Source organism: Sceloporus occidentalis, unplaced genomic scaffold, assembly GCF_023333645.1.
Source record: "Sceloporus occidentalis isolate IW3139 unplaced genomic scaffold, rSceOcc1.0.p SCAF_4, whole genome shotgun sequence".
Lineage (NCBI taxonomy): Eukaryota > Metazoa > Chordata > Lepidosauria > Squamata > Phrynosomatidae > Sceloporus > Sceloporus occidentalis.
The window spans coordinates 204309432-204380192 of NW_028316984.1; the positions used below are offsets into that span (position 1 = coordinate 204309432).

General features: G+C 47.1%; 4 protein-coding genes across 6 annotated transcripts in view; 1 reads left to right on the plus strand and 3 right to left on the minus strand.

The window, feature by feature from the left end:
• Window positions 1–3661, minus strand: part of LOC149315346 (cytochrome P450 2C29-like) — a 10584-nt gene extending 6923 nt beyond the window's left edge. The window contains exons 1-2 of the mRNA XM_089523189.1: window positions 3479–3661; window positions 1684–1846 (exon numbers count right to left, since the gene is read on the minus strand). Of these exons, the coding sequence (XP_089379315.1) occupies window positions 1684–1846; window positions 3479–3661 (346 nt within the window). The remainder of the gene's footprint in view (window positions 1–1683; window positions 1847–3478) is intronic.
• Window positions 3662–10143: 6482 nt separating this feature from the next.
• LOC149315347 (cytochrome P450 2C29-like) lies at window positions 10144–30407 on the minus strand. Its single transcript, XM_089522993.1, has 9 exons — window positions 30150–30407; window positions 26309–26471; window positions 22390–22539; window positions 20753–20913; window positions 16368–16544; window positions 15707–15848; window positions 14801–14988; window positions 12699–12840; window positions 10144–10923 (listed from the first exon to the last, which is right to left on the minus strand). The coding sequence occupies exons 1-9, from the start codon at window positions 30330–30332 to the stop codon at window positions 10742–10744; spliced, it is 1488 nt and encodes a 495-aa protein (XP_089379119.1). The 5' UTR covers window positions 30333–30407; the 3' UTR covers window positions 10144–10741.
• A 10073-nt stretch (window positions 30408–40480) lies between these two features.
• Window positions 40481–50804, minus strand: LOC149315348 (cytochrome P450 2C19-like). The gene is made up of 8 exons (XM_089523655.1): window positions 50642–50804; window positions 49788–49937; window positions 46281–46441; window positions 45114–45290; window positions 43161–43302; window positions 42382–42569; window positions 41480–41621; window positions 40481–40679 (listed from the first exon to the last, which is right to left on the minus strand). The coding sequence occupies exons 1-8, from the start codon at window positions 50802–50804 to the stop codon at window positions 40498–40500; spliced, it is 1305 nt and encodes a 434-aa protein (XP_089379781.1). The 3' UTR covers window positions 40481–40497.
• A 14877-nt stretch (window positions 50805–65681) lies between these two features.
• Window positions 65682–70761, plus strand: part of LOC149315349 (cytochrome P450 2C19-like) — a 15994-nt gene continuing 10914 nt past the window's right edge. For 2 of the 3 annotated variants that reach the window (XM_089522994.1, XM_089522996.1), the window contains exons 1-2: window positions 65682–65864; window positions 69350–69512. In XM_089522994.1, coding sequence (XP_089379120.1) covers window positions 65682–65864; window positions 69350–69512 — 346 coding nt within the window. The remainder of the gene's footprint in view (window positions 65865–69349; window positions 69513–70761) is intronic. The other variant, XM_089522995.1, reaches the window with a different exon arrangement.

Below are 70761 nucleotides of genomic sequence, written 5' to 3' on the forward strand. Positions count from 1 at the left end.
GGAATGACATTCTGATATTGTCCTCAGTTGTTCCTTCAGGTGCGTTACAGAGCGCCCTAGAAGGGAGCTCTGCCGCCGCCGGTTGTTGTGTCCGGGAACCGCAGTGGCCAAACCGTGCGGTTCCCGGATGCAGCAAGAAAGAAGAGCTGAAATGGCGCTTCTTTCTGTGCCCCAGAAGTGGCGTCGCGAGGCACTAGCTACGCGCTCACGGCATCACTTCCACCATGAGGCGCTAGTTGTGCATTCGTGGCGTCACTTCCACCATGTGACGTCCAGACGCTATGCGTCCATGACGTCAAAATGGCGGCCCCCGTGTGGGCAGGCGCTGCCATTTTGTATGGACTTGGTCCGTATTAGGGCTGAGGGGCATCCAGAAGGGATGCCTCTTCTCAACCCTAACACGCCCCTTCCTAACCCTAATACACCCCTTCGGTGCGTCTGTAATGCACCTCAGTCTCAGGCTTTGGCTTTTCTTGTGCTTCAGCTCAGTTGATATAAAGCCTTTGACAAGGTTTCCCATGCTATTCTTACAAAAAAGCTTGTAAAATGTGGGCTAGACAAGGTATCTGTTACATGGATTTGTAATTAGTTGACTTCTTCATCCTGGAGAGAAGTGACCACTGGGGTGTCCAGTGGGGCTCTGTCCTGGGCCCAGTGCTATTCAACATCTTTATCAATGACTTGGATAAAAAAATAGGGGGCATGATTATCAAATTTGCAAATGACACCAAATTATTTTGTTGTACCTGTGTTGTCGCCATTTTGCTTTATGGTTTGTTAGCTGTAATAAAGGCTTTGATTGATTGAGATGACACCAAAGTAGGAAGAGTAGCTGATACTCCAGAGGAGAGGATCAAAATTCAAAATGACCTGAATAGACTAGAAAGCACGGAAAATGTAAGGTACTGCACTTAGGACGGAAAAATGAGACACATAGATATAGGATGGATGACACCTTGCTGAAGGAGACTTCTGCATGTGAAAGGGGTCTAGGATTCCAAGTAGACCACAAGTTGAACATGACTCAACAGTGTGATGCAGCAGCTAAAAAGGCTAATGTGACTTTAGGCTGCATCAACAGACATATAGTGTCTAGATCAAGGGATCAATGTTCACCTTGTGGTCTACTAGGACTCCTAGATCCCTTTCACCCGCAGAAGTCTCCTTAAGCCAGGTATTGCCCATCCTATATCTGTGCATTTCATTTTATATTTCTCCATGTTGAATTTCATTTTGTTAGCTTTGGCCCAGCTTTCTAGTCTATTCAGGCCATTTTGAATTCTGATCCTGTCTTCTGGGATATTAGCTACTCCTCCTAATTTGGGGTCATCTGCAAATGTGGTAATTATGCTCTCTATTCTTTCAACTCAGTCATTGATAAAGATGCTGAATAGCAAACTGGGCCCAGGACAGAGCCCCACTGGACACCCCACTGGTCACTTCTCTCCAGGATGAAGAAGAGGAGCTATTGTTGAGCACTCTTTGGGTTCGACTGGACAACCAATTACAAATCCATGTAACAGTTGCCCTGTCTAGCCCACATTTTACTAGCTTGCTTGCAAGAATAAATAGGTGCTAGCATGTTCCCCAGAGTGTCATTCTTTTCTAGCCAATGTATTTCCCAACTCTTTTATCCCTGCCTTTCTCCTCTTCATACTTTGTCCAGAAAGTGTGACCTCTTACCTTTTCCCTGGGTGATCTTGTCACCAAAGGGCCGCTTCCCTCTGGCGGAAAACTCCTCGGCCCGGTCGACCAGAGCTTCCTTGACGGCCTCATAGCCATGCAGGACTACAACACGCTCCGCTCCGCAATGCAGTATGAACACGGGGCCATACTTCTCACTGAGCTGGAGACAGGCAGAGAAAGAGGCAGATCTTGCAGTGCCCATCCAAACACAAACAAGGAAATGCATTACTCAGAAGGTGGGAAAGACAGTGGAGGACACAGATCTACCTATGGAAATACAGACAGAGAGACACACATAAACCTGGTAGAAATTGCTGAGAGGTAGCCGTTTCCAGAGTTCTTTGGATGCCTTGCACATGCATTTGCCTGCCAAAGTGGTTGGATATTTTTCTCTGATGCTGAAGATTGGGTGCATGGCTGCAGATGTGGAGTTGCACATGTGGTGCCACTACAGATAGAGTTGTGGGTGCAGACAATGCGTATTGGGTTGCTGATTGGATTGTACACCTGAGCTTTGCATAACTTTGCCATTCAGCGCAAGGGTTGGGTAATGCAATCAGTGTGTAATTCCACACATGCTGCTTCACACAATGCAACTCCAGAGAGGACCTCAGGCTACCGGTCCCATCCTCATGGGGCAATATGTGATCTGGTGATCTCTATGTCCAGCAGTGGGTTATTGGAATAGGGACCTTGCTTGTGCTAATTGAAAACACATGTGTGCCTTCAAGTCATTTCCTACTTATGGGCACCCTAAAGCAAACTTATCATGGAGGTGTGCCACTTCCAGTCACCATTGGCCATCCAGTCCAACCCATTCTGCCATGCAGGAACTCTCAATCAAAGCATCCCCAACAGATGGCCATCCAGCCTCCGATTAAAGACCTCCAAAGATGGATATTCCACTATCCTCCATTGAGGGAGTGTGTTGCACTTTCAAACAGCCCTTACTGTTAGGAAATTCCTCCTAATGTTTAGGTGGAATATCTTTTCCTGTAGCTTGCATCCGTTGTACTGTGTCCTACTCTCTGGAGCAGCAGAAAACAAGCTTGCTCCATCCTCAATATGGCATCCCTTCACATACTTAAACAGGGCTCTTATATCACCTCTTACCCTTCTCTTCTCCAGGGTAAAAATCCCCAGATCCTGAAGTCATTCCTTCATAGTTTCCGGACCCTTCACTATTTTGGTGGCCCTCCTTTTAGGTTTTACCCTTGACTTATCTACAGGTCATATTAAAATCCATAATTTTGACCACCTAAACATGCCCTTGATCTATTTATTTCTTTATTTACATGAGGTCATCTTGTTCACAAGTATAATGTGGTAAGTCAGAAGGCTAGATACACTAGAATGTGTCTGCATGTGTTACTTGGAAGGAACTTCTTGGTGCCATAAGTTGCCACATGCATTTGAATGTGTCTGTGTGTATTATTTGAACCTCTTGGTGCCATAAGAATAAAGATAAGGGATGAGGATACTGGTGCTTCTAACGGTACTGTGAGATGCACTCTCAGTACTATAGCTGAAGTAATTGGAATGGCAAAGTCTTTTAAGATTTGAGACTCCTAGTATAACTATCCTGAGATTCTAATACTTATGAATGTTTCAGGCCATGTTGATGTTAACTCTGCTGGTCTGGTTTGGACCACTATCATGAACTGGACACTCAGGTGGCCAAAAGGTGATGAAGTGACCCAGGCAGAATCCCTATTAGCTGACATGCAGCAATGGCCCTCTGTCCCAAGAGACAGGGCTGGGGAAGTATCCTCAGTTTAGTCTGTCCACTTACCTTTTGCAGAGCCTGAGGGAAATGGTGGGCCTTCAGCTGCAGAGCATTCCCAATGATGGGCAAAGGAAAAGGTCCCGGGGGCAGCTTCCCTTTCCTCCAAATCCCGCTCTTCCAAATGGAGGAAAGAACGAGGCAGGAGAGACAGACGATCAGGAAAATGGTGGCCATCCCCAGAGGCTCCATCCCAGCAGCCACCATTAAGAAGCAAGAAGGGCCCCTGATTCAAGGATTGGGGAAGGAGAGCGGGACTTTATGCACCGCAAATCCCAGGGGTGGGTAAAGGTTAACCAATGGCCCTTTGGAACCGAATCAGTTAGGTTAGCCATCCAGTAGGCCAGAGTGCGTCCGTTCTCCTCTGGAAATCCACCTTTCTGTGCTAAGGAAAAAGCAACATGGGATATACAGTGTAAGAAATAAAACATGTATGTGAGAGTCAGGGTGACTCAGCAAAAGCAATTAGAAGCCACACAGGTATAAAAGGTAATGTAATTAGCAAGTCCTAAATGCCAAGGACAGAAATGCAAAGTGGATAATTGAACACACCTGAGAATTGTTAAGTGGTCAAGGCTGAGATGATGAAATCATTAATTATGGGTTGAACCAAGAGAACCAATGAGAGTGGATGTACACGCCCACTGGGTGGAAACAGACAAGAGTGGGTGGTGTTTTCCAAGGGCTGTAATAATGGCTATGAATCCCAATGTATTTTGTGGGTAGTAGTGGAGTAGTGTTGGATAGTTTTGGAGCTGTATATAGTAGAATAAAGTAGATCTTTGATATAAGACTACTGAGTTGTCTGGTGTCTTGGGTGAAGATACAAGAACCAGCTGGATCCTGAAGAAGTGGGAAGACTTCTGTGGAAGAAGAGTGAGAAGGCTTGGAGAGTTTGTCAGGGTCTTCAGCCTATTCTCTGTAACTCTGCTGCTTTAGAGCAAAGCTTTAACCACTGGCCAAAACTGGTCAGCGCCGGTGCGTAACAAGGTGGTGAGTTCGAGCCAGAGGTGAAGAGCTACAACTCCCATCATCCCTGACATTCTGTACCTGGTGTTCTCTTGTTTTATTACTGATTAATGAGTTTAGGCTGTGATTTGCAAGTGCAAAAAAAGAAAAAAAGAAGGGTTGTCTTTGTTTTTGTTGTCTTTTGTTTTGGCTGTTTGGCTTTCATAGGACCAGCCAGTCTCTAAAAGAGCTGGTGAGTTCAGTCAGGTTCAGAGGATTGCGAAGCAGGAGAAAGGCAGAAGTCCCATTGTTGGCATGCACAGACTTTACTTGGGGTCATCTTCTCCCAAGGATTTGCTGCTTTGGCCAGGACAAGGGATGCACAAGTGCAAGGGACGTGACCGAACGGCCGTGTGCAGACCATCAAGCCAGCAGGCAAGACAGATGTCAAGGTCCTGCCTGCCAGACCATCTTCTCTCACCCGAAGAAGAGAGAAGAAACGAGGAAGTAGAGGTCGCTGTTTGCAAATGCCAGAAGAGGTCACTTGGAAAACAAGGGAGATAGTGGGAGGTGAAGCTGCAAAGGAGAGCCCTTCAGAAGAGGAGAGATGCAGCCATGCGCAGCAGACACTCTTCCTACCAAGCCTGGAGTTGGATGGGCCTCCAGGTGGTACGCCTGGCCCTTCAAGCTCCTGAGAGCATACAGAGACCAATTGGAAGAAAGCAAATGGAACACCTGGCTGAAGGAGACTTCTACGTGTGAAAGGGATCTCGGAGTCTTAGTAGACCACAAGCTGAACATGAGTCTACAGTGTGATGCGGCAACTAAAAAGGCCAATGCAATTCTAGGCTGCATCAATAGAAGTATAGTCTCTAGATCAAGCAAAGGAATACTCCTACTCTATTCTGCCTTAGTCAGGCCTCACCTTGAATATTGTGTCCAGTTCTGGGCATCAAAGTTCAAAAAGGATGTGGAGAAACTGGAGTGCTTCCAAAGGAGGGTGACTAAAATGGTGAAGGGTCTGGAAACCATGAAGCCGTATGAGGAACGCCTTAGGGATCTGTGGATGTTTATGCTGGAGAAGAGAAGGTTAAGAGGTGATATGAGAGCCCTGTTTAAATATTTGAAGGGTGTCATGTTGAGAATGGAGCCAGCTTGTTTTCTGCTGCTCCAGAGAATAGGACCTGGAGCAATGGATGGAAGCTCCAGGAAAAGAGATTCCACTTCAACATTAGGAGGAACCTCCTGAGAGTAAGAGCTATTTGACAGTGGAATATAGTCCCTCAATGGAGAATGGTGGAGTCTCCTTCTTTGGAGGTCTTTAAACAGAGGCTGGATGGCCACCTGTCAATGGGGATGCTTTGATTGAGAGTTCCTGCATGGCAGAATGGGGTTGAACCAGATGGCCCTTGTGGTCTTTTCCAATGCTATGATTCTATGATTCTATGATACTTGGGAATTGTATATTTTTAGCAACTGAGTTGCTGTTGTCATTCATTTTGAGCAGCTGACAAAACCCATCCCAGAGGACAGGGAACAGCAAATGCTTTAGGCAAAGGGCTTGATGTGGAAGGGTTCCCCTAAAGCTTTTAAAAAGCTTTAGAAGGCTCATATAACATGCCACAGGGACAAGCTGCCATGTAACCCTCACCTCAAGACCATTCCCAAATGCATTTGCTGTTCCCTTTGAGAAATGCACCCTGCCTCCTTTTGTTTTCCTGTTAATATTTGGTTCCCAGACTTGAGACTCAACTTGGAAGTATCTTACAATGACTTGAGACTCGACTTGAGACTTGAAGGTGGAGACATGAGGACTGACTTGAGACTTGGACAGAAAGACTTGAATACATCGCTGGTTGGGAACAAGGGGGGTGACAGGGCCTCCTTGCCTTAGTTCCAAAGAAAGACAATAAAATACTTTCAGCAAATCAAACAAGGTGTCAGAACCAAGTGCATGGTTCTGTCATGATAATATGAGGATATGAAGATATGGCGCTGTGATAACATGCGGGTGTATCGAGAGGGAAATATTAATGATGTAAAAATTAAGCCTGGGAAAAGAGTGGAAGAGGCAAATGGCCAGCAGATATTGACAGAGATGGATATTGATAGCGGATATTGACAGAAAAGGTTTTAGTGGATACATCTTTGCCAAATTTGATTACCAAGCAAACATAAGGGATAGTTTTTTTGTGGGTTTTTCATAGAATCATAGAGTTGGAAGGGGCCTCAAGAGCCATCCAGTCCAACCCCCTTCTGCCATGCAGGAACTCTCGATCAAAGCATCCACGAGAGATACCATCCAGCCTCTGCTTAAAGACTTCCAAGGAAGGAGACTCTATCACCTTCCGAGGAAGGAGTGCATTCCACTGTCGAACAGCCCTTACTTTCAGGAAGTTCCTCTTAATGTTGGGCTGGAATCTCTTTTCCTACAGTTTACATCCATTGCTCCATTGGGTCCTGTTATCTGGAGCAGCAGAAAACAAGCTTGCCCCCTCTTCAATGTGACACCCCTTCCAGTATTTAAATAGGGCTATCAAATCACTCCTTAACCTTCTTTTCTTCAGGCTAAACATCTCCAGATCCGTGAGTCTCTCCTCATAGGACTTCATGGTTTCCAGACCCTTCACCATTTCAGCTGCACTCCTTTGGACACATGGCTCCAGTTTCTCAACGTCCTTTTTGAATTGTTTTGCCCAGAACTGGACACAGTATTCCAGGTGGGGCCGGACCAAAGCAGAATAGAGTGGGACCATTATGTCCCTTGATCTAGACGCGATGTAGCCATGTTCTAGAAGAGGTTATTCCTGACGTTTCACCAGCAGCAACCCACAAAAAACTATGGATGCCGACCATGAAAGCCTTAAACATAAGGAACCTTACATGTCGGATACAATAGAGATAATAGCAATAGCAGCTTCATTTATATACCGCTTCATACCGCCAGAGCAGTCTCTAAGCAGTTTACAACTGTTAAACTTGCGAATGGGAAGGAGAAATAAAATCTAATGAATAAATGACACTGACATGAAAGTAAGTCAACAGAGGTTTATTATGCAGTGCATCCACGTCATACGCGGGTACTCTATATGCGGTTTTCAGCATATGCAGAAAGTCGCACAGGAACACGCAGGGCACAAGGGGCATGTCAGGATTTGTAGGGTTAAAACACAGCACACAGGGAAATGCTTGATGTGTGTGTGTGTGTGTGTGTGTGTGTGTGTTTGGCCATGAGCAGTCAGCACAGTGGCAAGGCTGATCATGCACAGCTGATGCTCATTGGGCCAAGGACCCTTCAGTGTCCAAGTGCACGTAGCCATGGATGATGAAACCATGTATCTGGATTGCACAGGAGACACATGACATGGCTACACACCTGAATGCACTGGGTTTGGGAGACCACATGGTCTGGAGTCTATATAAACCCAGGGGTTGCAAGGGTGTGGTGTGGGTTTGAAGTAGGAGTTTGGATTGGTATGTTGTAGAGTTTGAGAGATCTAGTTTTGTATTATAGCACTGTTAATAAATAGCACTTTGGGGACCTTTGTTTCTCTGGTGGTTCATCAGAAGAAGCTACAGCATCGGTTTGCTGTGTGTCCCTGGAGGTTCCTGCATTGCTGCAGTTCCTGGAAGACATCCAGTTGCTGTCATCCCAATTGGACTCTGGGAGCCACGCTTCGGCTTCTGGAAGTTTGCCAGCTCTGCTCCAAGGGTCTGATTTAACCCCAGGACCCGTTGGAGTTGCTGACAAGGGTTGTTGGACCCCAGCAGTTGCGCTGACAGGGCAGTGCATTGCATTGTGACTAATGGGGTGTGTGCTTGTGGCGCACGCGCGTTGCTGCATGCACGAGCCCCATTCAGTTAAAAGTGGCTTGAGCATGCATGGATTTGCTTTATGTGGGGGAGTCCGGAACAGATCCCCCGCGTAAATCTGGGGCGGACTGTAATAGGGAATACTGTTAGCAGGTAAACCAATACTTGATATATTGTATATATCAAGTATTTACATATTATCCTTTTTTGTTTTTGTATTTTTGTCTACATGTGAAGAGAGAGCCAACACGGCATAGCAATAGCAATAGCAACTTCATTTATATACCGCTTCATACCACACTAAGTAGTCTTTAACTGATTTACAACTGTAAGCTAATGGCCCCCAACAAGCTGGGCACTCATTTTAGCAACCTCCTCAGAAGGATGCCAGCCTGAGTCGACCTTCAGCCCTTTGGCTGGTATTGAACCTGCAGCCTTATGGTTTTTGTGAGTGAGTGGCTGCAATACAGGGATTTAACCACTGCGCCACCAGGGCATAGTGGTTTGAGCGCTGGGTTAAGACACAGGGAGACCAAGGTTCAAATCGTCACTTGGCCATTGCAACCCACCAGGTGACCCTGGACAAGTCACACTCTCTCAGCTTCAGAGGAGGGCAATGACAAACTCCCTCTGAACAAACCTTGCCAAGAAAACTCGGTGAGTCCAAGTAGACCACAAGTTGAACATGAGTGAACAGTGTGATGCGGCAGTTAAAAAGGCCAATGCTATTTTAGGCTGCATCAATAGAAGTATAGTGTCTAGATCAAGAGAAGTAATAGTGCCACTGTATTCTGCTCTGGTCAGGCCCCACCTAGAATATTGTGTCCAGTTCTGGGCGCCACAATTCAGAAAGGACATTGAGAAACTGGAGCCATGTGTCCAAAGGAGGGCGACTAAAATGGTGAAGGGTCTGGAAACCATGCCCTATGAGGAACGACTTAGGGAGCTGGGGATGTTTAGCCTGGAGAAAAGAAGGTTAAGAGATGATAGGATAGCCCTGTTTAAATATTTGAAAGGATGTCATATTGAGGAGGGAGCAAGCTTGTTTTCTGCTGCTCCAGAGAACAGGACCCGGAACAATGGATGCAAGCTACAGGAAAAGAGATTCCACCTGAACATTAGGAGGAACTTCCTGACAGTAAGGGCTGTTCGACAGTGGAATGCACTCCTTCCTCGGAGGGTGATAGAGTCTCCTTCCTTGGAGGTCTTTAAACAGAGGCTGGATGGCCATCTGTCAGGGATGCTTTGATTTGGATTTCCTGCATGGCAGAAGAAGGGGGTTGGACTGGATCAGGGCCCTTGCGGTCTCTTCCAACTCTATGATTCTATGATTCTATGAAAGGTGCACCATAGGGTTGCCATAAGTCAGAAATGACTTGAAGGCACACAACAACAGACTCATGCAAACACTGAGCCCCAAAGCCATTGGAGGAATTTAAATGTCATCATATATGTGTGTGTGTTTCTGTGTTTGCCTTCAAATAGTTTCCAACTTGTGGCAACCCTAAGGGATTTCTGGTCAAGATTGCTTCAAAGTAGGTTTCCCCTTGCCATCCTCTGAGGCTGGGAGAGTAAGGCTTGCCCAAGGTCAACCAGTGGGTTTCTGAGCCAGGATTTGAACCTTGGTCTCCAGAGTCCCAGTCCTATGCTCAAACCACTACGCCACACTGGCTCCAACGTCATCATAAGCATCTTAAATTCAGCACATCCTTTAATCAGAGCAAAAGCATAGTCAATTATTTAAAAGGGTTTAAAAGACATATAAAACTGTCAGAACCCTAGTATAGAATAGGCATTCTTCCATAAGTTGGTGTTGGATGATTGGATTCTTGCAGCCTCTTGGTCTCTTACCAAGTCTGATGGGATAGCTATAAGAGGGAAGGGTTGTTAGATATCAACAGGCAACCTCAAAGTTATAAGCATTTTTGGCGGTTTATTTCAAGATTATATACTGGTGGGAACAATAAACCGTTATTTTGCTGTTGTGGGGATGCTGGGTGAGAAACTTATAGTCCCTGCAGTGGTTCTCAAAACATCATTTTTGGGGAAAGGTTGGCTCTGGAAAATAATTAAGCTGTCAATTATAGCTTGGCGGGAATTCGTTAGCCAATGGATTTTGTTGTGGGAAGGGTTCCTGTGGTCACTATAAACTGGACAGATTGTTATTATAAGTTAGATCTGACTATAATGCCTTGTACTGTGCATCTATACCATTGTCTTTCTTCAATAAAGTTTCTAGTTTTAGACTTTGTTCTACAACTTGACTTTTGATGAAGCTTTGGTGGGCCAGGTTCTGACAATAAAACCATGCATATGCACAGACTTGGATGAAACCAGTTAGTCTGCAAAGCCCCAAACAAAGAAACAGGTTTTCACTTGGAGATACAATGGGTCTATGCTTTGGTTGTAGGGAGGGACATGAAAGGTCTCTCAAAAGAGAAGGAGGAGTGGATTTCCTCCACCCGTCGCCACCTTTGCCAGGAGACCCATTGCCTAGAAGTGGAGACCTTCTCAACGGGGAACGACGCAGAGGCGATAGGGCCGGGGAACGCTTCCCACGCTGCTCAGCCAAGGCATGATATCGATCTCCTTGGGGTCCATGAGGGGCTTCAGCTTGAAGTTCTGGAGGATGGAGGTGAAGAAGAGGAAGAGCTCCATGCGGGCCAAGCCTTCTCCTGCGCAGATCCGCTTCCCTGCAAGGAGACCCAAGAAGGACGGGAAGAGAAGAGGAAGGCTGTGAAGCATATGCTCTTGCGTCACACAGAGTGTAATAATCTCCAGAGTATTATTTATACATTCATTTAGATTAGTTCTACTGGACACCCCACTGGTCACTTCTTTCCAGGATGAAGAAGAGGAGCCATTGCTGAGCATCCTTTGAGAAGTGGGAGCCAATGTTGTAGCACACTTAGCAACTCACTCACAGATTGAGCATGTCTTTGGCCAGGAAGAGAAGACAAGAAGAGTGTGTCACAGAAGGAAATGAAGAATGGTACCATGTCACTGAGAGGTGGGCAAAGGCACTGTGTGTTTGGCTTTTCCATTATGTCTCTCCCTCTATGGACCCCAGCAGACTTTGCAAGTTTCCTAATTGTTATCCCAGGCTCCAGCCCCCAGTCACCCCAGTTACAGGCAGGTAGCCAATGGAGGGCACCCCAGCACAGGGGACCAGCCATATCACATTAGGATATCCAGATGGCTTAGCATGGGGGAAACCAAGGCACTTGGCCATGATGGGATTGCCCAAGAATTTTGCTTGGTAACATGTTATGTATCATGATATTTGTTTAAATATTTGAAGGGATGTCATATTGAGGAGGGAGCAAGCTTGTTTTCTGCTGCTCCAGAGAATAGGACACAAAGGAGCAATGGATGCAAACTAAAGGAAAAGAGATCCGCCTCAACATTAGGAGGAACTTCCTGAGAGTAGGGTCTATTCAACAGTGGAACACATTCCTTCCTCAGAGTCTCCTTCTATGGAGATCTTTAAGCAGAGGCTGGATGGCCATCTGTCAATGGGGGTGCTTTGATTGAGATTTCCTGCGTGGCAGAAGAATGGGGTTGGACTGGATCAGGGCCCTTGTGGTCTCTTCCAATGCTATTATTCTATGATTCATGTCACTGAGAGGTGGGCAAAAGCACTGTGGGTTTGTCCATTATGTCTCTCTCTCTACAGCCCCTGGCAGACTTTGAAAGTTTCCTGTTACCCCAGTCTTCAGTCCCCAGTCGCCCCTCATTGGTTTATATCAAATTAATGTTGAGAAGGTACCTAACAGTTAGTCTGAGATCAATCCCAGGAAAGATTCTGGAGCAGATCATTAAACAGAGAGTCTGTGGACATCTAGAAGGCAATGCCATCATCACAAAAAGTCAACATGGGTTTCAGAGAAAGAACTCATGCCAGACAAACCTTATCTCTTTCTTTGATAAAATGACCATCTTGGTAGATGAAGGGAATGCTATGGATATAGTACAGTGATGGTGAACCTTTTCGAGGCCGAGTGCCCAAACTGCAACCCAAAACCCACTTATTTATTGCAAAGTGCTATGTCCTTCTGGCTTTCTAGTAACAAACTCTGGCAAACGCTGTGTTGGGACGATGGCACATGTGCCCACAGAGAGGGCTCTGAGTGCCACCTCTGTCATGCGTGCCATAGGTTCGCCATCACTGACATAGTATATCTTGATTTCAGTAAGGCCTTTGACAAGGTTCTCCATGACATTGTTGCAAAGAAGCTAGTATGACTATCCAATCTCTGTTTGAAAATCTCCAAAGCTGCTGAGGTTCAGGGACATGAATGCAATAGCAGCTGGGCATGGAATTCTTAGTATCTCCTTAAAGTACAATGGAGGGAGGGAGCCACGGAAGCTAAAATGGCAGCCAACCGGTGTTACCTGTGCAACATGGATGGAGATACTCATGACCTTGTGCTTTGTGGTTGCCCATTTTGGGGAGAGATCATTTTACCTGCAGAAAAGGGCATGAAGTAGTCGCTCTTCCTGAAGGTCCCGTCTTTGTTCAGGAAATGTTGGGGGTCAAAGTGTGTGGGGTTGGGGAATTCCTTGCTGTCATGAAGCACCGAGGTCAGGACAGGATATATTGTGGTCCCCTGGAAAAAATAAGGAATCCAGGGAGATAGTCTATATTTATCATGAAAGGTAAGCGGTCAGATGTCCTGAGAAAGACCAAACATCCCACTGGACCCTCCAAGCCAAACATGCTTAAGAGAAATGCCTTCCACCTGACCCTGACCCTAATCCTTGTTGGTGCAGGAATTAGTTCTGGTTTAGGAAAGGAAAAATATTCAATAACAAAAATTTTTTTGAGCGCTGAGAATGATTGTGATAAGAATCCTAAAGTGGCAACTCACAATTTGGGGCTTATTCTCTGCAAAATTCACACATGCTTATTATTATTATTTGAAGAACACAGTATTTCTTTGAAGGAAACAGAATCTCAGGCTCAGAAAACAATGCTTTTGTTCAGAAGTATTATTTTTTATCAAGAAAATGCTGCTTCCTTTGCTGAAAATGCTGTGTTTTCTGCCCAAAATAACAACATCTGCATTCTGTGTAGAAAAATCCCAGGTTACTAACAGATTTCAAAGAAGGCTTGGTTTTCGTATGAGCCAGAGGATATAGTGGTTTGTGGGTTGGACTTCACCTCTGGAGACAAGGGTTCGAATCCTGGCTCATCCATGAAAACCCACTGGGTGACCTTTGGCAAGTCACACTCTCTCAGCCTCCTCAGGGGAAGGCAATGGCAAACCTCCTCTGAACAAATCTGGCCAACCCATGATAGATAGGTTCACCTTAGGGTCTCCATAAGCTGGGAACTACATGAAGGCACACAGCAATGACAACCAACAACAACAACAACAACAACATGGTTTTCATAGACTCTCAGAGCTAAATTTGTTAAAATTTCTCATCACTTCCTTGGAGAAGTAAAGAAGTTGGGAGCAGGAGCTTTCATAGACTTCAGCCTACTTCTTGAGATGCATCAATAAAAGTATAGTGTCTGGACCGAGGGAAGTAATAGTCCCACTCTATTCTGCTTTGGTCAGGCCTCACCTGGAATATTATTGTGTCCAGTTCTGGGCACCACAATCCAAAAAGGACATTGAGAAAGTGGAGCTTGTCTCAAGGAGGGCTGCTAAAATGGTGAAGGGCCTGGAAACCATGAAGCCCTATGAGGAGAGACTCAGGGAGCTGGGGTTGTTTAGCCTGGAGAAGAGAAGGTTAGGAGGTGATATGATAGTCCTGTTTAAGTATTTGAAGGGATGTCATATTGAGGAGGGAGCAAGCTTGTTTTCTGCTGCTCCAGAGAACAGGACCTGGAACCATGGATCCAGGAAAAGAGATTCCACCTCAACATTAGGAAGAACTTCCTGACAGTAAGGGCTTTTCAACGGTGGAGCAAACCCCCTCAGAGTGTGGTGGGGTCTTCAAACGGAGGCTGGATGGCCATCTGTTCGGGATGCTTTGATTTAGATTTCCTGCATGGCAAAAGGGGGTTGGACTGGATGGTCCTTCTTGGGGTCTCTTCCAGCTCTATGATTCTATGATTCCCCCCTTCAGTCTTTACTCCAAAACAGCTGCTTTGCTCCTGGCAGCCAGGGAGTACAGGAAGGAACATTGCAAGAACAAAGGATCATGGGAATTGTAGTCTGTTTCTAATGGGGGAATCCAATGGCCAAACTAGAGATGCATTTCATACCAATGCAAATTCGAATTGACTTCAAATTCACAGTGGAAAAGGATATATACATTCAATATCTATCCGAATGCAGCTATTTTTGGGAAGACCCGCAATTGCGGTTGGATTGCCTTCCGATTGCATTTGGCGTTGTTTGATATTCTTTTGCAAAATTACATGAAATACCATGGGTGACTACGAATTGGCCCTGGGTTAATCTCCCAAATTTCCCCATTGGATAAAATCCTAAGATCCTTTTGCACACTGATTTTCCAGACTAACATGGGGATATCTTGGAAGTCTTTGGAGAAGAAGGTGAGTGAATAATGGCACCCTTCTTCAGGTTCCCCAAAGGGAAGGTGTGCACTTACTTTTGGAATGACGTATTCTCTGAATGGCGTGTCTCTGGCCACTGCATGAGGGAGACTCAATGGGACGAGAGAGATGAACCTCTGGATCTCATGGAGGACGGCGTCTGTGTAAGGCATCTTGCCCCGGTCAGCCATGCAAGGCCCCCGGGAATGGCCAATGACCCGGTCAATCTCGTCTTGCATTTTCTCTGTGGTAAGATGGGTAAGGATGAACACCAGGGCACAAACATTCAGAAAATATCAGCATGCGAAGTGCACAAGACATTTGGCCTATAAGAATCACCCTGTTTTTTGGCTGGTTGGTATTTTTTGCACAAATTATTTTTTCCTCTGATAAGGACTTAAAATGCAGAGTTTTGGTTAGGTTTTCAGGCAAGGTGGCCATGTTCTAGAAGGGTTTCTAACTGACATTTCACCAGCACCTGGGGCTAGCATCAGATGCTGGCAAAACGTCAGGAAGAAGCTCTTCTAGAACATGCCCACATCACCCAAAAACCCCACCAAAAGCTATGGATGCCGGTCATGAAAGCCTTCAACTCCACTTAAAATGCACATTGCAAAGCAATCCTTGTGTTCTCACAGAACACAGAGAAGGTTGCTCAAACTACACTTGTCCCTCCATATTGGCTAGGATTAGGGGTACAAGACCCCCCAGAATTGGGAAAACCATCAAATAACAAAAACACGATGTTTTTGCCTGAGAGGACACCTCTCTAGGAATCTCTAGGTCCTCCAGGGCAACTCTGTGGTCTGTGTCTGACAGACACTGACCATAGGACTGAGCTGGAGCAGCTACAAATGCCTAGTAGAATATTCTTCCTAGGAATCTCTAGGTCTTTCAGTGCAAATTTTAGTTAAAGTTGATCATGGAGTTGCACTGGAGGACCTAGAACTGCTCTCTCTTACCTTCTATCTCTGGGTATTTCTGGAGGATCAGCAGTCCGTATCGGATGGTGGTGCTAGTCGTTTCTGTCCCTGCAGTAAACAAGTCCACGGTGGACATGACCAGGTTCTCTGTGGTGAACTCAGATCCATTGCTATGGTCTTCCTGGAGAAAAACACAACAAAGAAAACAATACAGTCAGCTTGGCCTCATTCCCACTACCTTTTAAACTGGATCACAAATTAGTTTTAATCGGTTGAAATGACCTTAGTTTGCACTTGAACTTGAACTTAGTTTGCACTTGGAAGAGACCTCCAAAAGGGCCATCCAGTCCAGCCCCATTCTGCTATGCAGGAACTCTCAATCAAAGCATCCCTGACAGATAGCCACCCAGCCTCTGCTTAAAGACCTCCAAGGAAGGAGACTCTATCACCCTCCGAAGAAGGAGTGCATTCCACTGTTGAACAGCCCTTACTGTCAGGAAGTTCCTCCTAATCTTGAGGTGGAATCTCCTTTCCAGTAACTTGCATCCATTGTTCCGTGTTCTAGTCTTTGAAGCAGCAGAAAACGAGTTTGCTCCCTCCTGTTGAGGTCGGGAAGCTGAGGTAATGGAGGAAGGTTGGAGCAGCTCAGGCCCAGGATACTCCAGGATGCCCTTGGATGCAGACAAGGCCTCTCTCTTACCTGATCCATTTTAATATAGAAGCAGTCAATGAAATCCCGGGGTGAGCTGGGGTCCAGCGTTGCCCTGTGCTCCTTGGCTTCCTCTAAAATGAAGTCTACCATTTTGTCGATGTTTGGCTTCACTTTGTGATGAGGGCCAGGGATGAAGTCCATGATGGAAGGGAAGATACTGACAAGCTAAACAAAAGAAAAGAAAAGCCAAGGAAGAGTCACACACCAGCCATTCCATCATTTCCTCTCTTTGCGCACACCTGGCGACGTCGCCTCTGACGGTGACGCCTGGCACATCCATGCTGCCAGAAACCCCCCAGTGATGCCACTTTCTCTACTGAATTTCATTTTATTAATTTCTTCCCAAGTTTCCAGATTATTCAGGTCCTTTTGAACTCTCTTCCTATCTTCCAATGAGTTAGCCGTCCCTCCCAGCTTCATGCCATCTGCACTGGCACAAAGGACTCTATCCACAGGCAAATGAGTAACTATAAGCATACTTTCCATCATTAGATGACAGGCAGATCTGCTTGCTAAATTCTGAAGCAAAATATCTAAGAAGAATCAGGCTCATTGGGAGCAAGACATGTCAAGCAAAGCGGAAAGCTTGGGCGAAAGGCCACTGTGGCATTTGTAGCCCAGCTGGTGGCCATTCCTTGGGATACTCAAAGCCCCAGTTCCCAAAAGATCCACTCTGTCTCTACTCCTGCCGTGCTTCCCTGAAAATAAGACACTGTCGTATATTTATTTTTCCTCAAGAAGACACACTATGGCTTATTTTCAGGGGATGGCTTGTTTTTATTAAGGGCCCATTCAGACTACACTTTACCCCAGATCAGGAATCGATTCTTCCACGTGAAGTTCATATTTGCTCCAAATCTGTCACAATCCATTTTGAGGCATGCACCAGAGTCCCGTGGCAAATGCCCCTTAGCCCAGGACATTCAGGATCGGGTTAAAAGCTGTCCCTTTTGAAAAAACCCGGGTTCCACGAAATCTGAACTTGCCTCCGATCGTGATCAGGCCAAGTTCAGGGAGGGATTTAGGTCAGAGGGCAGGGCATTCCCTCCCTTCTTTGGAGAAGGAGGAGGAGGACGGAGCCTCAGGATTGAAAAAAGGGGAATCAGGGTGACAGGAGGCAAAAAAGGGGAATTGGGGTGACAGTGGTTTTTGCTTCAGGGAGGGTCAGAAGGGAGGAGGAGGAGGAGGATTGCTAAGAGAAATCGGACTGCGGACAGGAGGAAGGAGCCTCTTTCTCTTTTTATTTTTGACAGTCTATGCACATGAGTTTTCGGGTGACATAGAATGTGTGTGTGCTTGTGCTACTTTCATTTCCTCTTGCTCCTGGAACTTAAGAGCCATTATTATTATTATTATTATTATTATTATTATTATTTGTGGTGCTACAGTCAGAATGCCTGCACTGCATTTCCCTTTTATTCCCAATTGATTCCATGGGTCTACTTTAGTTGGAACTGACAGGTCACTCTCTCTCAGTCTCAGTGGAAGGCAATGGCAAAGCTCCTCTAGCAGGAGGAAAAGGGTCAGTTCAGTTCAGGTCAAAGGCAAAGTCAAAGGCGGCACGAACGGAGCTCGCACCAGGCACCTCTCCCCCCCTTTTTTATTTTTTAAAATTATTTTTGACAAAAAATGCACATTTTTTTGCTTGAGGTAGATAGATAGATAGATAGATAGATAGATAGATAGATAGAATGTGGCTAGCTGCTGGTTCACTTTCCCTTTCATTTCCTCGCTTCCAGCAAAGGGGAAATGTTGCAAAGAGCACTTTGCAAGACTTTTTTCCCTTTGCAAATGAATGCTCCAATGCCAATGTTACAATGTTTCTCTTTCCAGTTTGGCAAATTGGCAAACTGATACACAGAATGCTTTTGCTACTGTCTCTAAGGGATTCAGGGGTAGCCTAAAGAATGCATCATTTTCTGGCATTCCAAGGTGAAGAATTGATGATGATGATGATGATGATGATGATGATGATGATGATTTATTGCATGCGTATGAGGCATTCTGGGGTGGCAAGGAGGGGGGATACAGGATGCAGAGATGGCATTAGCTTGCATTTTGGGGCTGAAATTGGGGCCAAGGGCAGATCATAATCTGCACTGACCAAAATGCCCACAACACACACACACACACACACACACACACACAGAGGAGGTTTTTAATTTGACAGAATCTGCGCATTCTGGTGCCTGGCTCTTTAAAAAAGGAGGGGGGAAGCACACTTCCGATGCCCCAATGAGTGCTGCAAATGTCACCTATGACCATCGCGGAACTCAGGCACCTTCATGTTAAACCCGATTTTTCTAAGAGGACATTTGGGTTAAAATGCCCCTGATTTGTGGTGGACACTGGCTTATGGAGAGATTCAGGAGTCCCCCCCCCCCATATGCCCAGTTACATCCAGGGCAAATAGCTCAGTGTGAATAGGGCCTATGGTACAACAACCTACATTTATTCAAATATAGTTAAGTTGTCTTCTTCTGGAACATTGTCATAACTCTCCAAAACACGAATTCGATCCTGAATTTCTTGTGACTGTAAAGAATGAGTGGGAACCCCAAAGAAAATGGAGAAGAGTGTAATGCGTGATAAAATGGTGATTTGCCACATAAAGCAAGAAAAAGGAAAGAAGACAGACTCAGCAATAACAGAATGTAACAGGACTGGAACAAAACTAGGACAATCTGCTGATAAGGCCTACGAGAGCAGTCCTGATGAACAACAACAAAGAACAACATGGACTGGAATGCGAAAAACAAGGGAACAGACGTATAGACTAGCAGATGTGTATTGCAAAACCAGAAAGGAGAGAAAAAAGACTGAAAGACCCTCTAAAAGGTTGCTGGAATTTCCCTAAAAGTGTCTGCCGAATCAGCTGCAACGGTACATCCATCGCTCCATTGAAACACTGATCATCTTTTCAAGAGGGATTTGTGTGTGAGTATTGTATGCATGTGTGTATGTGTGAGCTCTTGGTACCAAGTATATTGTTCCTGCCACAGAGAGGAGAAGGAGAGCAGTTTCTGGGCAGCCATTTTGAGTGGGTGAGGGTTTGAATTTTTAAAAAACTCTGGGAGAGTGTGCTTGTTGCTGAGGGGGTGGAGCTTCTGTGAGTCACATCTGTGAGTCACTAGGGGGCGGAGCTAGCAGAATAGCTCTATATAACTCCTCCCAGAGCCTTTCCAGACCAGTTCCTGCCACAGAGAGGAGAAGGAGAGCAGTTTCTGGGCAGCCATTTTGAGTGGGGTGAGTGTTTGAACTGAGTGTTTGTCTAGCTCTATATAACTCCTCCCAGACAGTTTAAACAGAGGCTGGATGGTCATCTGTCGTGGAAGACACTAGCTCAGAAATTTTAATGGGGTCTCCTTCTTTGGAGGTCTTGAAGCAGAGGCTGGATGGCCATCTGTCAATGGGGATGCTTTGACTGAGATTTCCTGCATGGCAGAATGGGGTTGGACTGGGTGGTCCTTCAGGTCTCTTCCAACTCTATGACTCTATGATTCTATGATATTGTGTATATATGTAGTGTCTTAATAAATGTTACATGTATAAATACAGATCTGGTTTCCACCGTGTCTTATTGAAAGTCCTACAGTCTAAGGTGGCGATACTTCTCTCTCTGGATAAAACAATAACAAAACCTTTTGTGTGTGTGTGTGTGTGTGTGTGTGTGTGTGACACGACTCCATTTCGTTTAGAACCATTGGCCCCCATTTTTCATGTTGAGCAATAATGTTCAGTACAGTTCTTGAAAATCGGCCTCTGTGGGATGGATGGGGAACAGAACGGGGACTCCCGGTCTTGGTGGCGGCGGCGTTCTTGCAGCGTTCCTCCGTGAGGTAAGATGGGTGATATCCCTATTCCGCTCTCTTTCTGCCCCCTTCCGTCCCGCACCGGGGCTATCACTATGACTTATTTTCAGGGTATGGTGCAAATGCTTAGAAATCCTGCTACTGCTTATTTTATGGGTATGTCTTAATTTGGGGGAAACAGGGTTTTTCTCCCATTCCCCAAATGTTCCTTGTAACCCCCTGGGAGAAGCAAACTCTTCTCTCCCATCCCATCCTATGCCTCCACAAATCATACTACAGTGGGACCTTGGTATCTACTGGGGTTTGGTTCCAGGACCATCAGCTGATACCAAAATCCATGGACGCTCAAGACCCATTATCTACAATGGTGTAGTAAAATGGTGTCCCTTATATAAAATTGCAGTATCAAAGTTTCAGGGTTTTTTGGGGGGTGGGGGTGGGAGAATGGAGTACTTTCCAGATGTGGATGGTTGAATCTTTGGATGCAGAATCTGTGGATATGGAGGGAACACTGTACATACCATAAATAAACAAATTTAGAGCAGATGGCAAAGTGCCTACCTGTCCCCAAGGAGAGCTAAACACATTAAAGTTCTCATCGATTATGCTCATCATGGCTAGAAACTTCTCGTCATTGTACTCATAACGCTTTCCAAAGACAATGGAGCAGATGACGTTGGAGGTGGCACAAGTGAGAAAGAAGGTCGGGTCAAAAGGTTGCTCTGCAAATACAAAAAAGTGACTTCTTAGAATCATAGGGCCCATTCACACTACATTTTAAACCGGTTTCCTAACCGGTTTAAATTGGGATCGTTCACACTTGCACTGGGTTTTCCTGACCTGCGTTTGGGGGGCCCTGGTGCAAATCCCCCTTAACCTGGGCTTTTTTGAGACGGGGATTTCAGATGTTCTTTTCAAAAGAACTGGGTTTTTTGTGTGAATCACCAATGAGAACTTACTTACAAGAACTTGCCCCCTTCTCAATATGGCATTCCTTCAAGTATTTAAACAGGGCTATCACATCACCTTTTAACCTTCTCTTCTCCAAGCTAAATATCCCTAGTTCCCTAAGTCGTTCCTCATAGAGCTTCAGACCCTTCATCATTTTAGTTGCCCTCCTTTGGACACGCTCCACTTTCGCAACATCCTTTTGAATTGTGAGCCCAGAACTGGACACAGTATTCCAGGTGGGGCCTGACTAGAGCAGAATAGAGTGGCACTATGACTTCCCTTGATCTAGACACTATACCTCTATTGATGCCACCTAAGAGCGCATTGGCTGAGGGCCTCACTGACCAGGTGGGTGCTGCAGGAAGGGCGGCTGAGATGGGGGACCCTCCTTCCCTCCCTCGGGGAGTTCAGCCGGTGCCTGGAGGACAGCCCTGGGAGCCCAGTCCAACCTCAGCCTGGGCTGGACATTGCTTCCCTCCCTTTAGCCCTGCCTCTCTCCTTTCCTGCATGGCTGCTTCTGCCTCTGCCTCGAGATGCCTCTAGGTTCTGACTATGTGGAATTGGGGCCCCAGAGAGTATTGGGGGGTTGCCTTCTCTCTCTTTCCCGGCCTCCCCCCCCCCATCTCCCCCAAGGAGACCTGGGCGACGAGGGCTGGAGGAACCCAGCACGGCCTTCCGGGGCAGAGCTCAGCGGAAGATTTTATCCATAGCCAAGGGGCCCTTTAGATCATTCCTTGCCCCCCTCCCAAGGTTCTGCCCCCTGAAGCCCCACTTTGATGGGACTTGGAGTTCAACCACATCTGGAGCCGCAGGAGCTACAAGCCTGGCAAACCTGGTCCCCCATAAGCTGCGGCACAAAAGAACTAGTGAGAACTACATAGTCTAAGGTCTAAATTGGCTTTCATAGTAGGAACTGAGTATCGGCATCGATTGATTCTGTCACCCGGTGTCAACATGATTGGCAAACTGGTTTAAATGTAAGTAGGAATGGGCCCTTAGAGAACCACCACAAGCCATAAGATTGCGAATTCAATACCAGCCAGGGCTCAGGTTGACTCAGGCTTGCATTCTTCCAAGGAGGATGCTAAAATGAGGACCCAGCTTGTTGGATGCAATTAGCTTAAAGTTGTAAACTGCTTAGAGACTGCTTAGGCAGTATGAAGCGGTATATAAATGAAACTGCTATTGCTATTGCTACCAGAAAAAGCAAGTTGGGATGGAGATTAGGATGGACAGAAGCGAGCTACCTTTTGTGTCCCGTAACTCCTCCAGGAGATACTGGGCTTCATCTTGGATCCTCTCCTCGATGCTTTTCTTCCCCATCCCAAAGTTGCGGAGGGTGGTCAGGGCAAAACGCCGGAGGGACTTCCATCTCTCCCCATTGCTGACTACGATCCCTGGAAAGGGGAAAGAGAAACAGGGAGAGAGAGATGGAACTGTGATTTCCAAATACACTTACAAGTGGAATCTGATAGATCTGGCTTGTCTTCCATGAACTGTTTTGCCCGCAAGTTGTTGCTGTCTTATGGCATACCTAAGGCAAACCTGTCATAGGAATGTCTCAACAGGTTTCTTCAGAAGGAGTGGTGCTTAAATGCCGGTAGTGCAGCCATTCACAGCCACAAGGTTGTGAGTTCGATCCCAGGCAGGACTCCAGGGTCCACTCAGCGTTGCATCCTTCTGTTGGTCACTAAAATGAGTTGTCAGTTTGGTGGGGACAATTGGCTTACAGATTGTAAACTGCTTAGAGAGTGCTTAAGGGCACTGATAAGAGGTATAGAAATGTACTTGCTATTGCTATTGCTAAGAGGTTTTCCATAGTCATCCTCTGAGGCAGAGAGACAGTGACTTACCCAAAGTCACCAGTGAATTTCATGGCCAACTGGGGATTCAAACCCCACTCGCCAGGGTCACAGTACATAGAAACATGTTTTGGTATTGTCCTGCTTGGACAATTTATGACCCAAACCCTGGTTCTGGTGTGGGCAGTCATAGAATCATAGAGTTGGAAGAGAACCCAAAAAGGGCCATCCAGTCCAACCCCCTTCTGCCATGCAGGAACTCTCAATAATCAAAGCATCCCAAACAGATGGCCATCCAGCCTCTGTTTAAAGACCTCCAAGGAAGGAGACTATCCATCTCCGAGGAAGGAGTGTGTTCCACTGTCAAACAGCCCTCACTGTCAGGAAGCTCTTCCTAATATTTAGGCGGAATCTCTTTTCTTGAAGCTTACATCCATTGTTCCCTGTCCTATTCTCTGGAGCAGCAGAAAACAAGCTTGCTCCCTCCTCAATATGACATCCCTTCCAATGCTTAAACAGGGCTATCATGTCCCCTCTTAACCATCTCTTGTCCAGGTTAAACATCCCTAGCTCCCCAAGTCATTAGGAGGAACTTCCTGAGAGTAAGGGCTGTTCGACAGTGGATCACACTCCTTCCTTGGAGTGTAGTGGAGTCTCCTTCCTTAGAGGTCTTTAAGCAGAGGGTTAGGGTTAGGCCCTTGCGATCTCTTACAACTCTATGATTCTATGATTCTCATAGGGCTTTATGGTTTCCAGACCCTTCACCATTTTGATGGCCCTCTTTTGGACACACTCCAGTTTTTCAACATCCTCTTTGAATTGTTTTGCCCAGAACTGGACACAGGATTATTCCAAGTGGAGCCTGACCAAAACAGAATAGAGTCCCACTATTGCTTCCCTTGATCTAGACACTATACTTCTATTGATGCAGCCTAGAATTGCATTGGCCTTGTTAGCTGCCGCATCACACTATTGACTCATGTTCAAATTGTGGTCTACTTGGACTCCTAGGTCCCTTTCACATGGATACATCTCCTTAAGGCAGGTGTTCCCAATCCTGTATCTTTGCATTTCAATTTTTTCTATCCGATGTCAGTATCTTACATTTCTCCTTATCCAGTGGGTGCCCAGCTTGGTTCATTTTGGAAAAGCTGCTAGTTGAAAAGGCTGTTGGTTTGTTGGTTTTGTTTGGAAAGGCACAAATTTCCATAGCTCCCTCTTTTCTGCCCTCGCTTCTCCATATCTTCAATCTCTCTCTCTTTCTACAGGCTCCTTCCCATCGGACTTCAAACATGCTCTCATTTTCCCAATTCTGAAAATACCTTCTCTTAACCCCTCCTCTTTGTCTAGCTATTGTCCAATTTCTCTTCTTCCCTTTCTTTCTAAGGTTTTGGAACGGGTTGTTTATTTGCGCTGTCTTGAGTTTCTTGAAGCCAACTCCATCCTCGATCCCTTTCAGTCTGGTTTCCGCACAAGGCATTCTACAGAGACAGCTCTCACCAAGATCTCCAATGACCTTTTACAGGCCAAGGCTAATGGCCTTTACTCTGTTCTCATCCTTCTCGATTTGTCTGCAGCCTTTGACACTGTTGATCACTGTCTCCTAATTGACATACTCTCTGACCTTGGGTTCTCAGACTCTGTTCTCGACTGGTTTAGATCTTACTTGTCTGGCAGATCTTTTGCAGTAGTTGCAGGTGGTCAGACTTCTTCTCCTGTTCCCTTCTCTGTTGGAGTTCCCCAGGGCTCTGTTCTGGGTCCCCTTCTGTTTTCTCTCTACACACTGTCCTTAGGAAAACTCATCAGCTCTTTTGGCTTTTCCTACCATCTGTATGCCGATGACACCCAGCTGTATCTTTCCGCCCCTGACCTTTCTCCAAGGCTTGAACAGCAAGTTTCGTCTTGCCTCACAGCCGTCTCGCAGTGGATGCGCCATCGGCGTTTGAAGCTCAACATGTCCAAGACGGAGCTTCTTGTCTTTCCTCCTAAGCCCACCCTTCAACACTCCTTTTCTGTCTCTGTGGACAACATTTCTATACAACCAGTCCAACAAGCCCACAGTCTTGGTTTTATCTTTGACTCTTCTCTGTCGTGGATCCCTCAGATCCAGACCACAGCCAAGGCTTGTAGATTCTTCTTATACAATATTGCCAAGATCCGACCATATCTCTCTGCCTCTACTGCCAAGATCCTGGTCCATGCCCTAGTGATCTCACGACTGGATTACTGTAACGTCCTCCTGGCTGGGCTTCATCTTTCTCACCTCCGTCCTTTAATCTCTGTCCAGCATTCAGCTGCACGCATGATCACTTCCACCCACCGCTCTGACCACATCTCTCCTGTCTTGGCATCCCTTCACTGGCTCCCCCTCCCTTTCCGCATTCAGTACAAGCTCCTGCTGTCAACGTTTAAAGCCCTCCATGGACTGGCCCTCCTTACTTATCAGACCTTCTTTCTCCTCACCTTCCCACCAGGGCCCTCCGTTCTGGTAGTCAAGGTCTGCTGTCTCAGCCCAGGATTTCCTCTGCCCCATCCTGGATTCGACCCTTTTCACTCGCTGCCCCTCACTCCTGGAACCTTCTTCCCCCGCGAACAAGAGCCATCACGTCTTTAACCAGCTTCAAAACGGAGTTGAAAACCATCCTGTTCAGAGAAGCCTTCCCAGGCATTGCATAATTGTCACTTGCTCTCTGGTGTTCTTTTGTTGCCTGTTTATCGAACCATTTCCTGTCTTGCTATGTATTGTATATGTATTATCCTACTTGAGAGTATGTATTTTCCCTGGATGAAGATTAACCATCCATTATGAAGCCAAGCCCTCCCTCCAGTCCATCTGCCTTGGTCCAGGCCTTGGAGGTAGAGAGGACCTTTCCCTCCACCACTCCCTTCTTCTCCTTCTGTGTCATGTCTTTTTAGATTGGAAGCCCGAGGGCAGGGAACCGTCTAACTAAAAAGATTGCAAGTACAGCGATGTGTACATTTACAGCGCTTCATAAATAAAGGTTAATAATAATAATAATAATAATAATAATAATAAGGGGTGAAACTGAGCACAGTAGGATCAGAACCAGTTTCCAGTGGGAACGATGGACATATAACCCAGTCAGCAATTCGTTTTAAACTCTAGTGGGAACAAGTCCCTAACTCAACACTCAGACATCTCTGTCATCGCTGGCTCTCACCTCTGAGCTTATGAATGATTAACAAAATGCATCACACATTTTCTACTTGCTTTCCTAAACATGTTTATGCCCCACCATTTCATCCATCAGGGTTTTTCTACCCACCACACTTTGTAGAAATGGGGCAATTTGGCCCTCATCTGTTTGTCCCCAATTGCAAACTAGGAAGAAATACTTGATACCTTGCCCCTTGAGGACTTTGTCAGCTAAGGGCAGTTTCCCTCGGGCTGCAAACTCCTCGGCCCGGTCGACCAGGGCCTCCTTGACCGCTCCGTAGCCATGCAGAACCACAACAGGCTCTGCTCCGAAATGCAGTGTGAAGACGGGGCCATACTTCTCGCTTAGCTGGAGGAAGGCAAAGAAAGAGACACATTGCAGGATGATCAGCTGTGAAAAGCTCCACATGGGGACAAGCCCATGTTTTGCAATTGTAGCTTTGCCTTCTTCAACTCTCTCCTGTTCTGCAGCCAGAAAAAAGCATATGACAGAAATAATTGAAAGCTATAGCTGTGTTAGTCTGTGGAATCAGTACATAGAGAGATCTTGTAGCCCCTTTGAGACTAACTGAAATAAGGGAGTTGGCAGCATGAGCTTTCGTAGACTAATTCCTCAGATGCATTTAGTGCAGTCTACTTCCTCAGAACCACTAAATGCATCTGAGGAAGTAGACCTAGATTTAGCAAAGCCCATGCTTCCAACGTCTTCCTTTCAGTTAGTCTCAAAGCTGATACAAGATCTCTCTATATAGACATAATTGCATAGCCTTGGTCTCCTCCCCAAAGCCTTTCTGTCCTTATGAGGAGTGACTGAGGGACTTGGGAATGTTAACCTGGGGAAGAGAAGGTTAAAGGGAGACAAGATAGCCTTTTTTAAACATTTGAAGGGATGTTACATTGGGGATGGAGCAAACTCTGAGATTCGGACCTGGAGCAATGAATGCATGCTATAGGAAAATAGATCACACATCAACATTAGGAAAAGCTTCCTGACAGTAAGAGGTGTTTGACAGCAGGAGATGCTGCCTTGGGATGTCTTTGAAGGGTTTTCTAACAGAGGCTGGGAGGTCATCTGTAGGGTCTGTGAGTTTATGATCCTCCTCTTCATTTCTTGTCTTCCTGGTACTGAATGGCACACTGTCAGGGCAGGGATCTCGCTGCTTAAAGGCTGAAAAAATCTACTGCACTCCATTGTCTGTGTGTGTGTGTGTGTGTGTGTGTAATACACACACATATTCACATACATGGAAAGGCAGTTTCCTCTGTTCAAGACAGTAGAATCACAGAATCATAGGAGAGTTGGAAGAGACCTCAAGAAACGTGCAGTCCAACCCCATTCTGTCATGCAGGAACTCTCAATCAAAGCACTCCCAACAGTTGGCCATCCAGCCTCTGTTTAAAGACCTCCAAAGGAGGAGATTCATCTTCCACTGTCAAACAGGCCTTTACTGCCAGGACATTCTTCCTAATGTTGAGCTGGAATCTCTTTTCCTGGAGCTTGTATCCATTGCTCCACTGTGTCCTATTCTCTAGAGCAGCAGAAAACAAGCTTGCTCTCTCCTCAATATGACATCCTTTCAAATATTTAAACAGGGCTATCATCATATCCCCTCTTAACCTTCTCTTCTCCAGGCTAAACATCCCCAGCATCTCCCTAAGTGTCTCCTCATGGGGCTTCATGGTTTCCAGACCATTCAGTTTGAGTCTGTCAGTACCGAGGATGTGGACAAGATCCTTGGAAGTGTTAGGAAGACAACATGCTCTCTCGATCCCTGTCCCTCATGGCTAGCGGCACAGGGGCCCCCGGCTGTAACCTTGTTGTTACAGAGGATTATTAACACATCACTGAGGGATGGGCAATTTCCAACAAACTTGAAATTGGCCATAGTAAAACCTTTATTAAAAAGCCCTCCCTCGACCCCCTGTTGCATAATAATTATCGGCCAATCTCGCTATTGCCATTTTTGGGGAAGGTGATCGAGCGGGCGGTTGCTATCCAACTTCAATCGATCTTGGATGAAACAGAGTATCTAGACCCATTTCAAACCGGCTTTCGGGCGGGTTACGGGGTTGAGACTGCCATGGTCGCTTTGGTCGATGACCTCCGTCTGGGCATGGACAGGGGTAGTGTGTCCCTGTTAGTGCTCTTGGACATCTCAGCGGCTTTCGATACCATAGACCATGGTATCCTTCTGGAGCGCCTGGCAGAGGCGGGAATTGGGGGCACTGCGCTCCAGTGGTTCCGTTCCTACCTCTCCGGGAGGTTCCAGATGGTGCAGCTGGGAGACGTGTGCTCCGATAAGAGGGCCCTTACATCTGGTGTCCTTCAAGGGGCCATTCTGTCTCCCATGCTTTTCAACATTTACATGAAACTGCTGGGAGAGATCATCTGGAGACATGGGGCGCGGGGTTATCAGTACGCTGATGACACCCAAATAGTCTTCTCTATGTCTCCGACTGATGCAGTGACCGGGGTTGGCGTCTCTCCTCTCGTGGCCTGTCTGGAGTCGGTAATGGGATGGATGAGGGACAACAGACTCAGCCTGAATCCAGAGAAGACGGAAGTACTCGTGATAGGTTCTCCCGGTCCAGGGTTGGCGGTGGTTCCATCTGTCCTGAACGGAATCACGCTTTCCGTGAAGGACTCTGTACGCAGCTTGGGGGTGCTCCTGGATTCGTCGCTCCACCTTACATCTCAGGTGGATGCGACGGTCAGGAGCACCTGTTATCAGCTTCGGCTGATACGCCAGCTGCGTCCCTACCTTGACCGGAGGGACCTTGAAACTGTTGTACATGCCCTGGTAACCTCTCGTTTGGATTTCTGCAACGCGCTCTACATGGGGCAACCCTTGTACCATACCCGGAAGCTGCAACTTGTGCAGAATATGGCAGCCCGTCTGGTCACTGGTACTGCTAGGGCCAGTCATATAACACCAGTCCTTAAAGACTTACATTGGCTGCCTATTCGCTTCCGGGCGCAATACAAGGTGTTGGTTATCACCTATGAAGCCCTAAATGGCTTGGGCCCAGGATATCTGGAGGACCGCCTCTCTCCGTACAATCCGTCCCGCGCACTCAGATCATCAGGGCAGCTATTGTTAAGAGTTCCAGAGGCAAAATATAATTCCACCTCTAGGAGGGCCTTTTCCATCTCGGCCCCCAACCTCTGGAACGTGCTGCCCTTTGAGCTCCGCTCAGCTACCTCCCTAGCCCAATTTAGGAAGGGGCTAAAAACCCATTTATTCAAACAAGCTTACCCCTGACCAGAATTCTTCCTCCCCCCCGCCCTGCTTCGTCAGCATTGTTTTGTCGGCATGAAAATTTTATTATTTTTATTGAACTGTTTTTAACGAATTCAGTATAGTTTGCTGCTGTATTGTTATGTTGTTATGTAGTTGTTGTTCACCGCCCTGATTTTTAGAAGGGCGGTATACAAATAAAATTATTATTATTATTATTATTATTATTATTATTATTATTCACCATTTTGGTGACCCTTTTTTGGACACATGGCTTCAGTTTCTCAACATCCCTTTTTAATTGTGTTGCCCCGGACTGGACACAGCACTATTCCAGGTGAGACCTGACCAAAGCAGAACAGAGTGGCAGTACAGTGGCGCCTCCGCATATGCGGACTTTTTATAAGTGGCTTTGAGCGTACGTGCTCAAGCCGCTGGGCGCGCGCGGGGCGGAAGGGCCAGCGCGTCCCATTCAGTTGAATGGGCGTGTGCGCTCCTTGCGACGTGCTCGCGCCCCGCGCTGCCGTGCACGAGCCCCATTGTTTACAATGGGGCTCGAGCATAGGTGGAAATTGCCATACGCGGCGGGATCCGGAACGGATCCCCCGCGTATGGCGAGGTTCCACTGTATTACTTCCCTTGATCTAGACAGTGTAGTACTGTTGGTAAACAGAAAATATTAAAATAGTAAATAATGAAAACAAAATAGTAAAATGCAAGCAAACTGCTTGGATTTCCTCCTCCTAAAGATCTGTTGAGGAGCTGGTGGTCTTTGTTCTTCCACTGACCTTGCAGAGAGTCTGGTCCAAGTGGTTGGTCTTCAGCTGCAGGGCATTTCCGATGAAGGGCATCGGAGTCGGTCCAGGAGGCAGCTTCCCTTTCCTCCAAGTCACGCTCTTCCAGATGGCAGAGAGGAGGAAGCAGGAGATACAGACGATCAGAAGAACGGCGGTTGTCCCCAAGGGCTCCATCTCAGCCGACAGAAGAGAGAGACAGGAATGGCTCCAGATTCAAGGATCGAGATGGTGAGTTACAGTGGTCTACAGCCTGACATTTATACTCTAACCAAGTTGTGTTAATCATTAAGAAATCCAGTTTGCATGTTATCCTCTGGATACGAACTTCTCTGAACTTCACTTTGTTTTTTCTATTATGTTGATTTTAGGTCATTATATAAGTACAATGTACTCACTCTGGGTTCACTTCCCAGGGACTCACGGGAGAGGCAGCCATGATACTTTGATAACAACCTCTAATATTGTGGCTGATTCCTATCTGGCCCTATGATGACAATTCCTCCATAGATGTGTGGACAGAGTTGGCACCTGAGTTTGTGGCAAAGCTTTGCACTGGTGTCCACATCTGTATATCATCATCATCATCATCATCATCATCAGAGGCCTTCCACCAAGAGCCTTTGAGAGGGCAGCATTATTGCCCCAAATAGGTTGTGGGTCAGTGATGATACGTTTCTGGCTTCCGTCTGCTGTCTAATAGATTGGTCCTGGGTACAAGTCTTGTTGATTTGTTGTTGTTGTTGTTGTTGTTGTTGTTGTTGTTGTTTTAATTTCATATGGTGGGCTGTGTAGTGTCTGAAATGCTTGAATGCCATGAGTATGGTGTCCCTGTCTTGTGGGTTTGAGCGGATGCGATAGTATTCCAATACAGCAGCTTGGATGTAGATTATGGATTTGGCAGTGTGTTCAGGGTGGAAACTGAAGGCACGCAAGTATGTGTAGTGGTCAGCTTGTTTGCAATACAGTGTGTTGCTTAGATCTCCATTGTGTAGCTGTAGGGTGGTGTCCAGAAAGTGAGCTAGTTCTGTTGATAGTTGCAGGCTGAAATGGATGTTGGAGTGGGAGCTTTTGAAATTCCAGTGGAATGTCTTGAGGGACTCCTCTCCATGAATCCCAAGTATAGAATCATAGAATCATAGAGTTGGAAGAGATCCCAAGGGCCCTGATCCAGTCCAACTCCATTTTGCCATGCAGGAACTCTCAATCAAAGCATCCCCATTGTCAGATGACCATCCAGCCTCTGCTTAAAGACTTCCAGGTGTCCCCCATAATCCTATATCTATGCATTTCATTTTTATCTCCTTAAGTGCAGTACCTTACATCTCTCCGTGTTGAATTTCATTTTGTTAGCTTTGGCCCAGCTTTCTAGTCTATTCAGATCATTTTGAATGTTGATCCTGTCCTCTGGAGTATTAGCTACTCCCCCTAGTTTGGTGTCATGTGCAAATTTGATAAGTATGACCCCAGTTCTGTCATCCAAGTCATTGATATAGCCGTTGAACAGCCTTGGGCTCAGGACAGAGCCCCACTGGACACACTCCACTGGTCACTTCTCTCCAGGATGAAGAAGAGGAGTGATTGTTGGGCAGCCTTTGGCTTTGGCCGATCAACCAATGACAAATCCTCCTCCTCCTCCTCTGCCCATCCTCCTCCTCAGGAGGAAGACTGAATGGCACTGGATTCGAGGATGGAGAAGACGGGCCCACTGCCTGCATTTTACACACCAAAAAGCCCTGGGGCGGGTGCAAGTCAACCAATGTGTGTTTTGAGATGCATCTGGATGAATTCGATTAATAATTAACTAATCCAGGTGATAAGGTACTACCTGGAAACTGATCTTCTCTGAACTTTAGTCTCTGTCCCCATTCGCCATTGATTTTTAAGGGGGTTATACAACTTTGGTGGTGCCTCTTTTCCAAAGTGGGTTGGGATGGTTGGGGAGCATCCAGGCGGATCTCTTGGCAGCAAAGCCATTAAGGAGACCTCTGGGGCCACAAAGGTTCACAGAGAGATTTGTAACACCTGAGAGAAGCAGACTGAAGTCTAGGAAAGATCATGCTGCCAACTTCTTTCTTCCAGTGAGTCTCAAAGTGGCTACAAGATCTCTCTGCATATTACGTATTATTATTATTATTATTATTATTATTATTGCATCTAAATGCATCTGCTGAAGTAGATTGTAGTCTATGAAAACCCATGCTGCCAACTCCTTTCTTTCAAGATATAAACAGTTTATGAGATAGATTGTAAAGGTGGGCCAAAACCAACAAAATGTGTTCCAACAGAGAGAAATGTGTGTTGGCTCTTTTCAAGGTCCTGCAGCAAAAAACCCCAAAACTAAGCCCACCAGAGAAGCCAACTATCAGCCCTCTCTGAGACGCTTGACCTCAACCGTAGCAGAGTGCAGAAGCACAAACCCAGTTAGTAGCATTTGGCAATATTGCACTGACCAACCTTGAATGATGCACTGACACAGTTGGATTTGTCCAAAAGTCCTTGGAGGCTTTTATCACCCTTGTTTCAATATGTACAATTACATACAAACTCTCTTGTAACTCTCTCCAACATTCACTGTCCAACCCACACTTGCCCTGGGTTTTAGGCCCCATTCTGACTGGCATCAAAGATCTGGAAGGAACTGGGCTGATTTGGATGCCCTCCCCCGAATCTCTCCGTTAGCAAGTGCCCACCACAAAAGAGGGGCATTTGAAACCGAATGCATTCTGTGCCTGCTGCCAAAGGTGCCTGCTGTCAATCAAGCGATCGTCATGGTGATGTTTTGCAGGGGCATCGGAAGTGTCCCCCCCTCCATTTTTTTAAAGAGCCATGAAAAAAATGCCCCTTTTAAAAACCTCTTTTTTTGTGTGTTGTGTGTATGTGTGGGCATTTGGGTCAGATCTGCCCCTGTCCCCACTTTCAATCCCATGCAAGCTAATACATCCCCCACTCCTTCCCCCCAGAATGCCTCTTACACATGAAATAATAATAATAATAATGATAATAATAATAATAATAATAATAATAATAAATTCCTCACCTCAGAAATGCCAGAAAAGGATGCAATTGCCACGCATTCTTTTTTTTGCTTTTAAAAGCAATTCAGGGCTGCCTCTGAATTCAGTATCAAAAGCATGTATCATTTTGTCTAATTGACAAGAGCAAAAAAGTAACATTTGATTGTAAGTCTAGCCCTTTGCAACATTTGTAACATTCCCCTTTGCTGGAAGCGAGCAGATGAAAGGGAAAGTGCAGAAGCCGCTAGCCCTGCTCTGTCTATCTATACATCTGCCTCAAGAAAACAAATCATGCGCATATTTGGTCAAAAATAATTGTAAAACAATATGAAAAGGGGGAAGGTGCCTGATGGGAGCTGGCTGGATCAGGGCCCGTGCGGTCTCTTCCAACTCTATGATTCTATGATTCTATGATCTTGATGGCCTTTTTAAAGCCCTCAAGACTGGCGACATCTCATATAGAATCATAGAATCATAGAGTTGGTAGAGACTGTAAGGGCCATCCAGTCCAGCCCCATTCTGCCATGCAGGAACTCTCCTCTGGCCAGCCATTCCATAACTTGGGAGTGGCTGAGTAAAAGGTCCTTTGGGTAACTGCAGCCAGCCTAGTTTTGTTTGACTGCAGTAAGTTCTTATTAGAGGACTTGAATGTATGGGGCAGATTATATGGGAGAAGGCAATCCCATAAGTCAGCTGGACCCATGGAGGGCTTTAAAAGTTATAACCAAGACCAGAAACTAATAGGCAGCCAGTGAAGAGAATTTAATATAGGGGCCCCTGACATTTGCAGCCTCCTAGGTGTTCATGCAGGGCAGAGGAATGGGGCTGGAATGGATGACCCTCAGGGGTCCCTGACATTTGCAGCCTCCTCGGTGTTCATGCAGGGCAGAAGAATGGGGATGGAATGGATGACCCTTAGGGGCCCCTTAAATTTGCAGCCTCCTTGGTGTTCATGCAGGACAGAGCAACCCCCCCTCCCTTGGGGTTGTCCTGAAAAAGGAAGGCCACTGGAAGGGAATGGGGTGAAAAAACAGCCCAGCATCATGGGAACTTTGCAATCAGTAACTTTTGCGCTGTGTTGCGTTACGCTGCCTACCACACCAAACTATTTCGCAACACATTCACAAGGATAATGAGAGACAAAGGCCTGACTTCCCTTTTCCCCCGTAATGCCCCAAAAGGGGAGGAATGACGCTAAAACTACGGGAGCGTTGCGCAACGAGCTCCCATAGAAATGAATGGTGTCTGGAAGAACATCACGCTTTCACGTTATTGCGCAACATTGGTGATGCTAACATTGCGCGATAGGCAGGAAAAATCACCCAAAACCCGCGTCTGATAAACTCCTATGATTCTATGATTCTATGCAGAACTGACAATCCTCATGGTCCTTAACAAGTCCTTTACATTTGTCCCAAAGGTCTTGCAGCAACTGTCTAAACCACTGGGTTTCCCCTTCCAGCCCAGACAACGCTGCAAATTCATCCCCAGCCATGGACAATGCCATGCCAGTCTGTCTTCTTCAACTCCATTCCACAACATTACTGGCATGTTTGATCACCAGGCCAGTTACAGACTTAATATCTTTCTCTTCAGCAAATGAGCTGACCACATAACACTCTGGTTTAGAGTCATCTGGCTACATTTAGGCAGGAAAAAAATGAAATGCACAGATGTAGGATCATGGGGGACACCTGGCTTTAATGAGAGACTTTTATGTGTGAAAAGGGATCTAGGAGTCCAAATAGACCACAAGTTGAACATGAGTCAACAGTGCGATGCAGCAGCTAATAAGACCAATGCAATTCTAGGCTGCATCTATAGAAGTATAGTGTCTAGATAAAGAGAAGTAATAGTGCCACTCTATTCTGCTCTGGTCAGGCCCCAACTGGAATATTGTGTCCAGTTCTGGGTGCCACAATTCAAAAAGGACATTGAGAAACTGGAGCCATGTGTCCAGAGGAGGGCGACTACAATGGTGAAGGGTCTGGAAACCATGAAGCCCAATGAGGAAAGACATAGAGAGCTGCGGATGTTTAGCCTGGAGAAAAGAAGATTAAGAGGTGATATGATAGCCCTGTTTAAATATTTGAAGGGATGCCATATTGAGGATAGAGGAAGCTTGTTCTCTGCTGCTCCTGAGAATAGGACACAATGGAGCAATAGATGCATCAGAAAATCCTAAAGTTGGAAGAGGCCACAAAGGCCATCCAGTCCAACCCTGTTCTGCCATGCAGGAATTCTCAGTCAAAGCATTCCCAACAGATGGCTGTCCAGTTTCTGCTTAAAGACCTCCAAGGAAGGAGACTCCATCAAAATCTCCAAGGGATTGTCTTCCACTGTTGAACTGCTCTTACTGTCAGGAAGTTCTTCCTAATGTTGAGGTGGAATCTCTTTTCCTGTAGCTTGCATCCATTGTTCCGGTTCCTATTCACTGGAGCAGCAGAAAACAAGCTTCCTCCCTCCTGAATTTAACATCCCTTCAACTACTTGAAGAAGTCTACCATATCCTGCTACAGAGAGGAGGAGGAGAGAGGAGGAAGCCCACAGTCCTGTTCCAGAAATTTCCTAAGACTTTTCAGTATGGACATTGACGGAACCACTGCAGTCACCTGCAACACTTGTGGGATGTTTGTCTTCTTGCTGTTTGACAATAGAAAACACTCCTTCAATGGAGTTTGCTGGAGTGCCATCTGCCAATGGGAGTGCTTTGATTGGGAGTTCCTGCATGGCAGAATGGGGTTGGACTGGATCAGGGCCTTTGGGGTCTCTTCCATCTTCTATGATTCTAGTGACTACCCAACTAGTCTGCATTAGAACAATCAATATGGGTTCCCAATATGGGTTCTAACGTTCATTCCTTTCCTATTGAACCCCAGCATTCTCCAGACTGGGTCTATGTTGACCATGATCTCTAGATCACCTTGAGGGACACTAGTCATGGATGGCCCAAATCTCATAAGGGCATACACAGCATTGGAAGGCATAGGCACTAGTGGCAATGGCGACAATAACATTTTTAGCCAGGACATTTCCATAGGGTTTTTCAGTTATAGGCTTTAGGTAGTATAATAATAGATCTCTTCCTGCATTGGGTTTTGAGGAGCAAGAGCTCAAGGACCCAGAAAAGAGGCCTGAAAAGTAATCGATAGGAAACCAAACCAAAAAGTCCAAGTGTTCGAATTCAGAGACATAGCTATGTTAACCTTGATCAGGATGCAGAGGGATCTTGGAGCACCTTTGAGACTTCTTGAGAGGAAAGGAAGGAGTTGATTAAATAAGCCTAGGATGATCTTCTAAAACCAAAGCCAAGGTGGAGTTTCTCTGGACATCACCCCTTTGCCTGTGAGAGAGGCATTTCTTAAGGCCTGCTTGCAGGTAAAAGCCACAAACCACCACCGGACTCTGCTGCTCAGCTGTGAGGGGGCTGTGCCTGTGAGAGAGGCATCTCTTAAGGCCTGCTTGCAAGAGCCCCCTCTGTTCTCTACTGGGCACACCGCTGCTGGAGCTGCGACTGCTGCCGGGCAGCCTTCCCCGGGTTGTCAGAGGTGCGCATTTGCGCACCATCCCGGGGGAGCCGCCCATGGACTGGTAGTTGGACTTTGCCTCCATCTCAGCGTTTCCCGCGGCGGCTGGAGAAAACCACATTGAGGACACCTGGGGGGAAGGCGAGGGAGAGGCGCACCAGTGAGAGAGGTGCGCATAAAAGCCGGGTTGCCGGGCCTTCTTCGCCACGCCCCCCCTCCGCTCTCTACCGGGCACACCGCTGCTGGAGCTGCGACTGCTGCCGGGCGGCCTTCCCCGGGTTGTCGGAGGTGCGCATGTGCGCACCGTCCCGGGGGAGCCGCCTACGGACTGCTGTTGGACTCTGCATCTCCGCAGCGGCGCATTTTCAGCGGCGGAGTGAGGGCAAGGGAGGTGTTCCTGTGCTGAATGGGGCAGAGAATGACTGAAGTATCTTCTCTCTGCCCTTTCCATGGTGCTACAGGGGGAGGGGGGGGATATGGACTCGGGGAATGTTTTGGCTGGGGAGGTAGAGGGTAACTCTCTATGCTTGGACGGGGCTCCCATTGAGGTAGTGTGGGGCAAGGGGAGGTATGGCGGTAGGAGAGTGGACCAGCGTTACAGGGGAAGGCGAGATCGATGTGTAATATCTATCACGCCTTCCTGTCCCTCTCCTAACCAAAGAGACCTGAGGGTCGCTCCAACCGTACCACAAACCCTGTCTCTGCTCCTGTGCAATGCCAGGTCTATTAACAACAAATCCCATATAATATACGATCTGCTTGAGGATAACAACTGTGACCTGGCTTGCATTACTGAGACCTGGCTTGGGCCTGAGGGAGAAGCTGTATGGGCTCAGGCCCTACCTGCCGGGTACTCAGTGAAGGACCAGACCAGGTTAGGTGGGCGGGGAGGGGGTGTTGCCTTGGTTCATAAGAACACCTTGTCTCTAACCAGGAACCATGTGCGTCAAACGTCCTATATTGAGTGTATTTACCTGACCCTGAAGGCCAGAGACAGTCTAGGGAGTCTGTTGGTCTATCGGCCACCCCGTGCGCTAACAGACTCCCTTAACGAGCTGACACAGTTGGTCTCGGAGCTGATGCTGGAGTCCCCCAGGCTTTTAGTCCTGGGGGACTTCAACATCCCCCTCGTGGCCAACTATGTTCCATCCGGTGCGGCTCGGGAATTCATGGAAACCATGACAGCCATGGGCCTGTCACAACTGGTCTCAGGGCCTACGCATTCTGCGGGTAATACACTCGATTTGGTCTTTTGTACGGACATGGAAATTCCGTGGGCGGAAATATCGAATATTTCCCCCTTGTCATGGATGGATGATTTCCTGGTGGAGGCAAAAATCAAGGCTTCTACCCAGATCCTCCCCAGGGGTGGCGGACCTATTAAAATGGTCCACCCTCGAAGGCTGATGGAACCCAAAAGGTTCCAAGAAGCCCTAGAGGGGTATACGGTTGGAACCGACGGCGACTCTGTTGATGCCCTGACTGGTATCTGGGATACCAACCTTTCCAGGGCTATACACAGCATCGCTCCCAAGCGTCCTCTCAGACCTGCTTCCAAAAGGAAGCCCTGGTACACAGAAGACCTCCGGGCAAGGAAGCGGGTTCTGCGACGACTAGAGCATCGCTGGCGGAAACACCAGCATTTATCCGACAAGACTCTCCTAGACCACCTTTTGGAGGACTATGGAGAGGCGATACGTGCAGCTAAGAATTCGTTCTATGGTGCACGTGTCGCGTCCGTGAAGTCGCGTCCGGCAGAGTTGTTCAGGGTTGTGAGGGAGCTAACTCAGCTCCCTCCTGCCCCGAACCAGATCCTTGAACCTTCCAAGGCCTGCTGTGACAGATTTAACAACTTCTTCGCGGATAAAATCTCTTGGATAAGTGAAGGTCTAGATGCCAGTGTTAAAGCAGAGACCAGAGTAGAGGTATCCAGAGCTTCCGTGGACTTGGTTAAACTGGATCACTTTGAGCCTGTAAGTACCGAGGATGTGGACAGGATCCTTAGGAGTGTTAGGAAGACGACCTGCTCCCTCGATCCCTGTCCCTCATGGCTGGCGGCTCAGGGGGGACCGGTGGTAACTTTAATGTTACACCGGATTATCAATACATCTTTCAGGGAAGGGCAATTTCCATCGAAATTAAAATTGGCCACTGTAAGACCTTTACTAAAAAAGCCCTCCCTGGACCCCCTGATGCACAATAATTATCGGCCTGTATTGCTGTTGCCATTTTTGGGTAAGGTGATCGAGAGGGCGGTTGCGATCCAGCTCCAATCGATCCTGGATGATACGGATTATCTAGACCCATTTCAAACCGGCTTTCGGGCGGGTTACGGGGTTGAGACTGCCATGGTCGCCTTGGTCGATGACCTCCGTCTGGGCATTGACAGGGGAAGCTTGTCCCTGTTGGTGCTCTTGGACATCTCAGCGGCTTTCGATACCATAGACCATGGTGTCCTTCTGGAGCGCCTGGAGGAGGTGGGGATCGGGGGCACTGTGCTTCAGTGGTTCCGGTCCTACCTCACTGGGAGGTTCCAGATGGTGCAGCTGGGAGACGTGTGCTCCGACAAGAGACCCCTAACATCTGGGGTCCCTCAAGGGGCCATTCTGTCTCCCATGCTTTTCAACATCTACATAAAACCGCTGGGAGAGATCACCCGGAGACATGGGGCGCGGGGTTATCAGTACGCTGATGACACCCAAATAATTTTCTCTATGTCTCCGACTGATGCAGTGACCGGGGATGGCATCTCTCCTCTCGTGGCCTGTCTGGAGTCGGTAATGGGGTGGATGAGGGAAAACAGGCTCAGCTTGAATCCAGAGAAAACGGAAGTACTCGCGATAGGTTCTCCTGGCCCAGGGATGGCGGTGGTTCCACCTGTCCTGAACGGGATCACGCTCCCCATGAAGGACTCTGTACGCAGTCTGGGGGTGCTCCTTGACTCGTCGCTCCACCTTACATCTCAGGTGGATGCGACGGTCAGGAGCACCTGTTATCAGCTTCGGCTGATACGCCAGCTGCGTCCCTACCTGAGCCGGGGGGACCTCGAAACAGTAGTACACGCTCTGGTAACCTCTCGGTTGGATTTCTGCAATGCGCTCTACATGTGGCAACCCTTGTACCATACCCGGAAGCTGCAATTAGTGCAGAATATGGCAGCGAGACTGGTCACTAATACACCTAGGACCAGTCATATAACACTGGTCTTAAAGGACCTACATTGGCTGCCTATTCGCTTCCGGGCGCAATACAAGGTGTTGGTTATTACCTATAAAGCCCTAAATGGCTTGGGACCAGAGTACTTGAAGGACCGCCTCTCTCCGTACAATCCGCCCCGCACGCTCAGATCCAGCAGGCAGCAGCTACTAAAAGTTCCAGAGGCTAGATTGAACAACACCACCAGAAGGGCCTTTTCGACCTCGGCCCCCATCCTCTGGAACGCGCTGCCTACCGAGCTCCGTTCAGCAACCTCCCTGGCCCAATTCAAGAAGGAGCTAAAGACGCTTCTCTTTAGGCAGGCTTATCCCTAAGCCTCTGCCTTGTGAGCCCTTCCCCCCTCTGTTAAGTCCCTGTTAAGTCCCTGTTAAGTCCCTTTGTTAGTTCCCCTGTTAGCCATTGGTGAGACATCTGTGATTTGGCACAGACTATTTTTACTGTATTGATGGTTTTAATATGTTGTTTTAATAATTGTATGGATGTCTGCTGTGAACCGCCCTGATGTTTCGAAGGGCGGTATACAAATAAAGCTTATTTATTTATTTATTTGGCCAAAGCACCTCTTCTCCTAAGATGACCCCTTCAGCGAGGGATGACACAGACCCGATAGGATACGGGGACATTGTTCATGCTGCTCACTCGAGGTGTAATGTCGATCTCCTTGGGGTCCGTGAGAGGCTTCAGCTTGAAGTTCTGGAGGATGGAGGTCAAGAACAGGAAGAGCTCCATGCGGGCCAAGCCTTCTCCTGCGCAGATCCGCTTGCCTGCAAGGAGACCCAAGAAGGAAGGGAAGAGAAGAGGAAGGCTGTGAAGGATATACCTGTTTATCTACTTGCATTTGCATGCTTTCGAAGTGCTAGGTTGGCAGATGCTGGGACTAGTGATGGGAGCTCATCCCATCATGTGGCTCTTGGGCCTCGAACTGCCAACCTTACGATCTTGCAATCAACAGAGTCAGTGTCTTAACCACTTGAGCCACCAGATCCCTTGCAGGCCCAGCTCCATCAGGGCTAGCCTGAAGAAGAAGAGCCCTCCCTCCAGTCCATCTGCCTTAGTCCAGGCCTCAGAGGGAGAGAAGAATGCAGGACCTGATCCCTTCCCCTCACCATTCCCTTCTCCTTTTGTGTCGTGTCTTTTTAGATTGTAAGCCTGAGGGCAGGGAACCATCTATTATCCGCTCTGTTGTAAGCCGCCCGGATTCCCAGTGATTGGGTGGCATATAAATCCCATTATTATTGTTATTATTATTATTATTACTTTGACATTATACATTTCACATTTATCTTGTGACTAATACACTGTGTTGGACATAGCCCCAGCCCATTTGGTTCTGTTGTCCTCATGGTGTGCACTGCCAGCCCACTTGCGTTGCACTCATGGATGCCTGGCATCATAGTAAATAGCTCTGGCTCTTGCAAAGAGCATGCCATGGTCCCATGAGAGTGAGGACTAAAGCCAGGAGGACCATTGACCCATTGCCCCATCAATTAAGACATCCAGAAAGAGAGGCTCAACACTGTCCTTCCCAAGGATGAGACCCATTGGTGAGGAGGGACCATTTTACCTGCGGAAAAGGGCATGAAGTAGTCGCTCTTCCTGAAGGTCCCGTCTTCATTCAGGAAATGTTGGGGGTCAAACTTTTTGGGGCTGGAGAATTCCTTGCTGTCATGCAACACTGAGGTCAGAACAGGAATTATTGTGGTGCCCTGTAGAGAGAACAGATATTTTATAATGTAAGACCCAGTTGGATTGATGGCATTATCTAGACTTCAGAGTTGGGGGAGACGCATGGATTTGGGGAACTTGATTGTGGCTAAATTGAATGGTTTTACCTGACAACATAAAATGAGCTCCCAACTTAACTCAGACACAATTTTCAGCTGGATCCAATGTTATGGCTTTGAAATCCATGAGATTCTCAAGAGAAGTGAATCCATATCTCAAAGTGTGAAGGAGATCAGAGACAGATCTACACATGAGTGACCTTCTCTGCCACTAGAGAAGAACTCATGAGTTGAATTCTTTTGGTATCAGGTTCTCATGAGTTTTCTTAAACATGCCGTTGTACTTTTTTGGCATGTGCGCAATGGACAAAACCACTTCCAGATGCAGTTGCCCATTCTTCAATTTGTTGTTTGACGTTGTTGTGTGCCTTCAAGTCGTTTCTGACTTATGGTGAAGCTAAGGTGGACCTGTCATGGGGTTTTCTAGGCATGATTTGTTCAGAGGAGGGTTGCCATTGCCTTCCTCTGAGGCTGGGAACATAAGACCTCCCCAAAACCACCCATGAGTTTCATGGTCAAGCCAGGAATTGAACCCTGGTCTCCTGAGCCATAGTCCCACATTCCAACCATTGTGCCATGCTGGCTCTCTCCATGCCTGAATGGTACTTAACTATTTGCCAGTGTTTTTGAAGTACCATTCAGTTTATGGGGGCAGCCATTGTTCTTGAAGGGCCGAACTCACTTTTGGGATGACATATCCTCTGAATGGTGTGTCCTTGTCCACTGCATGAGGGACACTGATTGGGGTGAGAGAGATGAACCTCTGGATCTCATGGATGACGGCGTCCGTGTAAGGCATCTGTCCGCGGTCCGCCATGCAAGGACTCCGTGAGCGGCCAACCACCCGGTCAATCTCTTCCTGGACTTTCTCTGCGGCGAGATGGATGAGGATGAACACAAAAGTTCAGGAAACATCAAGGAAGTCATGCAAACTGCAAGGAGGGTTTGCCCCACTTCAAAGCCACAAGAAATGCCTTGGGAAGGTTTAGATCCCACATCACTGTGCATTTTTCCCCACTTAGTAACCCACCAGTTTCCATATTTTACATCAATGGCCACCAAAAGAGAGATACCTAACAGAAATAAAAAGCAGCACGTCACCAGAGGATTGTTTTTTATGGACCCAGACACTTCAGTCCAAAGTATCTTTCAGGGGCAATATGAAAGTCTATCAATACTGTTTGAAAGAGAACTTGTAGATGTCTGCATTTGAGCGACTGTTGCCTGAGTGTCTTGAATACTCTCCAATGTGTTGCTTTTGGGCAGCCGTTTTGGTGGATGGTTTTTGGTCCTCTTTTGGGCCATTAGTACTAGGATTCCCCATTTAATTTGCTTCCTTGCCGCCACCAGACCCCATGGACAATGATAGCTTGTCTTTCCGTGGGTTTTGTGCCACTTTACCTGCTACATCTCCATAGCAGGGATTTAAGCAGCTGGCCTGGGCATCTGTACCTGTCTTACCTTCTATTTCTGGGTATTTCTGGAGGATCAAGAGTCCGTATCTTAGAGTTGTGCTGGTTGTTTCTGTTCCCGCACCAAACAAGTCTAGTGAGGAGACGGCCAGGTTGTCCATGTCAAACTCAGATGCATCATTGTGTTTTTCCTGCCAATGCATGCAACACAATTGGTAGAGCCATGTCAATTATGCTCAGAGAAATATAAGAATTGTCAATTGCAGCCATTTTGTTAGAATCATAGACTCATAGAGTTGGAAGAGACCACAAGGGCCACCCAGTCCAACCCCATTGTGCCATGCAGGAAATCTAAATCAAAGCATGTCCATCCAGCTTCTGTTTAAAGACCTTTAAGGAAGGAGACTCCACTACACTCCAAGGGAGTTTGTTCCACTGTCGAACAGACCTTACTGTCAGGAAGTCGTTCCTCATAGGGCTCCATGGTTTCCAGACCCTTCACCATTTTAGTCTCCTTCCTTTGGACACATGGCTCCAGTTTGTCAATGTCCTTTTTGAATTGTGGTGCCCAGAACTGGACACAATATTCCAGGTGGGGCCTGACCAGAGCAGAATACAGTGGCACTATTACTTCTCTTGATCTAGACACAATACTTTTATTGATGCAGCCTAAAATTGCGTTGGCCTTGTTAGCTTCTGCATTGCACTGTTGACTCATGTTCAACTTGTGGTCTACTTGGACCCCCAGATCCCAACCCCCCCCCCCTTCCTCACAGTTTCATTGTGCCCCATTTCTTGCATTTCTCCTTCTGTGTGGAAGGCAATACCCCTGGGCTATGAAATGTCTATGAGACACATGATGCACCTCTACAATTAATGTGAAACAGCATAAGCCGTTGCATACAGTCAGTATATAGAGAGATGGAAAGGTGCATCTTTGTTCAGCAATCATATCAGTTTCCTGAAAACCCCAGTCAATAGTTAATTCTTAAGGGGAATGCCAATGTCGATCTGACTGCTATCTTCCATCACTTGGTGTGTGTACCTCCAAGTTTTCTTGGGTGAAGTTAGTGTTATGCACTAATTGAAATCCCCCAAATAGACCACGCATCTATTGTTTAGTTTTTTGTGGTTTTTTCGGGCTATGTGGCCATGTTCTAGCAGAGTTTCTTTCTGATGTTTCGCCAGCATCTGTGGCTGGCATCTTCTCTGAAACGTCAGGAAGAAACTCTTCTGGAACATGGCCACAGAGCCCGAAAAACCCACAAAAAACTATGGATGCCGGCCATGAAAGCCTTTGGCTTTACGCGCGTGTATTAATGGTACCCCAGGAGACAGGATTTAAATAATTGGATTCAAATTGGGAGGAAAGAAATTATGATTCAATATCAGGAAAGACTTATTTGTTTACTTAATGTATAGCCTATCTTTCTACTGGTATGGGACCCACCCTGAGACTGGTACCCACTGGTACAGGACTCCCCCCAGGCCTTGCCAGGATTTGTTGGTGTGATTGTGTGTTTGTGTATGTATGTGCTTTCCAATCACCTTTGTCAACTTTGGCAACGCATGAATTTTATCAGGTTTTCTTAAACAATGCCTTCCCCTGAAGTTTAGCCTCCAGCTCCTGGCATTCCTTAGTGGCCCCCCATAGTACTATTAAACAAGCATCACCTGCTTAGCTTCTAAGATCAGGCAAGATATGGTGCTTTTGGGGTACTCCTTAGGTTTGCACATGACCTATCTACTTAAAAAGTTGAATAATGAGGAACAGATGAAGGAAACACTGCCCCAAAGGAATCTCCTCCCTTACAGATTTTCCAAAACAGTAGCTACTGGTGGGTCCCAGGATGGAGGGGCTTCAAATGAACTCAGATTCAGTGCCTTGGAAAGCTCTGAAATCAAGAGCAAAACTACCACTCCTACAGTCATTGGAGCCGCTGGGGTTTGAGAGTTGGAGGTAGTTCAGGCCCAAGGATCTTGTCCTGATTCTCTGTCTCACCTGGTCCATTTTGATATAGAAGCAGTCAATGAAATCCCGAGGGGAGCTGGGGTCCAGCGTGGTCCGGTGCTCCTTGGCTTCCTCTAAGACAAACTCTTTGCTCCTGATGCTGCCAGGGACTATGCGGTGGTGAGGTCCAGGGATGTATTCCATCAGGGTAGGGAAGGTATTGGCAAGCTGGAAGAAAAGATGGAAGATAGGCATGTGTCACCCAGTTTCTACCATACTCGCTCTTCTGTGGGCACCTGGAAATGAATCGGGCTCCTCCTTCAGAGAAAAGAGTCTGCATCCACAAAAGAGTAGGGTCTGCTGAAGCAGCAAGGAAGCCATTGTGAAACTTGAGAAAAGAAGGGTTGGAAGAGAAGGAACCTGGATACTGGGCCTTGTCTTGGATAATGTCAGCCAGCCCTCCATTAAGAGGACTTCATTGATGGAAATGTTGGTGCAGACATGGACAAAGCTTTGCAACAATCTTCTCCTAGCTTTGTGGAAAACAGAAAGCTCTCTGCGCAATTTCTGCTTCAGCCTCTGTGCAGAAATGTGTCTCAGTGCTTTTGCACAGAAAAATGTGGTCTCTATTAACATAAGTGTGTCTTCTGCACAAGGAACAGAGTTTTCTGTGCAAGATACAAAGTTCTCTTTGTCTCTTTCTAATATGGAAAAATCATGAGTATTTCTCTTCAGACAAATCCTCAACTCCCTCTTTGCTTTCTGAGATGATGATCCAAGCAGGAAAACATGTAAGAATGAATGAAAATGGAGGATACTACTTTGAAAATAATAATTCACTTTCTCCATAGGGAAGTGAATAATTGCAAGTACTGGCTGCTATCCTATATGGCTAAGTTCAGGGTAACAGTTCAGCAGATCAGAATCCATTCCTTTCTGGACACAGAATCATTCTGAGAGCAGAAGTGGAGGGCCATTTTGTCAATTCGAGTTTGGCTGGTGACCACTCCATTTAACAATATAAAACACCTGTTTCCCGGGGGTTCATTGCATCTCCTTCTCCTGTTTTTCTTCCATTGGCTAACTTTAGGTGGTAAACTCCAGAGGGCAGAGATGTGCCCTTCTCCATCCCTCCCATACCAGTGGCATGCGCATGTGCAGAATATCCAACATAAATGAATATGTTCACAGAGCAGACCACAAGGGAAATGGCCTTACCTGGCCCCAGGTAGAGTTAAAAATCTCAAAGTTCTCATTCATTAGGACCATCATGTCTTGAAACCTCTTGTCATCGTATTCGTAGCGCTTTCCAAAGACAATGGAGCAGATGACATTGGAGGTAGCGCAGGTCAACAAGAAGGTTGGGTCGAACGGCTTCCCTGGAAGGACAAAAAAAGGAATAGCCTTGACTCAGTCCAGGTATTAGGTGACCACAGTCTACTCCAGTGATGGCAAACCTTTTCAGGTTGGCATGGCTTGGGTAAGGCTTCTGCCCCCAGGACAGGGCTGCGTGTTGGGGGCAGGACATCCGCCTTCTTAGGCAGGGCTTCCCAGGCAGGGCTTCTTCCTCCCCACCACCCCCCCGCCTTTCCCCCTGTGAAGTGATAAGTTTATGCATCCATGAGGTATTGAGCACAGCCAGTCCCAGGAGAGTGAGATGAGGAAGAGAGAACAATCAATTCCTCCCCAACCCTCTTAATAGTGTGTGTCTGTGTGTGTATTGCAGCTGATATCACTAAGGGCTGTATCTTAAAGGTACCTAACATCACACCCCTAGCCCCCAGCTGTCTCTGAGAGATAGCTGTTGGTCAGCATAGGATCGTGGGGGGGGGGGGCAGAGCCATGGCCACGGGGCCAGTCCTCATCTTCCCAGGACTTTCCTGACCACCAACAGACTCTTTGGGGCCCATTAGGAGTCAGGAAAGGTAAGTGGGGAAGAAGATGACTGGGCATGTCCTCTTCTTCCCAGACCTTTCCTGACTGCCAATGGGCTCCTTCAGGGTCAGGAAAGATAAGTAGGGAAGTAGACGATTGGGCATGCGGCCCATCCTCTTCTTCCCAGACCTTTCCTGACTGCCAGCGGGCTCCTTCGGGGTCAGGAAAAGTAAGTGGGGAAGAAGACAACTGGGCACACAGCCCTTCCTCCTCTTCCTAGACTTTTCCTGACCCCCCCCCCCAACAGGATTGTTGGGGGTCAGGAAAGGTAAGTGCGGAAAAAGAGGATTGGGCACGCGTCCATCCCTCTTACCCACAGACCTTTTCCTGCCCGCAGCTGTCTCTTTGGAAATAGCTGGAGGCTCCTGGGGAGGAGCCACTGGAATGCACTGGTCACTACTCCTTACCCTGGCCTTTTCTCAGCCTCTAGCTCTCTTGACAAGGCAGCTGAAGGCCAGAAGAGGGCTAGGAAGAGGAACCAAAAGCTCACGCCTCTGGCGCCTTCTCCCCACCAATATTTTCTGGCTTCCAGCTCTCTCAGAGAGATAGTTGGTGGCCAAGACAAGGCACAGAGGAGGAGGAACTGGCCTGTTGCTCCTTCTCCCGTGCCCATGCCTGGCAAGATGGCATTGTGTGCCACCTGTGGCACCTGTGCCATAGGTTCGCCATCATGGTTCTACTCTGACCCTGTCTGTGGGTTCTCATTCTGTATCTCTTGGCTGTGTTGGCCTTGGCTAGGCAGGCAATGGACCATTCCTTCCATGCGTTGGAGGCAGTGGGCAAAACACTCCCATCTTCTGGGAAGCCTTAGATCTTCCATAAGGACTCCTGCATTTGCAGATGGTTGGGGTCGAGCACCCTTTCCAACTCTATACTAGCTTCAGTACTATGCAGGCTGTGGTAGTCACAACATTGCTGGTCCTCTCAGGCCATGACCTGTATCCTCCCACCAGAACCAGAAGTATACTTAAAGGAGTAGCTCTCCTACTCCATCTGAGCCTGAGGCGGAAGCAGAACCTGTTTTTGTTCCTCTTCCATACTCTATGGTCTTTGGAATCCATGTGTTTCCATGTGAGGGACAGGTCATAGAGTCATCGAATCATAGGGTTGGAAGAGACCTCAGGGGCCATCAAGTCCAACCCCCGGCCATGCAGAAATTGGGTGTCATAACTGTGTCAAGTCCAGCAGGAACCAAATTCAGATATTAAAATTCATGCAAACCTTTCTCCAATAATTATTGATCCAGTCCAGAGATTTTCTTTGCCAGAAGTGAGCAACAAGCAATAGCAATGCCTCATTGAATTGGACCCTTGGTATCTCCTGGGGATTGGTTTCAGGAGCCCACATAGATACCAAAATCTGTGGATGTTCAAGTCACTTTAAATGCAGTGGAATAGTGAAACACAGAACATAATCTAAATAGAATCATAGAGTTGAAAGAAACCTTATGGTCCATCCAGTCCAACCCCATTCTTCCATGCAGGAAATCTAAATCAAAGCATCCTCGACAGATGGCCATCCAGCCTCTGCTTAAAGTCCTCCAGAGAGGTAGACTTCACCACACTCCCAGGCAGCAGCATCTTCCACTATCAATAAGCTCTTACTGTCAGGAAGTTCCTCCTAATGTTGAACTGGAATGTATGTTCCTGGAGTTTGCATCCATTCTTCTGTGTTCTAGTTTCTGGAGCATCAGAAAGCAAGCCTGCTCCATCCTCAATGTGACAACCTTGCAAATACAGGGCTCTCATATCACCCCTTAACCTTCTCTTCTCCAGACTAAACAGTGTCCCTTATATCAAATAGAAAAATTAAGGATTTTTTTTTGTTTTATATGTTTTTCGGATATTTTCAGGATGTGGACGATTGAATCTATGGATATGAAGGTCCGACTGTAATTACACACAGTTTCAGACTGATGATGGGCACTCCCCTCCTTGGTTAAAATAATTAGGCATGCTTGCCGCTTTCAGTTTTCAGACCACCCCCTTTTTGTTCTTCACAGAGGAATGGACAATAGATGCAAGCTCCAGAAAAAGAGATTCCACCAAAACATTAGGAGTAACTTAACCTGACACTAAGAGCTGTTCGACAGTGGAACACACTCCTTCCTCAGAGATTTTGGTAGTCTCCTTCCTTGGAGGTCGTTAAACAGAGGCTGGATGGCCCTCTGTCAATGGGGATGCTTTGATTGAAATTCCCTGCATGGCAGAAAGGGGTTGGATTGGGTGGCCTTTCTTGGGGTCTCTTCCAACCCTATGATTCTGATTCTGATTCTATGACTTCAAACCCTTTGAGTCATGGCTGCCTCTTTTCTGGTGTTGTCACTCCAGCTGTGCTGAGATCACCATTTCAATGCAATACCCAACTCACTGCAGATTCCTTCACACAACAAAAACTCTTGGCAGAATGACAGAAACCATCTTTATTCAGAATGAACTCTGAGTATTTTCAGTTTTGGAAACTGGTAAAGGAAAGCCACACCTGCCCAGGTCTCCTCCAGCTCTGTGAGACTTAGGACAACTGGACCTCTGTAGCCCAAGCCTCCCCAACCGGACCAAGGAATAGACACTTTGGCTTCTCGATGGGAAATCCCAGGCCTTGGACAGGCCACCTGAACAGCAAGCAGGATCCTGACCCTCGTGGAAGGGTGGCCATGTACCTAGAAGGACCCCAGCATGTAGATGCATGCAAGAGTTTGAATTTGGGGCCTTTTACCAAGATAGGCTGGGAGGAATCTCCTGGAAAGTCAGAGGAAAAAGCCCATGGGGATGATGGACACAATCTACCTACCTTTTGTGTCCTGCAGCTTCTCCAGGAGATGCTGGGCTTCGTCCTGGATCCTCTCCTCGATGCTTTTCTTCCCCATCCCAAAGTTGCGGAGGGTGGTCAGGACAAAACGTCGGAGCTGCTTCCATCTCTCCCCATTGCTGAAGATGATCCCTGGAACAAGGGAAAGGAGCAACTGTGATGGAAGCTGGGTGGGTTGTGGTCTGAGGGAAGAGCAAAACAGGTTTGCCACCAGTATCTCTTTAGACTGAGGGATTGAGGGGTCTTTGCTGTCTTTCAGCTAATGTTTATCTGCTTGGAGGTTCCTTTAACCACTTTCTGGTCACTTGGACTCCCAACTTGTAAAACATGGTAAAGTCCAAACAGGCATCAGTGTCCCACGTATGCACTCTTAGGTCTTGGAATCTCAGCTTATTTATGTATTGGAGAATGAGCAGCTCTCTCTTAGTCTTTTAGGAGATCTTATTTTTAACAGCAGTACATATACTCCCCTTGAGGAGAAACACAAGCTTACAGTGTCTAGGCATATTGCATTCATTTCATTAAGATTGTATGTAAGGCTTCATATGTTCATAAGGAGTGAACCTCTATGAGCCTCTACAGACCGCCCCAATAGAGTTCTGGTAGGAGTTGACCATAGAATTGTGTTGAAGGACCAAAAAATGCATACGGAAGCCTCTAGTTCTTCCAACACAACTCTATGGTCAACTTCTTCTGGGAGCTGACCATAGCATTGTGTTGAAGGATCTAAAAATGCCTATGGAAGTGTTCTGTCTTGGAATCTCTAGATCTTCCAATACAATTCTATGGTCAACTTCTAGTAGGAGTTGACCATAGACCTGTGTAGCTCTGAATACCTTTGCCTTGGCTGATTTTCTCCATCAATGGCATTGTCCCCCTGGCAGCAAATTCATTGGCCCTGTCAATCAGCGCTTCCTTGATGACATCGTAGCCATGGAGCACCACAACGCGATCCATCCCAAAATGAAGTGTAAACACAGGGCCATACTTCTCACTCATCTGGAGGGAAAGAAAGAAAGAAGCACGTCGCAGGTGAACACTTGGACAAAACTGGACCAGATGAGGAAAGGCATCACTCCGCAAGGAGGCATGGGAGAGCACAGGTTGGCATCTGCTGCTCTACATGTTTGTTGTGGTTGTTCATAGAATCAAACAATCATAGTCAAAGTCGAAGGCTTTCATGGCCGGCATCCATAGTTTTTTGTGGGTTTTTCGGCCTATGTGGCCATGTCCTAGAAGAGTTTCTTCCTGATGTTTCACCAGCATTAGCCTCCCAGCCTGAGGCCTGCCATCAGCACAGAACAAGACAGATGCAAATCACTCCTGCATTCCCAGGATCACATAGTGTATGTATATGTGTGTGTGTGTGTGTGCGCGCGCACGCGCGCACGCACGCACGCACACACACACACACACACACACCCAACGTTTTCCAGGCAAGCATTCTCTGATGATGCCAGCCACAGATGCTGGAGAAACGTCAGGAAGAAAATCTTCTAGAACATGGCCACAGAGGCCGAAAAACCCACAAAAACTATATAATCATAGAGTTGGAAGAGACCCCAAGGGCCCTGATCCAGTCCAACCCCCATTCTTCTGCCATGCAGGAACTCACAATCAAAGCATCCCCAACAGATGGTCATCCAGCCTCTACTTAAATACCTCCAAGGAAGGAGACTCCACCAATATCTCTGAGGGATTGAGTTCAACAGCCCTTACTGTCCGGAGGTTCTTCCTAATCTTAAGGTGAAATCTCTTTTCCTGTGACTTCCATCCATTGCTCTGTGTTCTAGTCTCTGGAGCAGCAGAAAACAAGGTTCTTCTCTTCTCAATATGACACCCCTTCAAATGCTTAAACAGGGCTATCATATCACCCCTTAACCATCTCTTCTGCAGGCTAAACATCCCAGCTCCCCAAGTCCTTCCTCATAGGGCTTCATGGTTTCCAGACCCTTCACCATTTTAGTGACCCTCCTTTGAACACATGGCTCCAGTTTCTCTACTTCCTTCTTGAATTGTGGTACCGAGAACTGGACACAGGATTATTCCAGGTGAGGCCTGAGCAAGATCTCTCCTAGATCTTAACTGCTAAGAGGAGCAAGGGTCATGTTTGCATGTGTTGCATATCTCACCATTGTGGGGATGTTTATGATCAGGTGATCTGTACAGAAGCCACAAACGCCACCCTCTCAATGGGGCAAAAACCAAAGCTCACATGTTTCCTGTGAATGAGGACTCACTGTCAGCCGCCTTGAGTCCCTTTTCTGGGAGGAATCATAGAATCATAGAGTTGTAGACTTGGAATAGACTACAGGGGCCATCCAGCCCAATCCCCTTCTGGCATGCAGGAACTCTCAGTCAAAGCATCCCCAAGAGATGGACATCCAGCCTCCGCTTAAAGACTTCCAAGGAAGGGGACTCCACCATGGTCTTAGTCCGAGGGAGTAGTGTGTTCCTCTGTCGAACAACCCTTACTGTCAGGAGGTTCCTCCTAATATTTAGGTGGAATCTCTTTTCCTGGAGTTTGCATCCATTGCTACATTGTGTCCTATTCCCTGGAGCAGCAGAAAACAATCTTGCTCCATCTTCAATATGGCATCCCTTCAGATACTTAAACAGGACTATCATATCACCTCTTAACCTACTCTTCTCCAGGCTAAACATCCCCAGATCCCTAAGTCTCTCCTCATAGGGCTTCATGGTGTCCAGACTCTTCACCATTTCAGCTACACTCCTCTGGACACATGGCTCCAGTTTCTCAATATCCTTTTTAAATTGTGGGGCCCAGAACTGGATGCAATATTCCAGGTGGGGCCTGACCAGAGCAGAATATAGTGGCACTATTACTTCCCTTGATCTAGACAGTATATTTCTATTGATGCAGTGTAGAATCGCATTGGCCTTTTTAGCTGCCACATCACACTGTTGACTCTTGTTCAACCTGTGCTCTGCTTGGACTCCTAGATCTATTTCACATGTCGTCTTGTTAAGCCAGGTGTCCCCCATCCTATACCTGTGCCTTTCATTTCGACTGCCCAAGTGTTGTATCTTTCATTTCTCCCGGGTGAAACACCCACTGCCTCTTGTCCATCCACTAACCGTACGGAGAACCTGGTCCAGGTGGCTGGTCCTCAGCTGCAGGGCATTCCCAATGATGGGCAGAGGAGTCGGTCCGGGGGGCAGCTTCCCTTTCCCTGGAGCCTTGCTCTTCCAGATGGCAGAGAGAACAAGGCAAGCAGTGAAGATGATCAGGAAAACGGTGGTCATCCCCAGAGGCTCCATCCTGGCAGCCAGAGGTTTAAATGGTGAAAATAGTTCCAGATTCAAGGACTGGGAAGATGAGCTGTATGCTTCACATACTGCAAAAGACAGGGATAGACAGGAAAGTTAACCAATGGGCAGTTTTATATTTTCCCCCTCCTAGTAATTTAGGTTAATCATTAAATAATGCAATTTTTTCTTATCATCTACCAATGTACTTTATTCACTTTGCACTCTCTCTCTCTCTCTCTGTCTTTTTGTTTGTTATTGTTATAAGTCTCAGGGACTTCTGAAAGCATGTTGGTTCTAGTTCCCAAATGGGGCTGGACTGACCAGCCATGTTTATCTGTTAGAGAAAAAGCAACAACCCACAGATTTAGGAGGGTGCGAGCAAATACAAGGACAGCTTCATCACGGCATGGATTTTCATCAGGTGCTTGGAGCATAATCTGTGTGAAAGAAGGTATACAGTGTACACAGGCACACGCACATGCACACACACACTAAAAGCAGTGGCTGTGGTTGGGACTGAAGTGATAGGAAGTGGACATGAAGGAACAGAGGGCATGCTTATCACATTTGTAGATGACGCCAAATTAGGATGAGTAGCTAATACTCCAGGGGACGATCAAAATTCAAAATGTCCTGAATAGACTGGAAAGCTTGGCCAAAGATAACAATAATGATCTTTATCAGGGAGAAATGTAAGTTACTACGTGTTCAACAAGTAGGAAAAATGCATTGCATTATTCTGGAGGCTATTATTATTATTATTATTATTAACCTTTATTTATAAAGCGCTGTAAATTTACACAGTGCTGTACATACAATCTTTTTAATTGAATGGTTCCCTGCCCTCAGGCTTACAATCTAGGAACTAATGGCTAGGAACTAATGGCAGAGGGGTGTTTACTATTAATAATAATGGAGCCCTGGTGGCGCAGTGGTTCAATGCCTGTCCTGCAGCCATTCACTCAAAACCACAAGGTTGCGAGTTCAAGACCAGCAAAAGGGCCCAAGCTCGACTCAGGCTTGCATCCTTCCGAGGAGGGAGCTAAAATGAGGACCCAGACTGTTGGGGGCAAATTAGCTTACTTGCTAATTAGCTTACTTGCTCTTCACCGCTATGATCTTTGGAATAGCGGTATATAAATAAAACAAATTAATAATAATAATAATAATAAAAATAACAATAATTTTTATTTATATCCCGCTTTTCCACGGTGATCAAAGCGGCGTACAGTATGCAATTAAAATACAGACATATCAGTAATACAATTTAAAGTAACTAATTACACAGCCGGCTGAGTTAAAGGTCCGAGAACATAGCCAAGGTTGTAACAAATGTGGGGAGAGAAGATAGTATCACATCTCATGGGGGGAAAGCTTGGTGAAAAAAATAGGTCTTAAGGTCCTTTTTAAAAAGATCCAGGGAGGTGGTGGAATGGAGCTTGTCAGGAAGGTCATTCCACATTTTTGGGGCTGAGATGGAAAAGGCCCTTTGCGAAGCCGCCACATAATGTGCAGTTTTTGGGAGCTCCACTCCCCCGGTCTCTCTTTGTACTTCTGGTTTGCCCTATGGGTGCCTGATTTCATTTTAAATAATAACATTGGTAGAAGATTCGATTCATTCATTTTGCAACTACTTGCAATTACTCAGGCGATGCAACAGCAGCTCATAGTGAGGCAAGGAGTTGCAAAACCAGTGAATGGAATCTTCTATCATTTTTTAAAAACAAAATATAGTTCCCAAGCCAGGCTGCCGCTTATGTCTCTGAAGGCACACAGATGACTGTCATGCATTTTGAAGTGGCCAAACTAGTGGGGAACACAATCATGCCAAAAAGAAGCAAGTACAAGGGGTTAATGAAAAAATCCACTTTCATAGTGGAATGACAGACCTTTTGGAATTGATTCGCCAACATGGAGCGAAGGTGAATCGCAAACGGGTTTAAATGTAAGTAGCAATGGGACCTGAGTCTTTCCCTTCTCTGGCCAGCCCTCTTTCTCTCCTCCAGCCTTTCCTGACCCACTTCCCAAACCCCTGTGCCATGCAATGGCAGAGTGCCACCTGCTCAGCTGTGGCTGCCAGAACCCAGGTGGCCACAGAAAGAGTGTGAGAAAGGAGGAGAAAGTGAAGGCAGACAGAGGCGTTTATCAGATAGGGTCTCTGCCGCATGGAACTGGGGCTTTTGCGCACTGGGCGAATCAAATTCGCGTGCTAACGCGAATGTACTTTCATACCTGGATTCGAATTGCCCAATCCACATTCGCGCGAAGTGCGCCCCTTCCGCGGGGCTTCCAAAGTGAGTGCATACTGGCTCCTCTTTTTGGTGCGTGTTGGCGAGTGCACTTAATAAGTGGATTGGCGATATCCGGATTGGGGCTCTGTTCGATCTCAGTGCAAATGGGTCTGGTGTGAATTCCCAGTCCTGAACTCCGTCGCAAGACCCCCAGATTCCAACTCTCCCATGATGCCCTGTTGCAATTTGCCCCACTTTTCCTTCCGGTGGCTCTTTCCTCTTGCCAGTTCCAGGGAAGCCGGGGGAGGAGTGTTCTTGGCGCAGAGGGAAGGTAAGCTTGCAGTCCTTCCAGGGGTTTGTCTGCAAAGTGGGGTTTAAATTTACCCGCTTGTGATGGGGGGGGGGTTCTTCCAATGTTCTTTCTGCTCCTTCGGTGTGCAACCCATCCCATCATCCCCTTCCTTCTCCGTGGGACCCATCTGAACCTCTCCTTCTGCCTGCCACCGATCCCATCATCCACTGCCTTCTCCCAAGGTGTCCATCTGCACCTCTCCTTCTGCCTGCCACCAGTCCCATCATCCACTGCCTCCCCCAGGGGCCCATCTGAACCTCTCCTTCTACCTGCCACCGATCCCATCATCCACTGCCTTCTCCCAAGGTGTCCATCTGCACCTCTCCTTCTGCCTGCCACCAGTCCCATCATCCACTGCCTCCCCCAGGGGCCCATCTGAACCTCTCCTTCTACCTGCCACCGATCCCATCATCCACTGCCTTCTCCCAAGGTGTCCATCTGCACCTCTCCTTCTGCCTGCCACCAGTCCCATCATCCACTGCCTCCCCCAGGGGCCCATCTGAACCTCTCCTTCTACCTGCCACCGATCCCATCATCCACTGCCTTCTCCCAAGGTGTCCATCTGCACCTCTCCTTCTGCCTGCCACCAGTCCCATCATCCACTGCCTCCCCCAGGGGCCCATCTGAACCTCTCCTTCTACCTGCCACCGATCCCATCATCCACTGCCTTCTCCCAAGGTGTCCATCTGCACCTCTCCTTCTGCCTGCCACCAGTCCCATCATCCACTGCCTCCCCCAGGGGCCCATCTGAACCTCTCCTTCTACCTACCACCAATCCCATCATCCACTGCCTTCCCCCAGGGGCCCATCTGAACCTCTCCTTCTACCTGCCACCAATCCCATAATCCACTGCCTTCCCCCAGGGGCCATCTGCACCTCTCCTTCTACCTGCCACCGATCCCATCATCCACTGCCTTCCCCCAGGGGCCCTTCTACACCTCTCCTTCTGCCTGCCACTGATCCCATCATCCACTGCCTTCTCCTAGGCCCCCTATCTGGCCCCCTAATTTGACCTGCAACCCTCCCAGAGAAAGCCCTTGGACAAGTCACACTCTCTCAGCCTCATAGGATGGAAATGGTGAACCCCATGTGAACAATCCTCCCATAGCTAGCATGTGCATATATATGATCGCTCCTAGCTATAGTTATCTACCTGCCTGTAGACCTTCCTGTACATGTATGAGTGTTTCTGGGTAGGATATCAAGTAATATTTCTTGGTTTGCCTTTCTTTTCTGATCCTGCAGCATGCTGGGGATGACATTTCTGGACACTGCAGCATCTGAAGTTGGGACCCCCGCTTTTTGCTGGACTTGCTTGGGGGAATACCTTGCCCTGTCTATCCTCGGTGTGTTCTTCCGAACTTCCCCGGCACCAACTTGTACAAAAGCCCAGGAGACACGCAATCGTTAAATAAAAGATTTTAATTATGATTTTTGGTCTATCTATTTACTAAACTGCCGGATATATATGCATGCAGATATAAATGTATATATACACCACCAGACACAGAGCATATGTGATTTCATATGTGTGAATATATATAAATATATATATACACACAGACATGGACACATATATACATAGACAAATATATACATACACATTCAGAAATGCACACACACACCTACAGCAAATTACGTTGTATATATTTCCCCATATATATATATATATATATATATACACACATATATATATTTTCGTACCTACGTGTACATACATACACTCACACCCATACCCACACTCTCTCTCTCACACACGGACCCCAACAGATCCAGGGAATAAGTAGGTGTGTGTGTGTGTGTTTATAAATATATAAATATCTATATCTATATCTATCTATCTATCTATCTATCTATCTATCCACGCACACACAGAGAACATGTAGTAACAAAATTATAGACATACATATGCATACATATATATATGCAAACCCACAAACAGAGCACATGAAACTACATATATATGCATATGCATATATGTGTGTGTGTATACTGACACGCAAACAGCCAACATGTATATATATATATATGTGCGCATATATAAATACATACAAACACACCCACACACAGAGCATATGTACTTCTATGTGTGTGTAATTTTTATATGTGTGTATACACACACACTCTTACACACAGACACACACACACCTAGAGCTAATGTAATCATATATCTCCATATATATATGTGTGTATACACCCACACACACACAGTCACACAGACCCACACAGATCCAGGGAATATGTAGCTCTGTGTGTAATATATATATATATATATATATGCACACAAACACACACAGAGAAAATTTATTTACAATATTATATACATACATATACATGCCAAGAGCATGTGAAATCATACATGTGCATATATATATATATATATATATATATACACACACACACAAACAAACACACACACACAGAGCATATGCTATTTTATAGATGTATCTACCTATGTATCAATATATATATGAAGATATATGTATATATATATACACACACACACATACACACCGCACAAATGCAACTATTTGTGTGCATATATACCCACACACAGAGCATATGTAATAATATGTATGTGTGTGTGTGTGTGTGTATATACACACACACACACCTAGAGCAAAACATATATATATTTCCATGCCTATGTTCATATACATACACACACTCTCACACACACACACGCAGAACCAGGCATTGCTAATTTGTTGCAAGGGAAGGTAATTGTTACATTAAAACCAAGCAGGAATGTAGAGCGGGAACAGTAATGGGCACCTTGTATCCCATTGTTAATGTGCATGCGCTTGCTCTCCAGCTGTCTACCAGGCTGTCATGCCAGGCACAAAAAACAGGAAAAGGACGTGACCTCCCTTTTCACCCCGGAAACGTTTAAGGTCGCAACCCATGCAGGGCACCACTGAGCATGCGCGAGGCAGCTGATACGAATCGGCCAATCCGCATGTTAAGCTCCGGTTTGGTAAAACATTCTGCACTGAATGCACTTCGCGCAAATGCGGATTGGGCAATTCGAATCCTGCCAATGCGGAAGGACTCCCAGGTATGAAAGTACATTCGCGTTAGCACACAAATTCGAATCGCCCAGTGAGCAAAAGCCCCCGTTCCACGCGGCAGAGACCCCATCTGATAAACGCCAGAGATGGAAAGAAAGGAAAGGAAAGTGTGCAAAGGGAGGAGAAAGTGAGGACAGGGGTAGGAAGGAAAGGAAAGGAAGAGTGTGCAAAAGAAGGAGAAAGTGAGGTCAGACAGAGATAGAAAGAAAGGAAAGGAAAGGAAAGGAAAGGAAAGTGTGCAAAGGGAGGAGAAAATGAGGACAGGGATAGGAAGGAAAGGAAAGGAAAGGAAGGAAGAGTGTGCAAAAGAAGGAGAAAGTGAGGACAGACAGAGATAGAAAGGGAAGGGAAGGGACAATGAGACTTCTATCACACAGAGAGAGAAAGACCCCTTCTGGAAGTTGGCAAGCTCACCAGGGCACAGAGAGAAAGATTCGGGGAAGACAAGGAGAGTGTGCACAAAATTGCAAGGTTTGTGAGGGAGAGAGCGAAAGAGAGTTTTCCCTCTTCTTCTCTACCTCCAGCCAAGAGTTCAGTTCAAGGCGGCTTCTTTGGGCAGATCAGCTTCAGTTCCTGGACAAACAATTGCTCTTCTCTGTGAAGGAAGAACCATGGAGCGCCTGCTGTTTTGAAATTCAGTTACACCCAGCTGTTGAATTACAGTAATTATACAGTATTGCCAACAAAACAGCCAGTTTATTTGGCTTCCAGTTCAATCAGTCCCTTGTGATTCAAGGTCTGAGTGTCACTGCATTTCAAAACAGCAGGCGCTCGATGGTTCCTCTTTCCTTGTTGGACTGAGAGTCCTCCAGCCACAGAGAACAGCAATTGTTTGTCCAGGAAGTGAGGCTGATCTGCCCAAAGAACAAGAGGCCCTGGACTGAAACATCTTGGCTTGAGGGAGGGAAGAGGGAAACTCTCCTTCGCTCTCTCCCTCACAGATCTTGCAACTGTGGGCACACTTTCCCAGTTCTTTCTCTCTGTGCCCTGGGGAGCTTGCCAACTTCCCGAAGGGGAGTTTCTCTCTGTGAGTGATAGAAGTCTCATCTTTATTTCCCTTTTCCTTTCTACCTCTGTCTGTCCTCACTTTGTCCTTTTGCACACTCTTCCTTTCTGTCCTCACTTTCTCCTTCTTTTGCACACTCTCCCTTTCCTTTCCTTTCTAACTCTGTCCTCACTTTCTCCTTTTGCACACTCTCAGTTTCCTTTCCTTTCCTACCTTTTCCTGTCCTCACCTTCTCCTTCTTTTGCACACTTTTCTTTCCTTCCTTTCTATCTCTGTCTGCCCTCACTTTCTCCTCCTTTCTCACACTCTTTCTGTGGCCACCTGGGTCCTGGCAGCCACAGCTGAGCAGGTGGCACTCTGCCATTGCATGACACAGGGATTTGGGAAGTGGGGCAGGAAAGGCTGGAGGAGAGAAAGAGGGCTGGCCAGAGGATGGAAAGACTAAGAGCAGGGGGAGAAACTGAGGGAAGGATAGAGGAGTGGAAAGACATGCAGAGAAAGGAAGTTCACAGAGGAGAGGAATGAAGGAATAAAAATGGAGGTCTCCTTGGAGAAAGGGAAGAGTCATGCATGGTGGGCAGCGGAAACAAGGCAGAGGGGAAGAGAAATCAGCCCGTTTCCAGTGGCATCACTAGGGTTGGGGTCACCCCGTGTGATAACCTATGGGTCTCCTAGGATGGGGGTCCATAGGGGGAGGAAGATCTCACCCTGATGAACCAGCCTCCTGCTGCCACTCCAATGCCACTAAGGGGTCATTTCCACTTGAAGTATAACCCGATTTCTGATGGGGCTCCACTCCACTATGTGACGTAATTGCAAAAGGTCCCTTGTACTCATTATGAAAAGGGATCCTTTGTGGAATCACCTTTTTGGTTTGGCACAGTTTTCATTCCTATTAATGGGAAAGGCAGAGCAGCCCTTCAGCCCTTCAGTCGGTCACCCTCCCCCCGGGAACCTCCTCGGAAAGCTGCTGCCCCAACCTGACCCTTTACCTCTAGTGACCCCAAGTGCCTTGTGTCCTCCAAAGTCCCAGTCTTTTTGGCTGCCTTTGGAGGGAGGCAAAGAACACTCCCACAAGGTGCCAAAGCCTGGCTGGTGACTTGGGAGCTTCTGATCTGCAGCACCTGGTATCTGTGGCCGGGCATCCTTGGGACTGCGGCCGCTACAAGATGCCCCACGGGTACCTATAGGCTGGGGGTGCATTCTCACTTGCGTAGAACAGGAACTCTGGGGAACTCCCTCCCTGCCTGCCTTGAGCCCTCCTCCTGTCCCAACTCCTGTCCCAACTCTCACCAACGGGTGCCCCAGTCTACCCGGGGGATCAAGACAAGCGGCGGCAGGGTGTGGTGAGTGATTGTGAGTGTGCAATTGCTCCGCTCTACTTGGGGCCTCAGGGGTGGGAGCAGCAATGGAGCAAGCGAGCGAGTGAGGAAGAGGAGGGAGGGCGGAGGACAGGGAAGGGAGCAGAGAGGTGGAGAAGGAGGTGGATGAGATGGAGGACAAGATGGAGGAGGTGGCAAGGTTGAGGGACCCTGCAGGAGGAGGAGGTAGATGGAAGCCCCTCTTTTTATGGAAAAAACCCATCATCGAAAAATCGCTATATTGCTAAAGCAACTACTTGTCTTTATTATTTTTATTTTTTAAAAAAGATGAAAAAGCAGTCCTGGGGGTACAGTACTCTGCCATCTGTCCCTCCCTCAGAAAAAGAATCGGTTCTGATCTGACGTTCCCACTTACTGAAATCGTGTCAGAACCAATTCTTCTGAAAGTAACCTCAAAGAAACTGCTCTCAAGAAGACCTGGGTTTTTAGTGTTTCCTTCACTTTATTTCCCCTGGAATCGATCCAATGAGGATCAGGATTGATTTCCAGTGGGAACTAGGGGCATATACCCTGAATCACAATTTGGAGCTAATGGTAGTGGGAACGACTCCTAAAAAAAACGCCCCCCTGAGCAAGAAGAGTTTTTGAATTACAGCAGAAAAGAAAAGGCAATCACAGCAAAGAGCCCCCCAAAGACAGCAGCAGAAAGGGAGCGAATAGACTGGGAGAGGCTGAAGGAGGGGAGAGCAGAGAGAAAGAGCACAACTCACACTGGGGTTGTTCTCACTGGCTTATACTCCGGGTTACAAATCGAATTCAAGGTATAGCTTCCTATTTGAAACCGAATTAACTCTAGAACAGTTCTGGAGTAACCCGCAATCATTTCCACTATGATCCGAATCAGAAATCGGTTTGTTTTTTTTTAATCCACGGTAGGGGCTTATAAAGCGGGTTAAAAAAATAGAAGGGTCGAATGTACTATTTTCCCTTGATTCGGGATAGGAATCGGAGTCTTTAAATAAGAACAATCAGCCTCTGAAATCGGGTTAGCTAGATGGGAGGAGCGGAGCGTGATGGGCTGGCTCTTTCTTGTCCCCATCCGTTGTGGCCGTCGCCATCTTTGCTTCCCTCACCCCTTTGTCCGCAGTGGTCTTTCAATAAGAGATCATAGAATCATAGAATCATAGAGTTGGAAGAGACCACTAGAGCCATCCAGTCCAACCCCATTCTGCCATGCAGGAAATCCAAATCAAAGCATCCCTGACAGATGGCCATCCAGCCTCTGTTTAAAGACCTCCAAGGAAGGAGACTCTATCACCCTCCGAGGGAGTGCATTCCACTGTCGAACAGCCCTTACTGTCAGGAAGTTCCTCCTAATGTTCAGGTGGAATCTCTTTTCCTGTAGCTTGCATCCATTGTTCCAGGTCCTGTTCTCTGGAGCAGCAGAAAACAAGCTTGCTCCCTCCTCAATATGACATCCCTTCAAATATTTAAACAGGGCTATCATATCACCTCTTAACCTTCTCTTCTCCAGGCTAAACATCCCCAGCTCTCTGAGTCGCTCCTCATAGGGCTTCATGGTTTCCAGACCTTTCACCATTTTAGTTGCCCTCCTTTGGACACATGGCTCCAGTTTCTCAATGTCCTTTCTGAATTGTGGCGCCCAGAACTGGACACAATATTCTAGGTGGGGCCTGACCAAAGCAGAATACAGTGGCACTATTACTTCTCTTGATCTAGACACTATACTTCTATTGATGCAGCCTAAAATAGCATTGGCCTTTTTAGCTGCCGCATCACACTGTTCACTCATGTTCAACTTGTGGTCTACTTGGACTCCTAGATCCCTTTCACACGTAGTTTCATTCAGCCAGGTGTCACCCATCCTATATCTGTGCACTTTATTTTTCCGCCCTAAGTGCAATACCTTACATTTCTCTGTGTTGAATTTCATTTTGTTAGCTTTGGCCCAGCTTTCTAGTCTATTCAGCTCACTTTGAATCTTGATCCTGTCCTCTGGGGTATTAGCTATTCCCCCTAATTTGGTGTCATCTGCAAATTTGATAAGTATGCTCCCAATTCTGTCATCCAGGTCATTGATAAAGATGTTGAATAGCACTGGGCCCAGGACAGAGCCCCACTGGACACCCCAATGGTCACTTCTCTCCAGGATGAAAAGGATTATTATTATTTTTTAATGGTTTAATCTCTTCAGCACTTTAAGCGCCTGAAGTCCCGGCCGCTCAAGCGCCTGCATCTGTCAAAGGACTCTTAAAGGCTTCCCCCGGTGTGAGGAGAGCCATTGAACACCATTTGTAACGGAGGAGAGGCTGGATGCACAGCAATCGGGGGGGGGGGGGGAAATAGAGCCTTTCCCTCTCTCTTTCCCAATCTGGGGAGACATAGGAAACCCTGGATATGTGTGTGTGTGTGTATTCATCTGTCAAAGGACTCTTAAAGGCTTCCCTCGGTGTGAGGAGAGCCATTGAACACCATTTGTAACGGAGGAGAGGCTGGATGCACAGCAATCGGGGGGGGGGGGGGAAATAGAGCCTTTCCCTCTCTCTTTCCCAATCTGGGGAGACATAGGAAACCCTGGATATGTGTGTGTGTGTGTATTCATCTGTCAAAGGACTCTTAAAGGCTTCCCTCGGTGTGAGGAGAGCCATTGAACACCATTTGTAACGGAGGAGAGGCTGGATGCACAGCAATCGAGGGGGGGGGGGAATAGAGCCTTTCCATCTCTCTTTCCCAAACGGAATCTGCCTTCTCCTCCTTGATCCCATTTTCCAACCCTGGAAAGAGAATCTTTGGGGAAGAGTGCTCCTTCCCTGGGCTGTCTGTAGAGCCATGAAGCGGTGATGATGTCCTGCAAAACCCATCCCATAGTTCCTCTGGAAAGAGCTTGGGTTCCCCAAATTCGCTTTGCCTGCAGCCTCCCCCAGCCTCTCTGGGGTCTTTCTTCCAAGGCAGCAGCCAAGCAGAAGTGCTTTGGGGAGGCAGTTTTCTCTCTCCCTCAACCATCCTTCCCCACGAATAATTACAGGACTCATGGGCACTTTAAGCACCTCCTCATTGGCTCTTCTATAAAAAACCACGAAATTTAAAAGTGACGTTATGATGACGTCGCTTTGATTGACAGACCCAAAATGGTGAGTGGGAACGAAATAAGGCTAAAACCGGTTTACATATACACCGTTTTATTTGAATAGGAACGAAAGCGGCTCACTTAAAGCGAATCAGTTGGTACATGAGAACGAAGAAAAAAAAGCGATTTGCAACGCGGGATAACACCCATTGTATTTTGAATCGGTTTAACCGATACCAGTGTATTAAACCGTTGTAAATCGCAAGTGAGAACACCCCCCTTGAGGATGGTGGAAGCTTGTCTTCTGCAGCGGACTCCCAGCGCTTGTTTTTCCACTAGTGAGAAGCCACAGCCGCCCAACTCACACTGCTTCCCACCGGCAGAAAATGAACCTGCGAAAAGCAGGTTCTTCTAAAGCCACAGCGTTGGTGTAACAAGTGCGCCACTGGCGCACTGGTTACGTAAGCACCACACAGCGCCATGCGAACATTGCACAGTCCTTACATAACAATGGCGCCGCTGTGTATGCAGGGTGCCACCATTGTTACACCCTCGTCACATGCTAAGGTTACGGGGCATGTGGCACTCTGCCCCAGGCAACCCTAGCATGTGGCGAGGGCATCGCAAAGGGCCTGTATGTACCAGGCCTAGGATACAAAGCAATGCATGCAAGCTCCAGGAAAAGAGATTCCAACTCAACATTAGGAGGAACTTTCTGACCGTAAGAGCTGTTCAACCATGGAAGACACTCGTTCCTCAGATATTTTGCTGGAGTCTCCTTCTTTGGAGGTCTTTAAACAGAGGCTGGATGGCCATCTGTCAGGGATGCTTTGATTTAGATTTCCTGCATGGCAGAATGGGCTTGGACTGGATCAGGGCCCTTGCGGTCTTTTCCAGCTGTAGGATTCTAACTCTGCCTTGAAGTGGGATTTATAGGAAGCATTAATGGGTCTGGCAGGCCACATTTGGCCCATGGGCCACACTGTGCCCACCCCTAATGTCCACTTCCTATCACTTCAGTCCCAACCACAGCCACTGCTTTTAGTGTGTGTGTGCATGTGCGTGTGCCTGTGTACACTGTATACCTTCTTTCACACAGACTCAGATTATGCTCCAAGCGCCTGATGAAAATCCATGCCGTGATGAAGCTGTCCTTGTATTTGCTCGCACCCTCCTAAATCTGTGGGTTGTTGCTTTTTCTCTAACAGATAAACATGGCTGGTCAGTCCAGCCCCATTTGGGAACTAGAACCAACATGCTTTCAGAAGTCCCTGAGACTTATAACAATAACAAACAAAAAGACAGAGAGAGAGAGAGAGAGTGCAAAGTGAATAAAGTACATTGGTAGATGATAAGAAAAAATTGCATTATTTAATGATTAACCTAAATTACTAGGAGGGGGAAAATATAAAACTGCCCATTGGTTAACTTTCCTGTCTATCCCTGTCTTTTGCAGTATGTGAAGCATACAGCTCATCTTCCCAGTCCTTGAATCTGGAACTATTTTCACCATTTAAACCTCTGGCTGCCAGGATGGAGCCTCTGGGGATGACCACCGTTTTCCTGATCATCTTCACTGCTTGCCTTGTTCTCTCTGCCATCTGGAAGAGCAAGGCTCCAGGGAAAGGGAAGCTGCCCCCCGGACCGACTCCTCTGCCCATCATTGGGAATGTGCTGCAGATGAGAATCAGCCACGCGGACCAGGCCCTCCAAATGGTCAGTGGAAGGACAAAGGAGAGTGTGTCCAAGAGGGCAGTGGGTGTTTCAGCAGGGAGAAATATAGGATCCAACACTTGGACAATAAAAATGAAATGCATAGAGATAGGACGGGGGGCACCTGGCTTAAGCAGATTTATATGTGTGAAAGGGATCTAGGAGTCCAAGTAGACCACAGGTTGAACTTCAGTCAATGGTGTGATGCGGCAGCTAAAAAGGCCAATGCAATTCAAGGCCACATCAATAGAATCATAGGTCTCTTCCAACTCTATGTTTCTATGTTTCTACTCATAGCTTGGGTAAAGGAGGTCATAAACATTTCACCTCTTCAGGGAAGGAGTGACTACAGAGGTCGTCCGAAGAGACCCTCCCTAGGCATGGGAGCATTTCTGCCCTATTGCAAATATCCCCATACTGAGCAAGGTGCTTCAGCCCATGATGACTGAGCAACATTCAAGGTTCTTCAAGGGAGGTTCTTCAAGTGAAATACGCAGCCTTGGAACGTGGTGGAGTCTCCTTCTTTGGAGGTTTTCAGACAGAGGCAGGATTGCCATCTATCATAGAGAAGACTTGGGTTATGTCTTCTCGCATGGCAGAAAGGGTTTGGGACTGGATGGCCCTTGGGGTCTCTTCCATCTCTATGGTTCCATGGTTCTATGAATTAAGGGATTCACCCACAAGTCCATGAAAATGTGGAGTATTCCAGATTCCATCTTCCCCTTACCTTCCATGAAACCATGGGTTGTTGTACCATGAGTGTTTCCATGCCATTTGGCTCTCCTTCTCCATATTGCCAGAGCCCCTTAGGGCTACAAGGCTGCTGGGCCAGTGCCTGGTTGTAGTCCACTGAGATGCAAAAATACTGAGCCTGGAGCTTGATGCGACAGAGAATCTGTGGTCTGATGGTTCATGGGTTCAGGTCCTTCCCCCTGAGGGACCTGCTGTGTAGTTTGGGGGTCCTCCTGGACAATTCTTTGTTACTGGAGACCCATGTGCTGCCATGACTTCCAGGGTCACCTTATATTGGTCTTCCTGGTCTGCCTGCTGTGGCCTTTCCTGAACAGAGATAGCCTTGCCAAAGTAATCCAGCAAGTTTGAGATTAGACTACTGCCCCATGGTGATCTCTGAGCAAGATCTCTGCTAGATCTTAATAGCCAAGAGGAGCAAGGATCACGTTTGCTTGTGTTTATGTCATGGGGGATGTTTATGATCTGTACAGAGGCCACAAACCCCACCCTCTCAATGGGGCAAAAATCAAAGTTCACAGAGGCTCCTGTGACTGAGGACTCACTGTCGGCCACCTTGAGTCCCTTTTCTGGGAAGAATCATAGAATCATAAGATCATAGAGTAGGAAAAAAACCCCAACGACCATCCAGTCCAACCCCCTCCTGCCATGCAGGAACTCTCAATCAAAGTACTCCCATTAACAGATGGCCATCCAGCCTCTGTTTCAAAACCTCCAAGGAAGGTCTGTAAAGAGAAGGCAAGCTTCTCTTCTTTTCCCCCTTAACACTGGGGCCAGAGCAAGCAGCAAGGCTGGTACTGGTACTGGCTTTGCTATCTCAAACTGTATTGAGGCGATAGACTAAGAACATTGTGGGAGGTCTGGAAGATTCTTTGATTAAGGGACAAGCATTTGTCACCGAACATGAGTTAGAAGCGAGGATTGAAGTTGTGCAGGGGAAAGGAAGGTATGGTGGTCAGAGAATGAAAGCTTGTTACAAAGGAAGACGGGATTCATGTTTGAATGCTATCCCGCCTTCAGTTCACTCTGTTCCCCAAAATGGATTGGAGAGCCTACCTGCCATGCCACAAAACCTTACCTTGCTGCTTTGCAATGGCAGGTCGGTCAAAAATAAGACTCATATCATCTATGACCTTCTCTTTGAAGAAGAGGCCGACCTGGCTTCTTTACTGAGACCTTGCTGGGAGAGGATAGTGCCATAACCAGGGCACAGGCCTCCCAGCCGGGTTCTCGGTCATTGAGCAGGTCAGGGGAAGTGGCCGAGGGGGCAGAGTGGCTCCGGCTCACAAAAACAACCTCACCTTGGCCAGGATACCTCTCCAGAAAATGGTCCACCTCGAGTGCATGTACTTAAATTAGGTGAATGCAACGGTCAGGAGTGCCTGCTATCAGCTTCGGCTGATACGCCAGCTGCACCCTTTCCTGGAAGTGAGGGACCTTGAGACTGTAGTACATGCGCAGGTAACCTCACACCCTGATTTCTGCAATAAACTCTGCATGGGGCTACCCTCGTTCTTGATCCAGAAACTTCAATTAGTTCAGAACATGGCAGCCAGACTGGTCTCTGGTACATCCAGAAGAGACCATATACTGTAACACCGATCCTAAGATCACTCCACTGGCTGCCCATCAGTTTCTGGGCCCAGTACAAGGTGTTGGTGATCACCTTTAAAGCCCTCAATGGCTTGGGTCCAATCTATCTTCAGGAACGCCTCCTTCCATATGATCCACACTTAGATCCTCTGGGAGGAATCTGTTATAGGCTTATAAAAGAAGGCTGTCCTCGATCTCTCAGAGGACCTTCTCAGCTGTTGCTCCCAGATTGTGGAATGGCCTTCCAGATGAGATCTGTCATATTACCACCCTAAACAGCTTTGAAAAAGCTATAAAGACGGATCTCTTCCAGCAGGCCTTCCCTGAATAGTTCTCCGGCCATCAGAAGGAAAATCTGACTGTTGAACTCTGACCTCACTATAGTCATCATTTATTGTTTATTATATTATCTTTAAGTATGTTTTAATTCTTACATTATTTAATTGTATTTTAAGAGGGGATTGGGGGATTTGGAGTGTATGTTTTTTTAATCTTTGTAAACTGGCCCAATTGCATCTTGTAGGGGGCGAGATATAAATAAATAATAAGTATTTATTATTATTAAGGGAGGAGACTCCCTCGTAATCTCCATTGAGGGAGTGTGCTCCTCCGTCAAACAGCCCTTACTGCCAAGATGTTCCTCCTCATGTTTCTGTTGCTCCAGAGAATTGGAGAAATGGAGGCAAGCACCAGGAAAACAAGCTTGCTCCCTCCTCAATATGACATCCCTTCAAATACTTAAACAGGGCTATCATCTCACCTCTTAACCGTATTGTCTACATGAACGGCCAGTGTGATGTAGTGGTCTGAGTGCTGGACTGTGACTCTAGAGACCAGGGTTCGATTCCTTGCTTGGCCATGAAACCCACTGGGTGACCTTCATTAAGTCACACTCTCTCAGCCTCAGAGGATGGTGATGGCAAACTCCCCCCTGATCAAACCTTGCCAAGAAACCCCCATGATAGATTCCCCTTAGGGTCGCCATAAGTTGGAAATGACTTGAAGGCACACAACAACCACAACAACAAATACGTAGAGCAGCAGATGCCGACCTGTGCTCTCCCATCATGCCTCCCTTTTCTCATCTGGTCCAGTGTTGTCCAAGTGATCACCTGCAATGTGCTTCTTTCTTTCTTTCCCTCCAGATGAGTGAGAAGTATGGCCCCGTGTTTACACTTCAGTTTGGAAAAGAGCGCATGGTGGTGCTCTATGGCTACGATGTCATCAAGGAAGCACTGATTGACCGGGGCAACGAATTTGCTGCCAGGGCGACATGGCCATTTGTGGAGAAATTCAACCTAGATAAAGGTATTCAGAGCGGCTTTCTTGCTGGCAGGCAAGGCAGACCCATTTGAGTATTTGAAGATTTGATTAATATGTTCTTTCTAGGAATCTAGAAATCCTCCAACAGCATTGACCATAGAGTTGTGTTGGAAGACCTAGAGATTCCAAGACAGAACACTTCCATAAGCATTTTTAGGTCCTCCAACACTCTATTAGGGCGATCTGTAGAGCCCCATAGAGATTCAGTCAAACATATGAAGCCTTACATACAGTCTTAATGCAATGAATGCAACGCCTGAGGGAGTTGGGTATCGGGGGCACTGCGCTCCAGTGGTTCCGTTCCTACCTCTTGGGTAGATTCCAGATGGTGCAGCTGGGGGAACGTGTGCTCCGATAAGAGGGCCCTTACATCTGGTGTCCCTCAAGGAGCCATTCTGTCCCCCATGCTATTTAACATTTACATGAAACCACTGGGAGAGATTATCCGGAGACACGGGGCGCAGTGTTATCAGTACGCTGATGACACCCAAATATGTTTCTCTGTGTCTCCGACTGCAGCAGTGACCAGGGATGGCATCTCTCCTCTAGATGCCTGTCTGGAGTCAGTAATGGGCTGGATGAGTGAAAACAGACTCAGTTTGAATCCAGAGAAAACGGAAGTACTGGTGATAGGTTCCCTGGGTCCGGGCGGTGAGATTTGCCATCCGGTCCTGAATGGGGTCACACTCCCCTTGAAGGACTCGGTTCGCAGCTTGGGAGTGCTCCTGGACTCGTTGCTCCAGCTGTCATCTCAGGTGGATGCGGTGGTCAGGAGCGCTTGTTATCAGCTTCGGCTGATACGCCAGCTGCGTCCCTACCTGGGCCGGAGGAACCTTGAAACTGTAGTACATGCTCTGGTAACCTCTCGATTGGATTTCTGTAACACACTCTACATGGGGCAACCCTTGTACTAAACCCGGAAGCTACAGTTAGTGCAAAATATGGCAGTGAGATTGGTCGCTGGGTGTTCCAGATCAGATCATATTACACCAATCCTGAAAGATCTTCATTGGCTGCCTATGTGCTTCCGAGCCCAATACAAGGTGTTGGTTATGACCTATAAAGCCCTAAATGGCTTGGGCCCAGGGTACTTGGAGGACCGCCTCTCCCCATATAATCCGCCCCACTCACTCAGGCCAGCAGGGAAGAATCTGCTAGAGGTCCCAACTGTACATTATGCAAGGACCTCGCAACGGGCCTTTTCCATCTCGGCCCCAAGATTATGGAACAATCT

Bases quoted from the DNA above. Each gene is read 5' to 3' on its own strand.
- LOC149315348 (XM_089523655.1), bottom strand. From the start codon at position 50,804: ATGAGTGAGAAGTATGGCCCTGTGTTTACACTTCATTTTGGGATGGAT. The intron at 49,938-50,641 runs GTATTCAGAGCT...CCCTTGTTCCAG, and splicing joins GAAAATCAGCCAAGGCAAAG to GGATCATCTTCAGCAATGGG. The intron at 41,622-42,381 runs GTGAGTTCGGCC...TTCTCTCTACAG, and splicing joins GAGGATATGTCATCCCAAAA to GGCACCACAATAATTCCTGT.
- LOC149315347 (XM_089522993.1), bottom strand. From the start codon at position 30,332: ATGGAGCCCTTGGGGACAACCGCCGTTCTTCTGATCGTCTGTATCTCC. The intron at 26,472-30,149 runs GTCAGTGGAAGA...GCCTTCCTCCAG, and splicing joins TGGACCAGACTCTCTGCAAG to CTAAGCGAGAAGTATGGCCC. The intron at 22,540-26,308 runs GTATCAAGTATT...TCCCCTTTCCAG, and splicing joins CAAAGTCCTCAAGGGGCAAG to GGATCGTAGTCAGCAATGGG.